Source organism: Hyperoodon ampullatus (genome assembly GCF_949752795.1).
Source record: "Hyperoodon ampullatus genome assembly, chromosome: 2".
Taxonomy (NCBI): domain Eukaryota; kingdom Metazoa; phylum Chordata; class Mammalia; order Artiodactyla; family Ziphiidae; genus Hyperoodon; species Hyperoodon ampullatus.
In genome coordinates this window covers 120,168,399-120,240,487 of record NC_136915.1, presented here as the reverse complement: position 1 = coordinate 120,240,487, position 72,089 = coordinate 120,168,399, and the positions used below count along the sequence as shown (strand labels likewise).

At 38.4% G+C, this 72,089-nt stretch overlaps 1 protein-coding gene across 1 annotated transcript; it reads right to left on the bottom strand.

Moving 5' to 3' along the window:
• Window positions 1–30,205: 30,205 nt before the first annotated feature.
• UHMK1 (U2AF homology motif kinase 1) lies at window positions 30,206–48,790 on the bottom strand (the record flags this gene model as incomplete). Its single annotated transcript, XM_079728147.1, has 8 exons — window positions 30,206–30,352; window positions 33,832–33,920; window positions 37,666–37,764; window positions 37,915–37,991; window positions 44,086–44,180; window positions 46,083–46,274; window positions 46,912–47,204; window positions 48,523–48,790. The coding sequence occupies 8 exons, from the start codon at window positions 48,788–48,790 to the stop codon at window positions 30,206–30,208; spliced, it is 1,260 nt and encodes a 419-aa protein (XP_079584273.1).
• Window positions 48,791–72,089: the final 23,299 nt, after the last annotated feature.

The window sequence follows — 72,089 nt, the reverse complement described above, 5'->3', positions numbered from 1 at the left end:
GCTGAGGCCCCTGATGGATATGCAGCAATGATAAGAAGAGAGTGCTTTACCACAAGCTGGGAGCCATCTCTGATTCAAAGTGCTGAGTGAACACTTAGTCCCCACCCCTGCTGCTCCATGTGGAAAGAGCACCTTTAGAGTCTCACTCTTGCCATCACTCCATGTGCTTATCTATTCATTGCCAGAGGACCACGAGGGAACCGACAGGTAAATTTGGGCATAGGAACTGGGCTTTCATAACCCATCTTTTCCTTGGTTCTGCAGAAAGCATAGGTTTTCTGCAAATGTCAGCCTTTTGGTAAGCTTAGTAGTAAATCCTCTGCACTCGCTGTCACTGGGTGTTAAGTCTAATTCTATGGTGCAGTATTAGGAAGCCTATTGTAGTCATGCACCTGAACTGCGTTCTCCAGCTGTGCTATCAGTAAACAGTAGTCATTTGAGCTCCAATTGCCTGACTTCTTTATCTCAATAAATTCAGGACCTGGTTCAGAGAAGAGGGGTATCATTTTTTTTTAATTATTTTATTTTATTTTTTTTGGCTATGTTGGGTCTTCATTGCTGTGCACAGGCTTTCTCTAGTTGTGGCGAGTGGGGGCTACTCTTTGTTGCGGTGCTCGGGCTTCTCATTGCGATGGCTTCTCTTGTTGCAGAGCACGGGCTCTAGGCATGCAGGCCCCAACAGTTGTGGCGTGCAGGCTCAGTAGTTGTGGCTCACGGGCTCTAGAGCACAGGCTCGGTAGTTGTACAGCACAGGCTTAGTTGCTCCGTGGCATGCAGGATCCTCCCAGACCAGGGGTGGAACCCATGTCCCCTGCATTGGCATGCAGACTCCTAACCACTGCACCACCAGGGAAGCCCGGTATCATTTTTTTTTAACTCTCTCTTTCCCTGAAAGAAATAATGTAGTGTTCCTATTAAAACACATGTCCTTTTAGATGCAAGACAAATAAAACTCAGTTACTGCTCTTAAAGTTCTCAAATGCAATGGGGAGAAACAGAAAAGTTATTTAGCGTGAAGAAATTCTAACAGAGGTGGAGCACAAGATTCACTGGAGCACCAAGGAAAGAGTAGTTGAGTCAATCCACAGACCATAGCTTTACAAAGATGGTGGTGGTGCACAGGCTGATTCTTAAAGGATGAGTAGTTGTTTGCCAAGCACTGATGCACAGAAATGGACAAAGTACTCTGAGCAGATTTTGGAACACTGGGTCCAAAGTCCAATACAGAGTTGGGGAGGAGAAGACAGGGTATATGTTGAAGAGTTTGGTAAACATTGGAAGCAACTGGAGTGCTTGTTAAAAACACAAATGGGGACTTCCCCAGTGGCACAGTGGTTGAGAGTCCGCCTGCCGATGCAGGGGACGCGGGTTCATGCCCCGGTCCGGAAGGATCCCACATGCCACGGAGCGGCTGGGCCTGTGAGCCATGGCTGCTGGGCCTGCGCGTCCGGAGCCTGTGCTCCGCAACGGGAGAGGCCACAACAGTGAGAGGACCGCGTACTGCAAAAAAAAAAAAAAAAAAACCCACAAATGACCAGGTTATACCACAAATTTACTGATCCAGAGGGAGGAGTAACCTGGGAATCTGTATTTTTAACCAGCACCCCAGGTAATTTTTTGATCAGAAAAGTTTGGGAAACACTAACTAAACTTGGGGAGCCATTGAAGAGCTTCAAGAAATGGAGGAATCTAATAAGAACAGAATTTTTAGCTGTTGATAGAGTGGAGCTTGAAGGCAGGGAGCTCACTATAATAGTTTGAGGCTCTGGTGGTCCCAAATGTGCAGTTGACAATGGGCATAAAGGTCAAGGACTAAATTTAAAAGATATTTAAGGTGTAGGATGGGCAGGACTTAACTGACTGCATACTGACAATGATGGAGAAACTGGGTGGCTCCTGTTTCCGACATAGGTCACTGGGTGGATAGGCTATAAGCAGGAAAGAGAATACAGTCAAGGTAGGTTTTGAGGTATCTCCTTAGCTAATGAGCAACTGTCCCTTCTGTAAGCACTGCCCCCTCTCCAAAGGAAGAGTCCACAATAGTCTTTGCACAGTGTAGACTGGTCGTATCTTATTGATCTAGTATGGACACTTAAAAACACTATGCCAATTAGATACTCTTTTCTGGTAATTTGTGGTTGGACCTATGGAAAGCCAGAGTTTTTAAACTGTGGCGGGAATTTTAATTGCTTGTGCTGTGGGCAGCCGTATCCAGAGAGAAGACAGCAATAGTAATAGTAGTAGTAGCAGGAAGAAGAGGAAGAGGAGAGGCACTACTAAAGCAGACATACCACAAAATTAGCAGAGACTAAGAAAATAACCAGGAAGAATACCGGCAGCTTCCCATTTTTGGTTCCTACCTCTGTGTAAGACCTGGCTGTATTGCTACTCTTGTATTTCATAAACTCAAATGTGTCCTTATGATACATTCTTTTGTTTTTTGGTCTATTCAATTCAGCTCTCTTTTATGTGCCATACAGGGATAAAGACTGCATACTGGATTTTGGACATATCAAAATTTGAAGTATCCACAGGACATCCAAGTGAAAACATCTAGTAGGATGTTTGATATATTAGTCTGGTGTGCAAAAAAGCGGTGGAATGGCTGGGATGAAATACATATTTGCCTGTGTTTGGCATATAGGTTGAGGTTGAGTGAGAATGGCTATGGTCACTTAGATCATGGGAAAGGAGATAAATATATGCTCTCTAGACACTAAAATGATTCTGGAGGAAAGTTAAAGGCTTGTTATTTCTGAGGGAGTAGAAAAGATCCTTTGGTTGTTGTGGTTAAAAACAGGATCTTCCCTAATTCTTAGAATTATTAAGTATGATTAAGGTCTAAAAACATAATTAATCTAATAATACTGTAAGTGATGAGTAATGGCAGACATTATTAGAAAGAAACCTCTACATGCAAATTTGACATAGTAGTATTTACTCCAGTTGAGCAAGAATGTTCATGCAGTGCCTTCCATTTCCTTTCAGGAAAACCCAACGACTAGTGGACAACTTTGATGACCCTAACACCCACTTCACAGAATGCAGAAATTCAGGATGCAACACAACTGATTTGCTAAAGAGATTGAGAAGGATTTCTTAGTTTAGTTACAAATGAGGACCAGAATGCCTCGTGGAGTCAAAACTTTACCATACCTACTAAATTAGCAGTGGCCCTGGGATGTGGTCTGGGATGATTTCCAAACAAGTGTTAAGCATTATTTGTCATGGGACTTTGGGCAATAAAATGTTTAACTTTTTTATTAAAGGTCACTAAGACGTTTGTCAGTTATGATGGTTCCTTGGATCTTACTTGTTCCTTCTTTTTCCTTTTAAAGTCACACATTCCATTAAAATATTGTTTTAAAGTTTAGGCCTTGAAGCATATGCCATTCTTCTGTCCCAAATCCATATTTAGTGACATAGAAAAAAGACAGGAAGGAAACATTTTAATTCTTCCAAATTTTCTTTGACCATGGAATTTGTCATTAGAAACAGAATTTTTTAAAAAATCTACTGTTGTCCATATATTGTTAGCAATTAACACATATTAAGTTTAAAAGGCATGGTTTTGGGACTTCCCTGGAGGTCCAGTGTTAAGACTCCCCCTTTCAATACAGGGGGTGAGGGTTTGATCCCTGGTTAGGGAGCTAATATCCCACATGCCTTGAGGCCAAAAAAAAAAAAAATGTAAAAAAAACAGAAGCAATACTGTAACAAATTCAATAAAGACTTTAAAAAAATGGTCCACATTAAAAAAAACAAAAATAAATTAAAATAAAAGGCATAGTCCTGAAGATAGTTAATTTTTTGTATGATATTTACTATTTTGTCAGGCATATTCAGGTACTTAGTAATTATAGCTCTGCTTTCCCCTGCAATCATAATTGAGAAATCCAAAGGATAAAATATACAGTTCAGGCAATATTGTTTCCCCTAAAAAATTTTTTATTTTTAAGTTTATTTTTATTTTTTGGCTGTGCCACGTAGCTTGTGGGATCTTAGTTCTCCGACCAGGGATTTAACCCAGGCCCTGGCAGTGAAAGCGCAGAGTCCTAACCACTGGACCACCAGGGAATTCCTGGAAAACACATTTTAAATGAAGTGTTAGCATTTATTAAATTACAAGAAAAGGGACAGATTTAAATATACAATCTAAGCTACTTTTTCCCAAACTGAGTTCTGCAGAACACTAACATCCCACAAATTCCCAATAGGTATTTTAAATACAAAAGAGTATTGATTGGGTCCTGGGGAGGAGGAAAAACATGTTATAAAAGACATTGAAACAATTGAGACAAACTGAATATGGACTGTATATTGAATATTTCTGTATCAATGCTAAATTCCAAGGGTGTGATAAAGGTTTCATGGTTATAGAGGACAATGTTTTTATTTATTTATTTATCTATTTTGGCCGCACCATGTGGCATGTGGGATCTTAGTTCCCCGACCAAGGATTGAACCCACGTCCCCTGCATTGGAAGTGTGGAGTCTTAACCACTGGACCGCCAGGGAAGTCCCCAGTGTTTATTCTTAGGAGAGTCATGCTGAAGTACTTAGGGGTCAAGTGTCATGATATCTTCAACTTTCAAATAGTTCAGAAAAAGAGAAATTACCATTCACTTATGTATATAAAGGGGGAAGAGCAAGAGATAAAACAAATGTGGCAAATTCCTAGAGGGGGCTGGATCAAGATGGCAGAATAAAAGGATATGGAGTTCACCTCCTCCCACAAACACATCAAAAATACACGTGGAACAATGCTCACAGAATACTTGCTGAACGCTGGCAGATCTCGTAAAACAAATTGCAAGAAAGATCACCAAGTAACTGGGTAGGATGAAAGAAAAAAAAAAGGAATCGGGACCGGAGGAGGAAACTGTGAAAGAGGAAATGTTCCCTCACCCTGAGAAGCCCCTTCACCAGTGGGGAGGTCAGCCAGGACAGAAAGGAAGCTTCAGAGGCTCAAAGGAGAGTATAGCAGCCAGCTTGCAGCAGGCAGAACAGAGAGAGACCAGCAGAGAGGGTCTGTGCCACCCCCCTACACTCCCAAGACGTGTCCGCTGGTGCACATGGGGGCTGGATGCTGAAACTCTGGCTTCAGCAGGCAGACCCAGGGAGAGGGCTGGGGTAGGCTGCATGGAGACAGTCTGAAGGAGCTGGAGTGTGGTCTGGGCCACACCCAGGGTGTGTGCAAGAAGGAGCCCGGGTCTGCCACTGAAGCCCCATTGTTAACTTGCGTGCTCAAAGGGAGGGGCTGGGCCCACCATAGCAGCCTCATTCTCGGCCTGCTCACAGCTGGTGCAGTTCCACCTCTAAGAGTTCTGGGACCATGCAAGCACTGGCGGCTGCCCCCATGCAGAAGCGGAGCTGAAATCTTAGCCCTGTCTCAGCGGCTGTGCAATCCATAGATTTATGTGCTGGCAGTGGTTTTGTAAACTCAGTGCCCGCGGGACATCCAAGTGGATTACTGGTGCTCCTGCAGCTGCACGGGTCTAGCAATGGTGGCTGTGAGCTCTGTGGGTGCGCACATGCAGAAGCAGGGCTGGGGTCTGGGCAGACTCAGTAGCTCCCACTGCGGGTCCAGATGCATTACTGCAGTGGTCCCTGTGCCTGACCTCAGCAGTTCTGTGCCAACAGATCTGCATTTGTGGCTTTGTGTACAGTGCCTGAGGGAAAACTGGTCCAATTAGCTGAATTCCCACAGTTGAGGCAGGGCTGATGGCAGTGCCAAAAACAATGTACTTTGTGAGCCCACACAACAGGTGACAGGTGACACTACAGAGCACACTTCCCAGTGGACAACTCCTGTGAAGGAATACTCAGTGGCTCCTCTCCCAGCAGGAACACTCCAGCCCCACCTACCTCACACCGCAGCTCAGAAACAGATGTCGGGGAGTCTACTCCAACAACAGGAGAGCAGACCTGTCTCCACAGGGCTGTGACAACCACAGAGCAAAGAGGAGGCTCCACTCAACATCCAGTTCAGGCTCTGGTCATCACAACAACAATCACATCCCCTAACAAGGGGATAATGGCCAGCACACACTGAGGAAAAATGAGGCAGGCATCCATACTAAAAACAGCCCTTGCACCAAAAATATTAGACTCATGGAGGCTACACAGGTACACTCCTATATAAAAACAGCCCTTCAAGACCACAGTAGATAAGAGTTTCTCCTAAACTCATAGAGTCAGAGAAATATAAGTAAAATGAAGAAGTAGAGGAACCACTCCGAGTTAAATGGTCAAGAGAACTCCCCTGAAAAAAACAATGAAACAGACCTCTTCAGTCTGGTCGACACCAAGTTCAAAAAAGAGATAATTAAAATACTGAAGGAATTAAGAAAGGCTATTGAGGACTTCCCTGGTGGCTCAGTGGTTAAGAATCCACCTGCCAATGCAGGGGACATGGGTTCGAGCCCTGGCCCAGGAAGATCCCACGTGCTGTGGGGCACATAAGCCCATGCGCCACAACTACTGAGCCTGCGTTCTAGATCCCGCAAGCCACAACAACTGAGTCTGCGTGCCACAACTACTGAAGCCCATGCACCTAGAGCCCATGCTCTGCAACGAGAGAAGCCACTGCAATGAGAAGCCCGCATACTGCAAAGAAGAGTAGCCCCCACTCACTGCAACTAGAGAAAGCCTGCACACAGCAATGAAGTCCCAAGGCAGCCAAAAATATAATTAATTAATTATTTTAAAAAAGAAAGGCTATTCATAGAAATACAGATTACTGTAAAAAGGAACTAGAAACTATAAAGAGGAGCCAAGAAAAATTAGAAAACTCTTTTGCCAAGATGAAAGCTGAGCTAAAGGCAATGAATAGCAGAATGAATAATGCAGAAAAATGAATACGTGATCTGATATATAGAATAATGTAAATCACCCAACAAAACAGCAGACAGAAAGCCAAACGAAAAAAAAAAAAACAAATAAAAGCAGCATAAGAGACCTATGGGATAATATAAATTATGCCCATCTGTGCATAATAGGAGTTCCAGAAGGCAAAGAAAGAGATAATGGGACTGAAAATGTATTCGAAGAAATTATGGCTGAAAACTTCCCAAACCTAAAGAAGGAAACAGATATCCAGGGACAGGAAGCACAGAGGATACCAAACAAGATGAACCCAAACAGACCTACACCAAGACATTATAATTAAAATGGCAAAACTTAAAGGCAGGATTCAAAAGTCAGCAAGAGAAAAACAAAGAGTTAATTACAAGGGACCCCCTGCCATAAGGCTATCAGCTGATTGCTCTACAGAAACGTTGCAGGCCAGAAGGGAGTGGCAAGATATATTCAAAGTCCTGGAAGGGAAAAACCTGCAACCTAGGATCCTCTATCCAGCAAGATTATCATTTAGAATAGGAGAGAGGAAGAATTTCCCAGACAAGCAAAAACTGAAAGAATACAGCAATACTAAACCTATCCTAAAAGAAATATTAAAAGGTCTTTTTGAAATAGAAAAGAAGCAAGAATCTATAAGAAAAAGAAAATGACAACTATAAAGTAAATCACTTAAGTCTGTACACAGATTATAAAAAAAAATTTTTTTTTCAAATTTTTGTGAAAGTGATGAAAACTACAATGAACAGCAAAAGGATAATCATGAAGATGTAAAGGAGAGCATCAAAATCATAAAATGGCAGGGAGGAGAGTAAGAAAATGTAGATTTTCTTTTCTTTTTTTAGAATGTGTTTGAGCCTATATGACTACCAGTCTAAAGCAAGTAGATATAGTAATGGGTTAACATACTTAAAAAACAGGGTAACCAGGAATCAAAAATATACAATAGATTCACAAAAACCAAAAAGCAAAGAACACAAGCGTAATACAAAAGAAAACTATCAAACCACAAAAGGAAAAACAAAAAGAAAAAGGAACAAAGAAGAAATACAAAATCAACTGGAAAACAAGGTATAAAATGGCAATAAATACATATCTATCAATAATTACCTTAAATGTCAATGAACTAAATGCTCCAATCAAAACACATAGAGTTGGGCTTCCCTGGTGGCGCAGTGGTTGAGAGTCCGCCTGCCAATGCAGGGGACACGGGTTCGTGCCCCAGTCTGGGAAGATCCCACATGCCGCAGAGCGGCTAGGTTCTTGAGCCATGGCCACTGAGCCTGCGCGTCTGGAGCCTGTGCTTCGCAACGGGAGAGGCCATAACAGTGAGAGGCCCACGTACCGAAAAAAAAAAAAAAAAAAACCACATAGAGTGGTACATTGGATAAAAAAACAAGAGCCTACAACATGCGGCCTACAAGAGACCCACTTTAGGGCAAAAAACACACATAGATTAAAAGTAAGAGGATGGAAAAAGATATTTCACTCAAATGGAAATAACAAAGTGAGGGTAGCAATATTCATATCAGACAAAATAGACTTTAAAGCAAAGGCCATAAAGAAAGATAAAGAAGGACACTATATAATGATAAAAGGATCAATACAAGAGGATATTACACTCATTAACATATATGCACCCAATATAGCAGCACCAAAATACATAAAGCAAATACTAGCAGACATAAAGGGAAAAACTGATGGGAATATAATAATAGAAGGAGAATTTAACACCCCACTCACATCATGGACAGATCTTCCAAACAGAAAATAAGGCAACAGAGATCCTAAATCATACAATAGAACACTTAGGCTTAATTGATATTTTCAGGACATTACATCCAAAAAACAAAAAAAACCCAATACACATTCTTTCCAAGTGCACATGGAACATTCTCTAGGATTGATCACATACTAGGACACAAAACAAGCCTCAACAAATTTAAGAGAATAGAAATTATTTCAAGCATCTTTTCTGACCACAACAGCATGAAATTAGAAATCAACCACAGAAAGAGAAACGAGAAAAAAACAATTATATGAAGACTAAACAACATGCTACTAAAAAACCAATGGTTCAACAATGAAATCAAAGAGGAAATTTAAAAATATCTTGAGACAAATGGCAATGAAAATACAACCACACAAAATCTATGAGATGTAGCAAAAGCAGTCCTAAGAGGGAAGATCATAGCAATACAGGCCTTCCTCAAAAAACATGAAAAATCTCAAATAAACAACCTAACCTACCATCTAAAAGAATTAGAAAAACAAGAACAAACAAAACCTAAAGTCAGCAGAAGGAAGGAAATAAACATCAGAGGGAATTAAATATTGATAAAGTAGAGATTAAAAAACAAACAACAACCAAAAAAAAACCCAAGAGCTGGTTTTGTGAAAAGGTAAACAAAATCGACAAACCTCTGGCCAGGTTTATCAAGAAGAAGAGAGTGGACTCAAATAAACGAATAAGAAATGAAAGAGGAGAAATAACAACCAACACCGCAGAAATACAAAAAATCATAAGAGAATACTATGAACAGTTATATGCCAACAAATTGGACGACCTAGAAGAAATGGACAAGTTTCTAGAAATACACAGCCCACCAAAAGCGAATCAAGAAGAAATAGATAATTTGAACAGACATATCAATAGAGGTGAAATAGAATCTGTAATAATAATAATAAAAAACACTCCCTGCAAACAAAAATCGAGGTCCAGATGGATTCACTGGGGAATTCTACCAAAAATACAAAGAAGAAATACAAAAATATACTGATCCTTCTCAAACTCTTCCAAAAAATTGAAGAGGAAGAAACACTCCCGAAGTCATTCTATGAAGCCACCATCATCCAGGTATCAAAATCAGACAAAGACACTACCAAAAAAGAAAAGTACAGGCCAATATTTTTTTTTTTTTTTCTTTTGCGGTACGCGGGCCTCTCACTGCCGTGGCCTCTCCTGCTGCGGAGCACAGGCTCCGGACGCGCAGGCTCCGGACGCGCAGGCCCAGTGGCCATGGCTCACGGGCCCAGCCACTCCACGGCACATGGGATCCTCCCGGACCGGGGCACGAACCCGCGTCCCCTGCATCTGCAGGCGGACTCCCAACCACCGCGCCACCAGGGAAGCCCCAGGCCAATATTTTTGATGAATATAGACTGAAAAATCCTCAACACAAAATTAGCAAACTGAATCCAACAACATATAAAAAAGATCATACACCACGATCAAGCTGGCTTCATCCCAGGGTCACAAGTATGGTTCAACATACGCAAATCAATCAATGTGATACACCACATCAACAAAAGAAAAGACACACCACATGATCATCACAATAGATGCAGAAAGGCATTTGATAAAAATTCAACATCCATTCATAATAAAAACTCTTACCAAAGTGGGTATAGAGGGAACGTACCTCAACATAATAAAAGCTATTTATGACAAACCCACTGTCAACATAATACTAAAAGGTGAAAAGTTGAAAGCCTTCCCACTAAAATCTGGAACAAAACAAGGATGCCCACTCTCTATTTAACACAGTATTGGTCCTAGCCACAGCAATCAGACAAGAAAAAGAAAAGGTATCCAAATTGGAAGAGAAGAGGTAAAACTGTCATTATATGCAGGTGACATGATACTATATAGAGAAAACCCTGAAGACTGCACATAAAAACTACTTGAACTGATAAATATATTCAACAAGGTAGCAGGATACAAGATTAACATACAGAAATCTGTTGCATTTCTTTCTTTTTTTTTTTTAGTTTCTGCTTTATAACAAAGTGAATCAGTCATACATATACATCTGTTCCCACATCCCTTCCCTCATGCATCTCCCTCCCTCCCACCCTCCCCATCCCACCCCTCCAGGTGGTCACAAAGCACCGAGCTGATCTCCCTGTGCTCTGCGGCTGCTTCCCACTAGCTATCTACCTTACGTTTGGTAGTGTATATATGTCCATGCCTCTCTTTCGCTTTGTCACAGCTTACCCTTCCCCCTCCCCATATCCTCAAGTCCATTCTCAAGTAGGTCTGTGTCTTTATTCCCATTTTACCCCTAGGTTCTTCATGACATTTTTTTAAAAATTCCATATATATGTGTTAGCATACAGTATTTGTCTTTCTCTTTCTGACTTACTTCACTCTGTATGACAGACTCTAGGTCTATCCACCTCATTACAAATAGCTCAGTTTCGTTTCTTTTTATGGCTGAGTAATATTCCATTGTATATATGTGCCACATCTTCTTTATCCATTCATCCGATGATGGACACTTAGGTTGTTTCCATCTCCAGGCTATTGTGAATGAACATTTTGGTACATGTCTCTTTTTGAATTATGGTTTTCTCAGGGTATATGCCTAGTAGTGGGATTTCTGGGTCATATGGTAGTTCTATTTTTAGTTTTTTAAGGAACCTCCATACTGTTCTCCATAGTGGCTGTACCAATTCACATTCCCACCAGCAGTGCAAGAGTGTTCCCTTTTCTCCACACCCTCTCCAGCATTTATTGCTTCTAGATTTCTTGATGATGGCCATTCTGACTGGTGTGAGATGATATCTCATTGTAGTTTTGATTTGCATTTCTCTAATGATTAATGATGTTGAGCATTCTTTCATGTGTTTGTTGGCAGTCTGTATATCTTCTTTGGAGAAATGCCTATTTAAGTCTTCTGCCCATTTTTGGATTGGGTTGTTTGTTTTTTTGCTGTTGAGCTGCATGAGCTGTTTATAAATTTTGGAGATTAATCCTTTGTCAGTTGCTTCATTTGCAAATATTTTCTCCCATTCTGAGGGTTGTCTTTTGGTCTTGTTTATGGTTTCCTTTGCTGTGCAAAAGCTTTGAAGTTTCATTAGGTCCCATTTGTTTATCTTTGTTTTTATTTCCATTTCTCTAGGAGGTGGGTCCAAAAGGATCTTGCTGTGATTTATGTCATAGAGTGTTCTGCCTATGTTTTCCTCTAAGAGTTTGATAGTTTCTGGCCTTACATTTAGGTCTTTAATGTTGCATTTCTTTACAATAACAATATCAGAAAGAGAAAGTAAAAAAAAAAAAAATATATCCCTTTTAAAATTGCACCCAAAAAAATAGTTAGGAATAAACCTGACCAAGGAGGTGAAAGACCTATATGCTGAGAACTATAAAATATTAATATAGGAAATTGAAGATGATTCAAAGAAATGGAAAGATATCTCACTCTCTTGGATAGGAAGAATTAACATTGTTAAAATGGCCATACTACCCAAAGCAATCTACAGATTTAATGCGATCCCTATCAAATTAACCAGACATTTTCTGGTTAATTACCTAGAACAAATAATCTTAAATTTAGATGGAACCATAAAAGACCCAGAATTGCCAAAGCAGTCCTGAGGACAAAGAACAAAGCTGGAGGCATAACCCTCCCGGACTTCACACAATACCACAAAGCTACAGTAATCAAAACAGTGTGGTACTGGCATAAAAACAGACACATGGATCAATGGAACAGAACAGAGAGCCCATAAATAAACCCACACACCTACAGTCAATTAATCTTCAACAAAGGAGGCAAGAATATACAATGGAGAAAAGACAGTCTCTTTAGCAAGTGGTGTTGGGAAAGCTGAACAGCTGCATGTAAATCAATGAAGTTAGAACACACCCTCATACCATACACAAAATAAACTCAAAATGGCTTGACTTAAATATAAAACATGACACCACAAAACTCCTAGAAGTGGACATAGGCAAAACATTCTCTTACATAAATCACATCAATGATTTCTTAGGTCAGTCTCCCAAGGCAATAGAAATAAAAGCAAAAACAAACAAATGGGACCTAATCAATCTAATGAGCTTTTGCACAGCAAAGGAAACCATATGCAAAATGAAAAGACAACATACGGACTGGGAGAAGATATTTACAAACGCAACTGACAAGGGCTTAATTTCCAAAATATACAAACAGCTCATACAACTCAGTAACAAAAAAAAACCCAATCCAATCAAAAAATGGGCATAAGACCTAAACAGACATTTCTCCAAAGAAGACATACAGATAGCCAATAGGCACATGAAAAGATGTTCAACATCACTAATTACTAGAGAAATACAAATCAAAACTACAATGAGGTACCACCTCACACCAGTCAGAATGGTCATCATTAAAAAGTCTACAAATAGAAGACGGCGGTGTGGGAAGAAAAGAGTTAGCATCTCCCCACAACTAGGGCACCTGCCTGCCACTGGTGGGAGACTCTGACCCCCAAGGAGACGGGAGGAACTCCAGAGTGAACTGGTAGGATGTAGAAGGACCCAGGGGGGAGGAGAAGTGGAGGCCAGACAAGATAGCGCTCCTGAGGCCAGGGAGATCAAGAGAGGCAGGTGGGAGGGACTCTCTGGGAAGATCAGGAGAGGAGTGGAGGGCGATCACCTGGCCCACTCAGGCCGGGGAACTTGCTGAGCTCCCAAGATGGTTGCCCTGCCTCCAAAGCCCCATCCAGGCCACGTGGGTCTTGGGGGCATAGGAGGGAGGCCAGGGGAGATCAGGAGTGGTAGGCAGGAGGGGACACCCAGGAGAGCAGGAGAGGAGCAGAGGGTGACTTCCCTGCCCACTCAGGCCTGGGGAGCCTGCTGAGGTCCCAGGCTGATCCCTCGCCCTCCAAAGCCCCTCCAGGCTGCATGGGTCCTTGGGGACAGAGTAGGGAGGCGGGGGGTTACTGGATCAGGAGAGGCAGGCGGGAGGGGCCCTCAGGAAGGAGCAGAGATGAGCGGAGGGTGATTGCCCCACCCACTGGGGCCCAGTGAGCCTGCTGAGCTCCCAGGCGGATGCCCTTCCCTCCAAAGCCCCCTCTAGGCCATGTGGGTCCTTGGGGGCATAAGAGGGAGATCAGAAGAGGCAGACAGGAGGGGCCCTCCCAGACCCCAGACCAGAGAAGCAGGAGAGGAGGGCATTTGCCCCACCCACTTAAGCCCAGGAAGCCTGCTGGGCTCCCTGGTGAGGTACCCTGCTCTCTGAAACCAGGGGTGGGGGGCACGCCTGGGCCCATTATGTTCCTTGAGCCTAAGCCCCACCGCCCACAGCCCCCAGGGCCTTTTCCAGCCTGTGAGTCCTGACCATTGGCCCCACCCACCATCCAAACCTTGCCCTGGCTTAGGCCCCGCCCTCCACAGCCAAGGCCTCCCCCCCACCCTTTTTTTTTTCTCCTTTTCCCTCCTGCTCTTTTTTATTATTGTTACTGATGTACTTTCCAGTTGTTGATTCATCTATATTTTTACTTTTACATTCTAACATATCTGTTAGCTTCTTAGTCTAATTTTATTTTTTACTTTGTTATTGTTTTCTTTTTTTTCTTTTTTGCTGTCCCACGCGGCTTTCAGGATCTTGATTCACAAGCCTGGGGTCGGGCGGAAGCTCCTGCAATGGGAGTTCCAAGTCCGAACCACTGGACTAGCAGAGAACCTCAGACCCCAGGGAATATTCATCGGAGTGAGGTCTCACAGAGTTCTTCATCTCAGCACCAAAACCCAGCTCTATCCAACAGCCTACAAACTCCAGTGTTGGAAGCCTCAGGCCAAAACACCAGTAAAACAGGAACACAATCCCACTCATAAAAAGAAAAAAAATGAGATGGCAAAAAAATATGTCACAGATGAAGGAGCAAGGTAAAAATCTACAAGACCAAATAAATGAAGAGGAAATAGCAATCTACCAGAAAAAGAATTCAGACTAATGATAGTAAAGATGATCCAGAATATTGGAAATAGAATGGAAGCACGGATTGAGAAAATACAAGAAATGTTTAACAAAGATCTAGAAGAACTAAAGAACAAACAAACGTAGATGAACAACACAATAACTGAAATGAAAAATACACTAGAAGGAATCAATAACAGAATAACGGAGGCAGAAGAATGAATAAGTGAGCTGGAAGACAAAATGGTGGAAATAACTGCTGAGGAGCAGAATAAAGAAAAAAGAATGAAAAGAACTGAAGACAATCTCAGAGACTTCTGGGACAACACTAAATGCACCAACATTTGAATTATACGGATCCCAGAAGAAGAAGAGAAAAATAAAGGTTCTGAGAAAATATTTGAAGATATTATAGTGGAAAATTTCCCTAACATGGGAAAGGAAAGAGTCACCCAAGTCCAGGAAGCACAGAGAGTCCCATACAGGATAAACCCTAGGAAAAACACACCAAGACATGTATTAATCAAACTAACAGAAATTAAATTCAAAGAAAAACATATTAAAAGCAGCAAGGGAAAAACAAACAAAAAATATATATATAAAGGAATCCCCATAAGGTTATCAGCTGATTTTTCAGTGGAAGCTCTGCAGACCAGAAGGGAGTGGCAGGATATGCTTAAAGTGATGAAAGAGAAAAACCCACAACCAAGATTACTCTACCCAGCACGGATCTCATTCAGATTCAATGGAGAAGTCAAAAGCTTTTCAGACAAACAAAAGCTAAAAGAATTCAGCATTACCAAACCAGCTTTACAACAAATGCTAAATAAACTTCTCTAAGCAGGAAACACAAGAGAAGAAAAAGACCCACAAAAACAAACCCAAAACAATTAAGAAAATGGTAATAGGAATACACATATCGATAATAACCTTGAATGTAAATGGATTAAATGCCCCAACCAAAAGACAAAGACTGGCTGAATGGATACAAAAGCAAGACCCATGTATATGCTGTCTACAAGAGACCCACTTCAGACCTAGGGACACATACAGACTGAAAGTGAAGGGATGGAAAAAGATATTCCATGCAAATGGAAATCAAAAGAAAGCTGGAGTAGCAATACATATATTAGATAAAACAGACTTTAAAATAAAGAGATAAGGAGGGACACATTGATCAAAGGATCAATCCAAGAAGAAGATATAACAAGTATAAATATATATGCACCCAACATAGGAGCACCTCAATACATAAGACAAATGCTAACAACCATGAATGGAGAAATCGACAGTAACACAATAACAGTAGGGGACTTTAACACCCCATTCACACCAATGGACAGATCATCCAAACAGAAAATAAATAAGGAAACACAAGCTTTAAATGACACAATAGACCAGATAGATCTAACTGATATTTACAGAACTTTCCACCCAAAAGTGGCAGAATACACTTTCTTTTCAAGTGCACATGGAACATTCTCCAGGATAGATCACATCTTGGGTTACAAATCAAGCCTTGGAAAATTTAAGAAAACTGAAATCATATCAAACATCTTTTCTGACCACACACTATGAGATCAGAAATCAATTAATGGAAAAAAACTATAAAAAACACAAATACATGGATGCTAAACAGTGCACTACTAAATAACCAAGAGATCACTGAAGAAATCAAAGAATAAAGAAATACGTAGAAATAAATGACAACAAAAACAGGACGACCCAAAACCTATGGGACGCAGCAAAGGCAGTTCTAAGAGGGAAGTCTATAGCAATTCGATCTCACTTCAAGAAACAAGGAAAATCTCAAATAAACAATCTAACCCTACACTTAAAACAACTAAAGAAGAACAAAGAAAACCCAAAGTCAGTAGAAGGATATATCAGAGCAGAAATAAATGAAATAGAAATGAAGAAAACAACAGCAAAGATCAATAAAACTAAAAGCTGGTTCTTTGAGAAGATAAACAAAATTCATAAACCCTTAGCCAGACTAATCAAGAAAAAAAGGGAGAAGACTCAAATCAATATATTCAGAAATGAAAAAGGAGAAAACACAACTGACACTGCAGAAATACAAAGGATTATAAGAGACTACTACAAACAACTATAGGCCAATAAAATGGAAAACCACGAAGAAATGGACAAATTCTTGGAAAGGTACAATTTTCCAAGACTGAACCAGGAAGAATCAGAAAATATAAACAGACCTATCACAAGTAATGAAATTGAAGCCACAATTAAAAATCTTCCAACAAACAAAAGTGCAGGACCAGATGGCTTCACAGGCAAATTCTATCAAACATTTAGAGAAGAGTTAACACCGATCCTTCTCAAACTCTTCCAAAAACCTGCAGAGGGAGAAACACTCCCAATTTCATTCTACAAAGCCACCATCACCCTGATACCAAAACCAGAAACAGATATGACAAAACAGAAAATTATAGACCAATATCACTGGTGAACATAGATGCAAAAATCCTGAACAAAATACTAGCAAACAGAATCCAACAGCACATTAAACATATCGTACACCACGATCAAGTGGGATTTATCCCAGGGATGCAAGAATTCTTCAATACACGCAAATCAATCAATGTGATACACCACATTAACAAATTAAGTAATAAAAACCATATAATCATCTCAATAGATGCAGAAAAAGCTTTTGACAAAATTCAACACCCATTTATGATAAAAACTCTCCAGAAAATGGGCAGAGAGGGAACCTACCTCAACATAATAAAGGCCATATATGACGAACCCACAGCAAACATCAAACTCAATGGTGAAAAACTGAAAGCATTCCCACTAGGATCAGGAACAAGACAAGGATGTCCACTCTCGCCACTCTTATTCAACACAGTTTTGGAAGCCCTAGCCACGGCAATCAGAGAAGAAAAAGAAATAAAAGGAAAACAAATTGGAAAAGAAGAAGTAAAACTGTCACTATTTGCTGATGACATGATACTATACATAGAAAATCCTAAAGATGCCACTGGAAAACTACTACAACTAATCAATGAATTTGGTAAAGTTGCAGGATACAAAATTAATGCACAGAAATCTCTGGCATTCCTATACACCAACAACGAAAAATCAGAAAGAGAAATTAAGGAAACACTCCCATTTACCATTTCAACAAAAAGAATAAAATACCTAGGAATAAACCTGCCTAAGGAGGCAAAAGACTTGTACTCAGAAAACTATAAAACACTGATGAAAGAAATCAAAGATGACATAAACAGATGGAGAAATATACCATGTTCTTGGATTGGAAGAATCAATATTGTGAAAATGACTATACTGCCCAAAGCAATCTACAGATTCAATGCAATCCCTATCAAACTACCAATGGTATTCTTCACAGAATTAGAACAAAAAAATCTTACAATTCGTATGGAAACACAAAAGACCCCAAATAGCCAAAGCAATCTTGAGAAGGAAAAACAGAGTTGGAGGAATCAGGCTCCCCAACTTCAAACTATACCACAAAGCTACAGTAATCGAGACAGTATGGTACTGGCACAAAAACAGAAATATAAATCAATGGTACAGGATGGAATGCCCAGAGATAAACCCACGCACATATGGGCACCTAATTTACGACAAAGGAGGCAAGAACATACAATGGAGAAAAGACAGCCTCTTCAGTAAGTGGTGCTGGGAAAACTGGACAGCTACATGTAAAAGAATGAAATCAGAACACTCCCTAACACCATACACAAAAATAAACTCAAATGGATTAAAGACTTAAATGTAAGACCAGACACTATAAAACTTTTAGAGGAAAACATAGGAAAAACACTCTTTGACATAAACCACAGCAAGATCTTTTATGACCCACCTCCTAGAGTAATGGAAATAAAAAGAAAAATAAACAAATGGGACCTAATGAAACTTAAAAGCTTTTGCACAGCAAAGGAAACTATAAACAAGACGAAAAGACAACCCTCAGAATGAGAGAAAATATCTGCAAACGAAGCAACAGACAGGGTATAAATCTCCAAAATATACAAACAGCTCATGAAGCTCAATATCAGAAAAACAAACAATCCAGTTAAAAAGCAGGTGGAAGACCTAAATAGACATTTCACCACAGAAGACCTACAGATGGCCAACAGACACATGAAAAGATGCTCAACATCACTAATTATTAGAGAAATGCAAATCAAAACTACAATGAGGTATCACCTCACACAGGTCACAATGGCCATCATCAAAAAATCTACAAACAATAAATGCTGGAGAGGGTGTAGAGAGAAGGGGACCCTCTTGCACTGTTGGTGGGAATGTAAATTGATACGACTATGGAAAACAGTATGGAGGTTCCCTAAAAAACTAAAAATAGAACTACCATATGACCCAGCAATCCCACTACTGGGCATATATCCTGAGAAAAACATTATTCAAACACAATATTCATTGTAGCACTATTTACAATAGCCAGGACATGGAAGCAACCTAAATGTCCAATGACAGATGAATGGATAAAGAAGATGTGGCACATATATACAATGGAATATTACTCAGCCATAAAAGGAAACGAAATTGAGCTATTTGTAGTGAGGTGGATGGGCCCAGGGTCTGTCATACAGAGTGAAGTAAGTCAGAAGAGAAAAACAAATACCGTATGCTAACACATATATATGGAATCTAAAAAAACAAAAATGGTATTGATAAACCTAGTTGCAGGGCAGGGATAAAGAGGTAGACACAGAGAATGGACTTGATGACATGGGGTGGGAGGGTGAAGCTGGGGTGAACTGAGAGTAGCACCAACGTATATACACTACCAAATGTAAAATAGCTGGCTGGTGGGAAACAGCAGCACAGCACAGGGAGATCAGCTTGGTGCTTTGCAATGACCTAAAGGGGTGGGACAGGGAGGATGGGAGGGAGGCTCAAGAGGGAGGGGATATGGGGAAATGTGTATGTATACGGCTGATTCGCTTTGTTGTGCAACAGAAACTAACACAGTATTGTGAAGCAATTATACTCCAATAAAGATTATTAAGAAAATAAAAGTCTACAAATAATAAATACTGGAGAGGGTGTGGAGAATAGGGAACTCTCCTACAGCTGGTGGGATTGTAAATTGGTGCAGCCACTGTGGAAAACAGTATGTAGCTTCCTTAAAAACTAAAAATAGAGTTGCCATATGATCCAGCAATCCCACTCCTGGACATATATCCAGACAAAACTATAATTCAGAAAGATACATGGTCTCCAATGTTCACAGCAGCACTATTCACAACAGCCAACACATGGAAGCTACTTAAATGTCCATCGACAGATGAATGGATAAAGAAGATGTGGTATGTATACACAATGGAATATTACTCATCCATAAGAAGAATGAAATAATGCCATTTGCAGCAACATGGATGGACCTAGAGATTATCACACTAAGTGAAGTCAGTCAAAGAAAGACAAATATCTATCATATGATATCACTTATATGTGGAATCTAAAATATGGCACAAATGAACTTATTTATGAAACAGAAACAGACTCACAGATATAGATAACAAACTTACGGTTACCAAAGGGTAAAAGGGGTGGGGGAGGGATAAATTAGGAGACTGGGATTAGCAGATACAAACTACTATATATAAAATAGGTAAACAACAAGGTCCTACTGTATAGCACAGGGAACTATATTCAATATCCTGTAATAAACCACAATAGAATATGGAAAAGAATATATATATATATAACTGAATCACTTTGCTGTACACCAGAAACCAATACATTGTAAATCAACTATACTTCACAAAGAAATGTCTTAATGTGGCAAAATGTTAACAATAGGTGAATTTAGGTGAAAAGTATATTGGCATCTACTTATACTATCGTTCTCTTTGTTTAAACAGGCTTCTGTTCAAGACTTCTCTAATAAAATTGGGAAAATGTATGCAGCATATCCAACTTATTTAACCACGGAATATTTTCATCCTACCCTGCTCTCCAAAGCTTCTCTTAATATCATACAGCATGTTAGTGTTCCAAGGATATAGTCTGGGAAATACTGAGCTAAACACTAATAGACTCTTCTCTAAGTTCAACTGTTCAGTTCCTGATTAACTAAACTTTGGCTTTCATTCTTAAAGATGAGCCTTTATATGCTTGATCCTTTCTCTCATCACAGTTTGTCTAAACATGCTCTAAAATGCAGGTTTGCCTTTTTAAACAAACAAAAAATATGGCACGGAAAATGGGTTTTTGGAAATGGTTTAGTAATTACGTGTTGCAAACTCTCTTGTGTTCTATCCTGTTTTATAAGTCAAGGATTCTTATTAAAAATTGCAGAATGGTGGAGAGAAGTACAAATTACAATGAAACACCTCATGTTTTAAAACTGGAAATTTGCTTTGCTTTTTAATATAATCATGCTAAGACTCAAGGATTTGGGTTTTTCAGACATACAGTTTTATGCAGTAGAAGGAAATGAAAAACCCAAATTCCTTAATTGTAAGACCACATACACTCTTTCACAAAAATAATTTGCCATATCTTTAAGAAGTCCAAAGAAAGTCTACCCTTCCAAATTCAATAACGTGATTCATTGCCAATGTTATTATTCACGTGTCAATAGGTTAACATTTTATAACTGTTCCCTTTTGCTTTGTAATTGAAGTAGAAACTACCGAATTGTCATTCTTTGAAATATTGAAGTCATCCATAACCACTGGTTGCCAGATTCTACAAACTCATTTTCAAATCAACAAACATTTATTGGGCAATTACTGTAGTCCAGCATGGTGCTAGGTGCTAGGGATACAGATCAGAATATGGTGACCCAATGTCCTCAAGGAGTGCACTTTGGGCAAAACAAAATGGTAAGTCTAACCACATTGGAAATACATGTATACAAGTATGAAGTTGGCACAGAAGAATTAATGACATTTTTGGGGAGGTGGGAAGTTGGGGGTGTAGCTTAGGGAAGATAACTTGAGAAAGTGACAACTGAGCTGTTTTAAAAGATGAGCAGGATTTCATCACACAGGTAAGGTGGGGGGACAGAGAACTGAATGACATTTTGATAAGAAGCTCAGATACAAGAAAAAGCATGAAATTTGTAGAAAGATAGATAGTTAAGTACAAACGAAGCATAAAGTATAAACAGAGAGGAAATGCAGCAAGATTTGTAGGAGGGGCCAGATTGTGAAAATCTTATATGCTAATCTGAGGGAATTAGATATTATTTTGAAGGCAAATGGGCAGGAAAAGAAATAGGAAATAATGTGAAGAATTTTTGAAGCGGGGAGTAGCATGATCAGGTTTATTTTTAAGAATGAAAACTGTCAGCATTGCGAAGCAGAGGCTGGAGGGCATGAGACTAAAGATGAGTATCTTGTGAGAAGCTAGAGTAAGGAGGAGAGACCAAGGACTACACTAAGTAGTATCAGAGGAAATGGAAAAGGGAAGATGGATCAGAGAGGAATTACTGGGTTGACTAGAAGGCAATCCAGCATAGTGGTGTTAAGAACGTAATTTTAGAGCCAGACATCCATTTACCCACTATGTAACCATAGGAAGTAAGATCATCTAAATGTTCATTTTCCCAACCATAAAATGAAGTGAATACCAGTACCTTCCTCACAGGCTTGTGATTAAGGATTTAGTGTGGGGGAAAAAATGATAATGCACAAAAATCATTTAGCACAGTCCCTGGCATAAAATAAGTGCTCAATTAGTTACTATTTTTACTGCAACCATCAGGGAGAAGGAGGGATTGAGAATGACTCCCAAGTAGCTCAAATCTGGTCTAGCTTTTCAATCCTACAGCCCAAGTCCTTTGTTTAGACCAGTGCTCCTCAAAGTACGGTCTCCAGACCAGCAGCAGCAGCATAATCTGAGAACTTGGTAGAACTGCAAATTCTCAGACCCAGCAGGAACTACAGTTATAAACTTTAGAGGTGGGGGTCCTGCAATCTGTATTTTAACAAGCCCTCCCAGGTGATACTGTTATATGGTGACTGTGAGAACTACTGATTTAAACGTTCATTTTCTCAACTCTGAGCTCTTATCTTAAAACAGTCTCTTAGGGTATCCCTCTCAGCAGTCTCTTTCCCTTGAATTCATCATACAGAACAGCCATAGGCTTCCTAAAAAACATGCCACTCCTAGAGAGACCAGTATATGATTACCACCTCTAAGTCACAGGAAGTGTTGGGCAAGTTTATTTAACCTATTTGGGCCTCAGTTTTCATATTTAAAAGGGAACATTAAACATGACATAAACTATCTAAAACAGTACCATCATCTAGGAGATGCTCCACAACTGATGGTTGAACCTACTATCTCACAGTGTTGTCAGAAATTAAGTCACTTGGTTAAAGTCATCCAACTTGATAAAAGAACCAAGATTAGAACACAAGTCTCCCAACTATGAATTCTGGTTCTTTTCCGGAGACAAGGCCGTTTCTACATTATCAAGAACATTTATTCCAAAAAAAAAAAATTATGTTTCAGTATTGTCAGTTTGATGTACTATTTTCAAAGATGAAAAATCACATTCTTTAGAAATGAATGAATGAAGCTACATGGAAATTTTTCAATGGTAGCTCGCAGTAAAAATGAAATCGTAAAATAAGTATACTTACCTGTTATCTAAACTTGAATATTTATACTAAATACAGACATATTTGAAATAAAAAAGCAATTCCTTTATTTTTAAGCTTTATTTTATCACCCTTATCAAACAAACACACATCAGAAAGCATATCAACAGTGCATCTTATGGTAAGTCAGTTTACAACAAAACTGAACAAGGCAATTGTGTTTACAGATAAAGTTTTCAGCAAAAAACTATATGCAGTACAATTAATTGAAACGCAGTGTCCATACTTTTTAGGTATATAGGAAAGTGGAAAATAAAAGTTCTTTGCTACTCAGCAAGAAAAAAACAGGTTTAAAAGACTTGAAATCAGAAATATAAGGATTTGAGAAAAGAACTTCTTGGTACTGATACACATCTACATTTATAGTCCCACTTAGTTATTAAAAAAAAAAAAAATCACAAAATAGTAAGACATCACCAAGAACAGAGAACCATAGTGCCAAGAAATGCCAAGACCAATACGCTATTGAAACAACTGTTAGAAATGTTACAGACAATTCACTATGTACTGTAATATTCTTGTAGTTCTGAGGTGAAGGTAAACCAACAGGAGAGAATACTCCTTATAACTGGCTTTGGTTTAAGTGATCGTTCACATTTTTTCTAACCATACCTTCTAATCAAAAACATAGCAATTACATGTTATTGAGGGAAAATAGTAGTAGGTTTTAATATTCACAACCAGCCACTCCAGTGCTGATATGGGAAGCCATAAACTGTTAAAAATCTATTAATGATAACTGGATTTCAAAGAGTGACCAAAAGATAACAAAGATGGAGCCCTTTGGGGGAAAAAAAAATCCCTTCTACCCCAGATTTGCCACTGTTAAGAGGATATAAAGGAATGCTAAATTACTGAAGATTTTTTTTTCAATAAAATTAAGAATGAAGGAGTTAAATCCTACTGGAAAAAGATATGACAGCTTTACACTCTGCAAAGTAATATTCTACAGAGATGCAGCTTAACTTTTTTTTTATTATAATAAACACTACTTACTTCATAAGGTGCTATAACATTGCAGCTAGTGCATACTAATGCCACCCACTGTACCCACTGTGCAAAGGGAAATAAAGAGATGGCTAATCCCGTTTCTTTCTGATCCTTGATTTGCATAAGTGTTGATGTATACCAAATACACAAAAGATGGAGTTTAACTTAAATATTTATTTTAAAAAATTAGACCAAACTGAATATGGATATTTAGTCTGATCCCATACACTCTTAAAACAATTTTCTGGGGAAACAATGATGAGGAATGTGTAGAAATGGCAACATTTCTATGTTACAGGTACCAAACCTGGATTTTTAAAAATAAATATCATTTTTAGTTCATAAGCTATATGAACAATTAATAACACCAATAAGGAAGCTATTTTCTTCCCCTCATCTCTCTATTTTTATTACTTATCTTTCTCTTCTTTACTCTTAAATTTGGTAGACTTCTGACAACTCATGCTAATAAAATAATACAGCTATAGATAATTCAAATAACTGAAAAGAGTTTTGAGTCCACAAATGCATGATTTTGGATGTGTGATTTAGAACACCTCACTACATTTGCTTTTACACACTCACTGTCCTGACATCATGAATACTATTAAGGAGAGAGCTTAGAAGGGGAAGGCAATTCCACCCTGGGATAGAAGTGACTGTGAACAATTCTCTTGCTGACAATCAAGAGTTTATGATAACAAATAGCTCTGATGTTTACAAAAGGGTTTCCCAAAAAGGAACAAAAATTTTGACAATTCCAGTTTTGGGGTTTTTTTCTTCAGAATGTGACTTATTTTCATTATACAAAGTAGTATAACAAAAGAAGCTCTTTTCTGCACAACACAACAAGGATCAACGGTCATATAAGGCAAAATAAGACACGAGGCTTCTCTTTGCTTTTAAATTAAAATACCCAAAGCTAGGTCATAAAACATACATGACTTTCAAAAACAAAAATCAGTTTTCTTTAGGATATTGTGACAGCTACTCTATGTAATGGGAAGTAACACTCAGGCAATCATTTGATAAATTTCCCATGAATTCCAGCATTTATGGTGTCACAAACATAACTGCCATGATTATGACAACTCTCTGAAAAGCACAAATAAAGCAAATAAAACATTAATCCTTCTAAACAGTATAAGGGACAACAAAAGTGCTGAGTTGTAGGAAAATGAATAAAAACTTCATATCAGGAGAACAAAGATTGTGTAAACTATACATCTGATATCCTGAAGATCACCTTCATGACCACCTATAAAATAAACAATTTCCTAAATGCTCTCTGGTTTATAGATATTTCTTTTACAGCCCATTTCTCCTATAAAATTGCAGCAAAAAGTTAAAACTGTTTACCTTCTTAAATATCCATAAGTACTTGTCAATTGCATGTCACTGTGTAAATCTATTGGTCATTCACTGTGTGAATTTAAAAAGCAGTGAAAGACACTGGAGAAGGGGAGGTGGCTAAGATAACAAACATGATACACCCTGTGGTGTCAGGTAGAGAAGCAGCTAACCTAACACAAAACAAAATCTTTAAAATTTGGGGTACTTCAAAAACTAAAATATCCATGGTTCCTCTATAACTAGGAAAATATAACTTACCCAAATATACCATAAGAGGCTCAGATGAATTCCATATCATAGAGATTCAACAGTCCTATATTCATTGAGAAAGCTAGAAAGTAATACTAACTTGAAAAGGCTAACATCTCAAAGTAAAGGTGATTTATTGAGCACCTTAAGAAGAAATGGAAATTCTTTTGAGCTAATTGTGACCAAAGGCTGGTCTGTATTGTGACCACACTTGACAAGAAATAAATTTTATCAGAGCTAGAGTAATAAGATTTGAAGAAGGAACCTAATATTAAAAATGGAACTAGATCCAAGGAAGAATTTGATTCTGCCAGATAACTCTGGCTTTCCGTTATATGTAATATTGGGGGAAAAAAACAAATACGAATAGTTTTACACATAAAAAAGGCAAACCCAGGCAATTTTGGAGTTTTATATTACGTGACTCAATCCAAAAGTTATTCCAAGGAAAAGGCAAAGGAGCAATAATTATCATTTGGGAAGCTTTCACCCAAATGAGTTTTAATATTTTCCAGGAAACACAAGGCACTTGCTTAAATCTTTGACTGTCTACACATCCACCAGACTAAAAGTCATGATGCAATTCCATCTGTACACTTATCTGAATAAAGCCACCTAGCACGTACCTTTGCATAAAAGTCCAGGTAAAACACGTGGTTACTGAGTGTCTCCCCCACTCCCTCACCCAGTAACTATGTTATTATACTTATCATCAGTTACTAGGGTGCTGATTTTCATTAAACTATAAAAAATAAAATGTCATGCTGCCAAGTATAATAGTAGAAATTATGTAAGATAGGCCTAATTTTATAAGGTCAGAATATAAGCCTAAAAAAGATAATGATGCCAAAATGCCAGTTACCTGCATTTGAGGAATAGCTCAAGTGAGCCATAAAACAGCATCTGAGTATTGTAACTCTGACTATAATTTATTCCATAAAGGTAACTGATTCCCTTACCAGGGTGAAAGCCCAGTGTACTAAGACAGAAACAAACCTTATGCTCATAGTTTCTTCAACTTCCTTTACATGGCAGCACTCTTTCTGGCAGCATTCCTTATAATAAATTTGCTCAAAGGTTAAAATATAAGTACAAGCAATATGAATCTAGAAGGCAAGTTAAATAAGAATTGAGAGATTTTTTAAAAAAGGTTAATTTAACATAGCTCAGCCCTCTTTATTTAGCAGCTGGAATACCAAAAGGAAGGCAACACTTGTCTCAATGAAAACAGGGAGAAGGATGAGTAAAACTATATTTATGGTTTTGTTCTAAAAGAAGCCTAGTATTGGCTCAAGGCATAGCAGAGAGGGAATTTTTCTCTAAAGATTTTCTATACTGATGGCCACAAAACAAGGAAGACATTCACTAATAATAAATGCAATCTCTTATTGCAAGAGGCTCATTTTGTTACTCCTTTAAAATGCAGCAAATAGTTTCTTTTAGCAGTGCTATCTTTCACTGAGGTGTCCAACTCTACTTATTCTTCTCTAAATACAGCATTAAAGTTTTGAAAGTAGCCAACTAGTGACCTCCTCCAAATATGTTTCCAAAGAACCAAAGATTTCCTATAGAATTATCAATTTACATGCCTTTTCTGGGACAAAAATGTACCATGAAAATACCATGGAATAATAAAGAAGAAACTGGAAGGCAAGAGAGAAGGAAGCACAGATATTAATTTAGGGAAAGAAAAACTACCTGAGATAAAATTTTCCCAAAATGGTAGAGGTTAAGTGACATGAACCCTCACATGTTTACCCTGCCTCTCAAAAAGAAAATTTCTGTCTTTAAAACTTCAAGGAATCAAAATCTCTGTGTATGTATTTCATCCTAAAGGATCATGAAAATTGCATCATTCAATATTTGGTTCAGGTTTAAAAAAGATAACAAGATTAAACTTCTTATAATATCAGAAGAGGGAGGGAGAATCTGCAAATGTCATCTTTGGTAGTAATGGGCTAAGAGCTATAAAATAACAATTTAAATCAAAGGAGGCACCTCCATTCAATTTTGTGGCTTAAATATAAAATATTTAATTCAATGCATGGTTACTTAGGCTCATCAATTATTCCCTCAGCTCCCTTAAAATCTAGTTAGCATCTTCTGTAATAAAATTCTACAGTGTTAAACACTACATATACGCATGAATACATCAGCAATAAGAAGACGATCAAAGAATGCTGTGAAATTCAGCATCAAGATGTTAGCAGCATACTGCAACATTAAGCTTAGAAGCCTACCTGCAGTTTATTTGTAAGGACTTTTCTTTTTGGTGGTAGTGGGGGGAGGGAGAATGAGAAAGGTATATGTGCTAACCTAGAATACTTGCCCTTAAAAAGAATTCATTTCCATTCTGTGTTCATCAGTATGTATGGAAAGACCTGGTGTTTTTAATCACCATGGAAGCTGCTACCATACAAACATTTATGTTTTAGGAGAGCTTTGGTCTCCACAATACTCTCTTGAATTTTTATTTGAAACCAAACCGGCTAATCAACCTCTGAAAAGGCCAAAATGAAAAATAATACCTCTTCCTTCTAAGGGCACATATTAGAAGCTTACTCTACAGTTCTCCCTTGGGCGCCATGCCACAGATCTTTTGGCAATTCATTATACCAAATTTGGCTTCATAACAAATATTAAGGAGAGTCCTGAATAATTAGGTAACTGTGAATAACTAAAATATCAAATGGTAATTGTCTGAATAGGGTAAAATAATTCATCCTCTAAGACATAAATTCTTAATTGGGCTCTCAATAACCTGCATGGCACACACAAGGAAAGACGATATGAGGAGGCTTCCAGCAGGGAAAGATATAAAAGCTTTTTCCTTAGGAAAATAAATAAATAAATAAATTTTTCATTTAGTTAAGAAAGCAAAAAATTCATAACCTGTATACTTTTCTTTTTTTGTATAATCAGTGCTTTATAAAGGTTTCCTAAGATTTAAACCTTTGAAGACAATCTACTGTAAAGTGGGAGAAATCCATAATTATAATTCCTAAAACCATGCAGTCAACCTGTGCCCATGAACTCACGAATACTAGTTTCCTCTATTGGGGGACACATTAGATTGCTATGAATCTTTTTAAGAATTCTTCATAAGTTTTTCTTCTTTTATATTTCCACCTTATTAGAGCTACACCTTCCTTAACTTCCTTGTAATTAGAAGTCAGATCACCTGACCACCTAGGATGCTTTCCTCTAACTTCTCTTCAGCTAAGGATAGAGGTAAAGAATGGGGGAAGAGGAAAAAAAGGAGTGGGAGGGAGATGAGAGAGAGAAAGAAAGAAACAAATAATCCTTGACTATGCACCCTTTGCCTATTTTTTTTTCCTTTTCCCTTCACTGAACAACTAATTCTTTCTTTCTGACCCACGTCAATTTTTCATCATAGTAGACAGAACTCTATCTTGAGAAATTTTACAGTGATCCTAGAAGATTCAGTACAAAACAGATGAGCTAATGCAGGGTCTAAAGCAGACTGAAAGAAGGGGCAATTTATGTGTACCAAAACTTTTACAAGAGTTTTCTCACTTTAAGAGAGTTTCAATGTAACCCAGTTTAGACTTGTGTGTTCTGGGCCTCTCAGGAATGAACTATTTTCTCATTTCATTCTATCAGACAGACCGACTCCCAAAAAACTTGTATCCTAAATCTTACAGATATTAAACAGGTAGGGAGGAGATGGGCATAGACTGTATTAACTCACAAGATTCACACTATAAAGAAAGCTACTCAAATTTTCTCTAATCTTTCACACCTGCACACTCACTCGAGCATACATACTGGACATAAAAATTGTGCAAGATCAAGCATTAGCTTTCTATTTTAAAAGCCTTAATTAAAAAAAAAAATGTAGATAGGCTCACTGCAGTTTCTTTAAAGGAATATTCAGTACTACAGTACTCCTTTAAAAAAATTCGTAACTCAGTGTTAAGAACACAGTAGGGAATTGCTGCTTAACAATTACTTAACATTACTGAGAGCATCCAGTGCCAACTACAGATATCAATAAGGAAGACCCCTCTGACAACATAAAGGAATAATCTGTAAGTGATGTCACCAACTCTAACAAATTTGTTAATAATATTCACTACAACATGATATTATTCATCCTTGCTTCATGATCACATGAAAGAGTTAATATCTTTTTAGGTTACATACTGAAGAGCAGTACTTGCCCTACTGCACAAAAAAAGGTTGCCCACATGGATGCTCTAAAACCCCTCAATGTATAGCTGAGAGGTCTTGTCCTACTCAGTGCCAAATGTTTGCAATGCAGTCACTGCTTGAGCAATGGCTGCACATTGGTAGGATTGAATAAATATACAAAGTATTCCCTTAAAATGATAAGGGGGTACTTCTGCATTCAGATGTAGAATACAATAACCCAGGAAATAGAAGAGGAGAAACAGGAAATAGTCCTTAGGTTACTGATTAAAGCAAAGTTTGATACAGATATCCCCGCTTGTAGGCACTCAGTGGGTAAAATGTAGCCACAACAAACTTCCCATCAAACATCCTTCCAGTCAGTAATTTCTGAGCAGCTTTGGAATCACCAGCATTTGCATACTCAACAAAGACCTGTAAAAGGACAGAGAAAACAAAGTAACTTCATTTTTATCAAAATTGTTTTAGAACAGTGCTTCTCCAACTTTAATGTGTGTTGTGTGTATATATATGTGTGTGTGTGTGTATATATATGTGTGTGTGTGTATATATACACACACGCACACACATATATATACATACATATGTATGTATGTATATATATATATATATATATGAATCACTTGGGGACCTTGTTACAATGCAGATTCTACTTCAGTAGATCTAAGGTGGGGCCTGAGTCTCTGCATTTCTAAACAGACTTCCAGGTGATGCCAATGCTGCTGGTCCAGGGACCACATTTTTGAACAGCAAAGTTTAGAATACTTCCTTAGAACTCATTTCAATTCTGAAAAATTCCATCAAAACATACATCCTTTTGTCAGGTTCATAAAGGAGTGCTGAACAGTGCTAGACACTTGCTGAAGACAGGGCTGAACAGCCCAGAGAACAATGACATTTCGACAGTGTCTCAAAGAAGATTTGCAGAAGCCACAACTATAGTAAGGAAGAGGTTTAAAACTAGGTAATTTCCTTTCCCATAGGTAAATGAAATAGCATAATAATTTATTAGTTCTTTTTGATGATCTAAAGCAAAAGTTACAGGGAGGTGACATGACTTGAAATGACTTGTCCCCAGTTACCCGTAAATATGTGAGCCAGGAAAAGAACTGCCTTCCCTCCTCAGTTGTATGCCTCATTTGTTACATCAATATTCTTCAAACTGAGGTGCGAGCATCCTAGGACACTCAGAAACTTTCAAAGTGGAAGCAAGAATAGACAGTTTTAAGGACATCAATTTCCAAATTCTTAACTTTCATTTGTACCTTTTCCTAAAACTGGATCTACCTAGAAGTTCAGGCAGGTTATCCCTTTTCATTTCCCCTTTCATAGGAGCCCTTTTCCCAGCTGACGAAGCGAAGTTATTATCAAAGGGCATAAAAACCTTCAGGGCATAAAAAGAAGCAATTTCAAATACAGTACTTTTTTTAATGGACTGTTTCTTCATTGATAAACAAAGCTCCATGCCCTGTCTATGACTGGTCACTCCCTGTCTCATGCAAATATTTCTGTTAAGGATGATGTGTGACATTAGACCTAGGATATTTTGGCCTGTGATGGGATTTTCTGAATTCATATTTACTGTAAAAGGGACAGGTAGAACTGATTTCGTCTCTTCCATTCTATGACATTTTAAGCTATGCATTACTCTTGAACACAAAGTAGAGACCATACAGCGCTAAAAATTGATGTTCATTTTTTCACCTTAGATATACTTAATATTTTATATCTCCTTTTCTTACCCAAAAAAATGAGCTTAGCTGTAGTTTCTAGCAATATATACTTTTTCACTAAATACAAAAGGAAGATTAGATGATGTTCAGTGAGAAAAATGAAGCTCTTTCTGATTTTTTAAAATTGCTTCATAATTACTCCAAAATCCATACACCAAAGTTCAATAAATGAGTAGACATGCAATTATAGAAGGAATACCAAGCTTTCTATCAGATTCCTTGCTTCATAGATAACCTATAATTTTACACATTACATCATTCTGAACTAAATAAAGAGGAAACATATTTTATAACTTACTATGTAATTAAATAATTATATTAGAGCTCTATCATTTTAATCTTGACTACTTTTTATAATTGTAAGATGCATCCCATAGTCTACTTTCCAGTGTTTTTTAAATATTCCTTAAAAAAAATAACATGTTAATTTGAACTGAAATAGTCAAATTGGCTTTACCAACTAGGCAACATGTTCAATAACCCAAGGAAGTTAAATCTGTGATTCTAAGAGTTTATCAAAAGTTGCTTTCACTCTCCAGTGAATGTCAGTAGAAGCTTCTTATTTCTTTTGGTGATAAAGCAAATGTCTTCTTGCTCATAAAGACTTATTTTTTTCATATCATCTTAAAGATGGATACTTCCCCCCTGAAAATACTCCCCCTGTTTCTCTATGCTGTGTTTCCCATTCTATTTTGACCACTCAGATTAATATCAAGTCAGATCACATTAGTCCTCAATTCAAAATCTTCCAATACCTTCCCTTCTCATTCAGAGTAAAAGCCAATGTCATCTCAAAGGCCCACAAGGCTCACTCTACTTGATCTGTCCCTTACACTCCCATACTTCCTTGATCTAATCTCCTACTACTCCCCATTTTTCTCACTCTGCATAGCCACACTGACCTCCTCAAACCTACCAGGCATACTCAGGGCCTTGGAACTTGCTGTTCTCTTTGCTGGAATTCTCTTCCTTACCTCCTTCAAATTTTGACTCAAGTGTAATCCACTAGTGCTTCCTCACCTGCCTATTTAAAACTGCAATCCACCCCTCCACAGCACTCTTTAGATCTCTTCTCCAATCTCTTTTTCCCCATAGCACTTTTCACTATATATTCTTTTATGTTTTGATCACTGTTGTATCCCAGTGCCTAGAAAATAACAGATGCTCAACATATACTGGTTGAATAAATAAGCAGCAATGATGTATTCAGTATGTTCCTGACACTGAATGAGGTAAGCGCCGTTATTACTAGACTGGCAATAATAACTTTTCACTAAGACTAGAGTGAGATTTCTTTTGTTTTTTTTTTCAGTTGCCAAGAATTTTCATAATATTGAACCATGAAAAACAAAATCTACAACCAGAAGTGATTTCACCCACCAGGGGACATTTGGCACTGTCTAGAGACATTTTTGGTGTCACAACTGAGGAGGAGGATGGAGGGAGGGCATCTAGTGAGTAGAGGCCAGGGATGCTGCTAAACATCCTATAATGTACATGACAGCTCCCCTAACAAAGAATTATCCAGCTCAATGTTAGTGGTGTTGAGGTTGAGAAACACTTAGAGTAAAACAATATTCTGTTTTCTGAAAAATAAAAAAAAAACTACAGATAAAAGAAAGATTTAACTTAGGATACAGAGTTTTCTTTAGAAACTGTGATCATAGTTTTAGCCTATACATTTTATAGACGGAAAAACTACAGTTCATCACAAAGCTAGTCAAGTTGAAACTGGAACTCAGCTTTCAGGATTCTCAGTCCAGTGTATTTTCCTTGTTTAAATTATCACCGATAATTCTATTACAATTAGAATCTAACCTAAATGGTTTCCTAACTATACTTAATTAGAACAAAATTAGGCCAAATATTTCTGTAGCTGACCCTGACCTAAATTAGCATATGATTCAGCTGGCCTGTATATAATGGCTTAAAAGTAGGTTAATATTTTTTAAAAAAACAAATTTTAACAGATAAAAAAGTATATGCATATTATAGAACTTTTGGAAAAAGTGAAAAGTACAAGAAAATAAAAACAGCCATAATGCAAAATTCATAATCCCTAGCAACATTCTGTGTACATCTTTCTACAAAATTAAAACATTTTGTACAGGATTTTAATAACCTCTGAATCATTCTGGAATTATGAAAATATTCACTTACTTGTCCTCTGCCAGGATTTTCTTTTGGAACAAGCAGAGATACCACTGGTCCATATTTTTGACACTCCTCTTTTACATCTTCTACAACATCTGGTTATTAATAAACACAACAGTAATCAGATGTAATTAATGAGCATTCATTATTTTCATATTTTAAATTAAAGAATTCAGGAATCCATATCTAAGTAATGAGGTCATTTTCTATAACTTCTAAAATTAAGCTTAAGTTAAGAATATAAATTCAATGCATTTAATAATTCTTTTTATATTTTACTTTGTTTTGAATAGTTAATACATTCAAGTGACTCGAAATCCAAAAAAATAGTCTCCTTCCCACTTTCCCAAATGTCATTCTGTTCCTCTCCCTGAAGACAATAAACATTATCAGTTTCTTCTGTATCCTTCCATAAATCTTATAAGCTTATACAAGCAAACATGATCATATATGCTTTAAGTAAAAAGTTCTAATCTTGCTTTTTTCAAATTAACATTACATTTTTAGATCTTTCAATATCATGACATGAAATTTTCTCATTTGTTTTTATGGCTGTGTAGTATTTCACTCTATACATGGTTGATAAATTCTCTAATGTGTCCTACTGCTGAATAATTAAACTATTCCCAAGCTTTTTGCCATTATAAACAATATTGTGATAGATAAACTTGTACATATCTCATTTCACTTGTGTATTTCTAAATTAACTTTCTAGAAATGGAATTGCTAGGTCAAAATGGATATCAATTTGTAATTGTTAGAGTTACCAATTTGTTTTTCATAAAGGTTCACCAACTTAAACTTTCTCCAGTGATGTATGAGGATATGTTTTCCTATACCTCACTCACAGGAGGGTTTTCATATATTTTCTTCACTGTCAATGTAATAGGTAACAAAGATATCATAGTATGGTATTAACATTTCAATAAATGAGAATGAAATATGTGTGTGAGATACATTGTACATCCTTTCATATAAATTGTCTATTTGTATCCTCTACCCATTATCTACTGGCTTGATTTATAGGGGTTCTTTCTGTGATAAGAGCTGTAAATATTTTGTCTTTGGTGGTTTATGCAAGGTAAAATTTGTTAAATTAAAATTTTACCTCTTTGGAGTTTTGTGTCAGACTAGTAAAAGGCCTTCCCCACTCCAAGAATATATATATTTTTAATCTCCCATGATTTTTTAGTTAAATTTTTTTTCCTTTATTCTCTCCTTCCTGCCTGCCCTTCTTCCATCCTTCCTTCCTTCCCTCCTTTCTTTTTCTTTTTTCCCTGTTTTACTCCCTCCCTTACTTCTTTGTTTTGCTTTAAACTCTAACCTGTACATGATTTGCAATTTATTTTGGTCTAAAGTGGAAGGTTTGAATCTAACTTCTTCCCCACCACCATCAAGATTACAAGACAGCTGTCCTAACACTTATGATTTCTAGCAAGGCAAACTTACCTAAAACTAGTGTTATTTGAAGATGACCTTGCTAATTAGAACTAACAAGGCATTTAATGGTACTACATAGTCTGTTGCACTTTAGTTCACACAAGACTCTTAAACAGTAAGATTTAATAGCAACATTTAAACATTTCAATGCTCAATGTATTTAGAAGTAGAAAAAAGGTGTTACATAGCAATATACCCAGAAAAGAGTAGGTATAGTCTACCCTAACGTTTATTCAATGAAGTCCAAGCTTGAGTTTTACAGCAATAAAAATTATTAGGAGGAGACAGAATTTAGTACAGTAGGTAGACAGACTTGAAGGACTTAAGTAGTGGGGCTTCCCTGGTGGCGCAGTGGTAGAGAGTCTGCCTGCCGATGCAGGGGACACGGGTTCGTGCCCTGGTCTGGGAGGATCCCACATGCCGCGGAGCGGCTGGGCCCGTGAGCCATGGCCACTGAGCCTGCGCGTCTGGAGCCTGTGCTCCGCAACGGGAGAGGCCACAACAGTGAGAGGCCCGCGTAGCACAAAAAAAAAAAAAAAAAAAAAGGAAAAAGGACTTAAGTAGTAATTTGAATTAGATGTAGAGATTATTTAGAACTACTGTACCATAAGGACCTGATTAAAACAATGCTGAGGGCAAGACTATTCTTTCAGATAAAAAGGCATCCTAAAAAGTAGAGACTGGAGATTCCTACAACTGTCACAGATTCAAAGAAATTATGTTTGTTTCATTTGTCAGATAACTATATAAAGCTGATTTACCCTTACAAGAGACAGTATGGTAAAATTAACTTCATCTGTAATGGTTTAATTTTCCACAAAGAAAATGTTTAATACTAAGCAATTAATATTTTTATGTTTGGTCCTGCTTTTTTTTTTTTTTTTTTTTTTGCGGTAGTCAGGCCTCTCCCGTTGCGGAGCACAGGCTCTAGACGCGCAGGCTCAGTGGCCATGGCTCATGGGCCCAGCCGCTCTGCGGCATGTGGGATCTTCCCGGACCGGGGCACGAACCCGTGTCCCCTGCATCGGCAGGCGGACTCTCAACCACTGCACCACCAGGGAAGCTCCTGGTCCTGCTTTTTAGTCCATTCACCACTCTGCTTCCAGAATGCTCTTATTAAACACAAGTTTGACTATATCACTCTCCTAGTTTAAATTTTAATAGCTCTTTATTGCATTTAACAAAGAACAAATATTTATTGAGTACTTATCAGAAGCCAGGGACTATTCTACCCCTGATGCAAAGTTCTCTTGTGTAGTTTATATTCCAATATTACTATCTCTGGGATTAAAGTCAAAATTCTTAAACACAGCAAACAAGTCTATTAGATATCTGTATTCTGGCTACCTCTTTAACTTTAACTGACTGTTCCCCAATAAATATCCTAAGATACAGACATACCAAACAATTCGCTGTTCTCTGAACATGCCACACTTTCTCTCATCTCTATGTCTTTCAGCTACTTTTAGCTCAACCCCTCAACTTTTAGCCAAGCAATTCTATTTACTAACAGAGCTCAGATGTTACCTCTGTAGAGATGCCCATTCATGCATCACTCAGATTGAGTTAAATACCCCTCCTCTCTGCCTCAGTACATTACCCTACCTTCAGATTTATCAAAACTATAATTGTTTATATAACTGTCTCCCCGATCACACTGAAGTCATGAAATAATTCCAGAGTGGCAAGTATATACTCAGTAAATATGTCTTGAGTGAATGAATTATTAAAAGCAAAACAAGAGAGCTAAAAGGAGAAGTGAAAGATTAGGGCAGGACTAGAATAGACAGGGAGAAAGAAGTTGCTGGGAAAGATAGCCTTCTTTATTAATTTTGTAAAGGCCTATGAGATGTAAAAGAGTTGAAAGGACCTTAGGAATTGTTTTAGTGTACTCGAACTGCTATAACAAAATGCCACAAACTGAGTGGCTTAAACAACAGACATTTATTTCTCATAGTTCTGAGGCCTGGAATTCCAACATCAAGGTGCAGGCAGATTTGTTGCCTGGTGTAGACAGCTGCCTTCTTGCTGTATACTCACATGGCAGAGAAAGAGAAAAAGAGAGGGAGGAGAGAGAGACACCTCTCCTGTCTCTTCTTTTTTAAAGGGCATTAATTCCATCATGAGGGCCCCACCTTTAAGACCTAATCTAACCCTATTACCTCCTGAAGTCTCCAAGTCTAAATACTATCACATTGGGGATTAGGGCTTTGTCATATGAATTTGGTGGGGGACACATTCAATCTATAGCAGGAATCAAAAGTGAGAGTATTTTAGAGATCATATAGTTCAATATGGCTCACTATATAAATTAGTAAAATATGAGAATCTTATTAATTGGTATGATTATTCCACACAGTTAGGAAAGACACATTAAAATATAATTTAGGAAACACTGACCTTCATATTCTTCTTCATTCTCAAGATAATCATCATCCAGCACATTCAGCAGTCTTAGCACTGGAGTAGGAAGCATCACCAAATCTTCAATATGAGGGGCTGTTAAATTCATTACAACATGGTTAAATGTAAACTCTCCCAAATAAATTGATGACTACCAGGCAAAGAAGCTTGGGAATATAAATTAGCTCTAATGTTTTATTTGATTGTAAAATAACCAAGAAAAAAATAAAGACGTATACAACTTACCAAAAGGAATGCTAAAGAAGGGGCTGCACAATGCCATTTCAGCAGGAATTCTTCTGCTTGGATCATCATGAAGCATGCTAAAACACAAAAATAGGTATCTTTACAATTTTTGTCAAATCTTCTGAAAATGCAACCATTAAAGAAAATAAGAACGTCTAAATGTACACCACAGCATTAATCATAATAGCATGACTTACTGAATCATTCATCTACAAAAAAATAAATGCTATTTATGAGTAAATAGTTCAATAATTATATATACTTAAGACATAATATTATATTTTAATTTAAAATCTTTCTGATTAATAAATACAACATGGGAAAGTGATCCACACTCTGTAACACTAAGTGAAAAACAGCTAGACGTAGATTTAGGGTAATCCAATTAAAAAAAAAAACAAAAAGAGGTGAGATGACTTTTGAGCCTTGTCAAATCCCCCTAATAATAAAGCAACTTGATAGCAAAATCAAAAATCTATGGACAACATCTCTAACAAAAGTAGGTAACCCCACTAGACTCCAAAATAAAAGAGGCTAGGGAGAAACCATCAATAGCAGTAGGACTTGCACCACATTGGCATGTATGCAGAAGGAAGCAGACAAAAATAACAGTTAATCTGATGAACCAGAGAAAAAAATAATCCCAAAGAACCAAAAGGTATTCACTGGAAAGCACAGTTAGCCAATTTGAGAAAAGCAGCTGAAACTACCAGGGGTTATACATTCTAATTCCAAGTGAATGCAAGGGGTCCTCTGTAAGACCTGAGGGGGCTGAAGTAATCTGGACACTAGAACCTCTCAAAACCAACCAGCTGAAGCTCCCTTCCAGGGCAGAGTCCTGCAAAGAAAAGAAATCTTGGGAAGAGAATCCACATTGATGGGGTAAATAAATTGAGAGAGAAAGAGACAAAGACACCAGGAAAAAAGCAGGGAAGAGCCAAGAGATCTCAGGAAGAGAAAAAAAACACTTTTTCAAAAAAAAATTACACAAAACAACAGAAGGAGCCCTGTGTAGTTAGAAAAGCTACACCTTCTTCTGTAAGTTTAGGAAAATGAATTGCATATAAAAATGAACCACATAAAAAGTATTATAACTAAGTTACTATACAAGAAAAGAGAATTGCAAAATAACTGCCCTCAGACAATGAATGCATGCAAGAAAGACATGACCACAACACAGATGAACACTATAACCTATCATTTCAAATGAGCTAAAGGCATTTTTTACAAAGATACAAGATATGAAAGAGTAACATAAATCAAATTAGAAAATTTCAAAAATCAGATAACAGAACTCAGGAGAAACAAAAGGAAAAAATAATTTCATAAAATAAGCTTAAGCTAGAAGAGACATAAAGATGAATAAACACAAGAGATAATGTCTTAAAGACAAACAAGGCAGAAAAGAGAAAAAAAATTTTTTTTTTTTTTTTTTTTTTGGCGGTACGCGTGCCTCTCACTGCTGTGGCCTCTCCCATTGCGGAGCACAGGCTCCGGATGCGCAGGCTCAGCGGCCATGGCTCACAGGCCCAGCCGCTCCACAGCATGTGGGATCCTCCCAGACCAGGGCACGAACCCGTGTCCCCCGCATCGGCAGGTGAACTTTCAACCACTGTGCCACAGGGAAGCCCCAAGTGACTTTTAATACAGAGTGTCATCAACACGCTGTTTTCAACAGCAACACTATATGCTAGAAGAAAACAGAGTACAGTTGACCACTGAACAACTCCAGGGTTAGGGGCACACCCCCTCCCCACAGTGTAAAATCCATATAATTTATAGCTGGCCCTCCATATTCACAGTTCCTCTGTATCCACGGTACTGCAGCCGCAGATTCAACCAACTGCAGATCATGTAGTAACATACTATTTACTACTGAAAAAAATCCATGTATAAATGGACTCTTGCAGTTCAAACCCATGTTGTTCAAGGGTCAACTGTAATTTAAGACACTCAAGAAAAGTGTCTGCTAAGGATTTTTATACCCAGGTAAACAGACTTTCAATTATAATAAGCACAGTTTAACTATTATTAATATGCAAGGGACTTCCCTGGTGGCACAGGGGTTAAGAATCTGCCTGCCAATGCAGGAGACACGTGTTTGATCCCTGGTCCGGGAAGATCCCACATGTCACGGAGCAACTAAGCCCATGCGCCACAACTATGGAAGCCCACACACCTAGAGTCTGTGCTCCGCAACAAGAGAAGCCACCGCAATGAGTAGTCCCCGCTCTCCGCAACTAGAGAAAGACCACGTGCAGCAACGAAGACCCAACGCAGCCAAAAATAAATAAATAAAACAAATAAATTAAAAAATAAATAAAACAGTATTTTTTAAAAATGTTAAAAGAAAAAACATGAAGAACTCAGAGAATATTAATCCTATGATCAAGAGAACAAGCTTTAGTAAACTAAAATGACTAGAGAGACGTCAACACAAGGATCAGTGATGAACATTAAATATCTAGTTACACATAGAACTGAGATTAAATGAGAGTGTTTGAAAACAGAGTGCATAGCACGTAATGGCTATATAATTTGACAATGCAGATATAACTATTTTTCAAAAGAGGGAAGAATGGGAAAAGCATATGCAAAAACAACTGTTTTCAGTACTCTTACTATACCACTATTATTGAGACTGTTTTAGTGTAATGTGGAATGAAGCAAATGAGTAATTATGAAATATTCTAATCTGGCATTCTCTTTGTCCTTAAGAACCAGAATTCCTGACATAAAAGATAAGAGAAAGAGATGTAAAACAGAAGAAGTAAAAACACTGTGGTTCTGAATTTAAACTGGAAACATCAGTATGAACTCTGTCCACTTAATAGGCCTTGAAACAATGACCGCCCCAGTAGCAGTGAGTATTCCTAATACCCAGATGGTGGTTTTTAAAATACCATTTCCTACTAAAAGAAACCAGGCTTCTTGGAGAAATGCTACTTCCAGGTCTGGGGCAGGAAATGTATACTTTGAACTAGGAACATCTTACCACACCAGCTAAAAATGAAACTATTACAGATAATAAGGTCTGCCAAAACCAACTTGCAGAGGCTCACATTCCTCAAAGATGGGGTAATTTCAGCTTCAATTAGGATAAGAACTGCAATGGATTGAAATATACCAAATATATTTAAATTCACTAATTAATAATGATACTTTGACCTTTCAAAAAGGGGATGGTCTGCTTTGGAAGATGACAGGGAATCAATTCATTATGAAAACAAGTCAAGAGAATCAAGCATTTATTTCGTCTTAACTAAATGAAGAGAAAATGACATAATAAGAACATCACCATTCTACAACCCCTAACAAAGTCATGGATCTAGGCACTAAGTATTAACAGTTCTTAACACACAAAATGGAGATGGCCACATTATGTGCTGACATAAAAAAACAGAATACCATCTATAGTCTGGAAAAAAAAAAACTCTCTAGATACAAATATACAACTACGAATTTACAGAAAATAGGGAAATATGTTAGACTATACTATACTACAATAACACAATCTGTAAAATTCAGACTGTGGACAACTATACTGAGTCAACAACTCAGGCTATTCAACAAATAAACAAAGGAACAGGGAGAGTAGGAGATGGAAAGAGACCTTTTAGAGTAAATGAAACTTAAAAGGGATTTGTTTTTTTTTAATAGGAGGGCAACACTAATCCATAGTGTTTAGGGATGCACACTTAGGTAATAAAACTATAATGAAAACAAGGAAGTAATAACCATGAAAGTCAGGGTAGCGGTTACTTTTAGGGAGGAAGAAGGGGCTTGAGATTGGGATAGGGTACGTAGAGGACTTCAGGAGTAGCTGGTAAAGTTCTAATTCTCAACCTGAATATAGTGGATACAAGAGTATTCCTAAGCATTCACTAAGCTACACATTTGTTTTCAGTATCTATGTTTTAGTCTACAATAAAAAAAAAAAAAAGGTTCGAATAATTTGCATGCATATACAACAAAATATGAAGAAAAATACTGAAAAGAAATACACCAAAGTGCTAACAGTAGAAAATGAGTTTATAATTTTTATTTTTCTTGTCACAATTTTCTATAGCTTCCAAATCTAGTATTACTTGTAGAAAAAAGGGGAAAAAAAGTATTATTAAAAACAAAATAAAACCAAACCCTTCAAGCTTAAATAACAAGGTCAATTAGACTTTTAAGTCTATCCCAGAATCCATTACATAATTTGACTTCTATCCTAGAATCCGTTATATAATTTTACACTGCCTCTTTTCAATATAAAATGCAACATTTAATATCTAGTATCAGTCAGATACTGACAGCTATTTAAAACTACTGTAATTTGTAAGACACACACACAAATAAGTGCAAGTAAAACTGGTGAAGCTGACAATGGCACTACGCATCTTTGGGACTGGAGAACTGGCTACAATTTCCACAGAGTTCATGCAGCAGTGCAGCCTGGGTCTTTGGACAGTGAGTCAGGAATATTTGCTTGTGCTTTTGATCAGTCTGAAAGTCAGTTATTAACAGCTGAAGCTGATAAAACCATTAAAGTGTACAGAGAGGATGATACAGCGACAGAAGAAACTCATCCAGTCAGCTGGAAGCCAGAAATTATCAAGAGAAAGAGAGTTTAATGTGGCGTTGTCTTCATGGTGGTTCCAGTTTTGTTTTTTGTTTCTTTTTTAGCTTGGTATTGATGAGAATATCCAGTCATTTGTGCTCTGGCTAGGAATATAAAGCAAAAACTCACATGCTTGAATCATTGCTTTTTCATATTTTACAATGAACTGTCCTCTCCCCATGTTTTTATTTCTAAAATAAAGTTTGAGATTCTAGGAGGTAAGATGCAGATATCAAGCATATGTGGGTTTGTTGAACATAACTATCCTAAAGACAGAATGATTTATCAGTTTTATTAAAACACACTTTTTTTTTTTTTTTAACTTACAGAACTGCTTACTGTAGTAGGACATGTTTTGAGGGGAGCAGTCTTTCTTTTTAATCCTTTAAAAACTGCTATCTGTGACTAATAATTTGGGATTAAAGGATTTGAAGCGTTAAAAAGAAAAACAAAAAAAAAAATCTGGTGAGATCTGAGTTCCATGGACTGTAATGTCAATTTCCTGATTTCGATATTGTACTAGTTTCATAAGATGTTACCGCTAGGGGAAACTGGGTGAAATCAAAACACTACATCTGTATACTTGAAGCAAAAAGCTCCATAACCGCCTGACTCATTTCATTATATACCCATGTGTAATATCAATTATCTCTGATCAAAAACCGCAGTGTCAAAAAAAAAACAAAACCGCAGTGTCATTTCCTTAGACACCAAGATTTATAAAACAATCAATCATGCCAGATAAAAACAGACACCTTCACTTACAATAACTGACACTAATCAGAACACCCTCTGGAGCAACACCTGGCCCAGGAGTCACATGGACCAGCTTTCTCAAATAAGTTTGACAACGACTATCATAAGGGCATGACTAACTTGCCACCGAATCTGAATGGCCGTAGGTTTACTCTGAGAAACAAACATTCCTGGGTAGGAGTGGACTAATGAGCAGTTTTAATGAAGCTTTAAAAGCCAGTTTGGAGAAAATTTAAGAATAGGGTACACATCCTTTTAATTAAACCATTTGTCAGAAATCATGTTTTGTCAATTCAAAGAAAGTCTATTTTATGTCACTACATTTTTAAAGACAGGTATTATTTTCATATTAAAAAACAATTTAAAAATTAAAAAAACCCCACTGTATCTGTCCCCAGAGTTTTCAATGGTAATTATTTAAAGTATAATATATAATTACTTTACTTGAAACTTTTAGTTGGTAGTCCAAAGTAAACTTAGTCTTTAGTTAATAAACACCTATTCTCTATCATATATAGAACTGCCAGAGCTACGAAAGGCCCAAGGTACAGTGATCCATTATCTATCTTCCACTGAATAACTGCTAGGAAGAGCCTAATACCTGGTACTCACTAGGAAAAAAGAACACTCCTTTGAAAATAAATTTAGTAAAACAACTTGATTGCTTTCTTATTAGAAGCTAGCCTATATAGAATATCTAAAGATTTTTGATTCTAAGGAAGGAAAAGCTCTACATGATTAAGCAAACCAGAAATAATAATATAAATCCATTCAGAAAAAAAAGCCAGTTTAAAGTACATGTAACATACCTTTTGATAAGGTCTCTTAGGTGATAGGCTGGAATTGCGGCATTCACCACTGCTTTACTGGCAAATATGTGATCAATAATAGCAGAACTGTTTGCCTAAAAAGACGGAAAAGGTCTTCCTTTGGTTATTCAATTCAGTCTGTATTTACTGAGTACTGGACACATAGCACTGAACGGTTTGGTAAATTAAATGCAACAGAAAACACTCTCTTCTGAGAGCTTACAATCTTAATGAAGGAGATTGGTACATTATTATAAAACTTCTAGAGAAGAGGAACATTTTTTCTCCATTCTCAGTACCTGACACTCTATGAACACTTACCAGATGAATGAATAAAGAAACAAATACCAAAGCAACCACACAGAAATGTAGTTTAATGCAAAATGAGAAAGTAAATGTGTGCTAGGTGAGTCAGTGTCTTCATGATGAGTCTTCAATTGGTTTTCAGACAGAAATAAAATAAACTATCAAAGAGAAACCAGGACAGTATTTAAAAATTGCATCTGTCACATTATTCATACCTTAAATCCTTGTGGAACATAACATTTTCTCCCTGAGTACTGTGGAAGTAGGTACATGAGTAAAAAGACCCGATATCATCATCATCACCTAATACCACAGGCCACACGCTATGCTAGGAACTAGGTATCATCTCTTTTTTAACCTCAACACTGTCATCCTCATGTTACAGAAAGTAAACCATAGCTTGGTAAACCTAAATAAATAACGTAGAGGTAGGGGAAGATATAAACCCTAGAGATTTAACTTCAGAGCCTATGCTCATACTCGGCAATTTTGCCTCTATAGAAAGTGATAAAATACAGAATAATGATGTTTATATCTAGGAGACAAATAATGGGGATTGCTTTAGTACACATCATGCCTCTAAATTTCACCAAAAAAATGCCCAAATGTGATCTAGTTCTGATTGGCTCTGGCTCAAGAAGAAATAGTCCAAAGAGCTCAAAGTTAGTCAAAGCTAAATGTAGAAAATTGATCTGTTTATCTATATTAGCACTAGAGAAAGAACAACGGACTGTTTGGGGTACTAATGATAAAGAGTGATACTGGTTTTACTCACATGGCAGTACTTTTTTTGCCAAAAGTAAGCATTAGGTACACCCAGTAGGCTATTAAAGTATTTATTCCAAGAACTGCTTCACCAGGTATAGATGACTAGGGGTTTAAAAGAAATAAAACTCTGTATGGTATAATGGCCACACACTATGCATTAGATGCTCAAAAAAATACTTGTTTAATATCAAAACCAATAATAATTCCTAAACATTGTACTGTTTATCAAACCTCTAACCTGAAGGATATGATATCATCACAACATTAAAGCCCCAATATGTTGGAAAACATAATGTAGTTAATTCCTAACTCATGAATATGTGAAAGGTTAATTCCTATGTCAGAGGTTTGGAACTTAGAACCCATGTCCCCAAAGAAACAATGTTATTAGCAGCACTTTCTCAGGATAGTTCACATATAGAATACAAATAAACACGAAGCAGAGTGGAACTGTGGACAGAACACTGAACTTTTGAGTAGGAGGGACAGAACTGGGGGCCCAGGTCTAGAACATCCAGTTGTACTATCTGGAGCTAGTGGTTTTACATATCTGTACCTCCAAGTTTTCATTTGTAAAAGAATAACCAATATCCATTCTAACAGTCCTCATAGAATAGTATTGTATTAGTAATATTTTAGAATATAATACTACATTACTAAACAAATCACTGTTGCTTCTTTGGGGAAATGCATTCATTCAATCACTTACGACACGCCAGGCCTCAGCTAAAAACAGTGAGAATGCAATGCTCACTAGCACATCTGTAGCTACGGGAGTGAGGAATGGCATTGAAGGTAACATGAATGCAGTAGGAGGAATATGGAGGAGATGAAGCAATCAGTGTCCTCAAAGAGAATCACTATAAATGAGTACACTTACATTGGGATTAAAGGCCCCAAAGCAAAACAGTGGTAGAGTTTACCTTCCATTCCTGAGATCTGACTGTATGTTTCAGTTTCATTCCTGAGAACATTTCCAGTAAAATGATTCCTAGGCTCCAAAGATCAACAGCTGAGGTACATTCTGTATCACTCTGCAGGCCAGCCTGGGCCAAGCAATTCTGCAGTTCTGCTTCCGGAGCCCGATACCCGTCTGTCTGAATGTACTTTACATCCTAAAGAAGATGAGTAAATATTGTAACCAATCAAAAACTGCCCACTTCCCATCCAACCAGTGTATTTACCTCTCTGAAAGTGCAATGAGCCACTGCCAAACTGAATGTCAAAATTTTGAGTCCTTGGCTACTACAATACTTCGGTTCATTAACTGGGTAGTTCTCAAAGGCAAGCTGTACACTTTCCATACAACTGCTCATTTCTTTAGATATTCTCTTGCCTGTCAGACACTGCTGATAAATAAGGACACTCTGCAAAGAGCTGATAAACCATGGAGAATGGAGTATTTGCCAGAACTGTCACATGAGTTCTGCCATTAGACAGAGTCCCAACATTGAAGACACCAGTAACAGTAATTCAGCAATTAACCAAATGCTCAAAGAAAAAAAGGCCTTCTATGTAGGTAAAGCACTTTTAATAATTCCACAGCCCTCTTGTACTAGCAACCCCTACCTGACCCAAACATATATCCCTTTTTAATGATTATGGCAATGAAATTCTTTTTATTTGCTCCATCCCCAGGCACTTCAGTATTTTACATATAAATATCTCTTAAGTCTCTACTAAATCACCTCTGTTATTTAAAAATATTTTGTTTAGACCACTGAGGGGGTGGGGAGAGAAAGTATGTCTTACCTGATTGCCTTCTTTGAAGCTAAGTCCAAAGTCAATGAGTTTAAAACATTCATTCTCGGCACTCCACAATATATTACGTGGTTTGAGGTCTGCATGGACATAACCCTCATGATGAAGAAAAGCAAGGGCCTCTAGAACATCTCTGGCACAATGCTGTATCATCCACATGGAACAACCCTGGTGACTGGAATATAAAAGCAATTCCGAAACACTGACATCCAGGAGTTCAAGCAACAGACAGCGTGATGGCACATTTGGAGAGAAGTGGATTGTAAAGACTCCATATAAAGTCACTAGAAAAAGAAACAAATTATAATACTTTAAAAACCAGACTCCGAGTAAGTGACCATTAAAGTAGATACAAATTTGGGGTAGTCTAGATAAGGATAACTTTGATGAGCAAGCAAGCCCACTGTAATTTATTTTTCCCATGAGTAAGATTTTTGGGCAACTGGGTTACTTTATTTTAATAAAATGAGGCGACCTTCAACAGCGGATTACTATTCAAAGATATTAAACATGGCACAATAATTCAAATTGTGTTTCCCAAGCACTCAGGGATGGGTGAATAGGCACTTAGGGTGCCAAGCAAAAATGATCAAAAGAAAAATCCAAATACTAAGTACTCTTACGGCAAATGTCACAACATGCAAAATCAAAATTGAAGATTGTTTCTTGATCCAAAATAGCACTCTATAATCTAAATATTAAAAGGAGAGATTGAGACTTTCAAGATGACATTTTAACCTAATCTTGTAAAGATTCAACAACTCCTTAGGTCTGCAAAAAATTTCCGTCTTAAATACCCGGGTTATATACACCATTTAGCAACCCTTAAAAAATAAAAATAAAAAAGCAACACTAGTGTTAAGAAATTCTTCTCCAAATGGTAATATTAAAAAGGTCACCTTCAAATTAAATATGGATCATGCTTGCCAGGAAATAAGACATTTCTTTATTAACAAAAGCCGTTACTAATTATAAGCTCTCGGTTGGTATAGTAACAATGAAAGCTGTTTTCATACATCAGTCATCAGTAACTATTACATATCTTACATTCCGAATATCTGAATCATGAAATATGGTCTTACCTGGGTAAAAGTATGAAGTGCTTATGTATAATTTTCACACTTCCATAGGACTACTATGTAAAATTTGGGAGTCATTTCTCCCAAATCCATACTAAATATGTATCAAGTAACACCTATACGGGTTATTAGCATTGACGTCACAAGTACTAGAAATATTTCCCATTTTTCACTGGTGTGCAAAGATTAAAACATTTCCGTATAAGACATGACAATCTAGTAAAGATATGCCTCCTTTCACTAGAGAAGATAATTCTCTGTGCTAATAGGTGCGGCATTCTCCAACGAGAACTGAATCAAAACAGAATTTATTGAGCATCTACTACGGGCAAAGCAGACCACCAACTCCACCGTACTACAGAGTGAAAGGGGGACGGAAAAGGGCCCTGGACCGGGTGATAAGGACAGGGCCAGACCCACTTGTCCAGCCTGAAAGACGGAAGACGGAACGCCAGGCTGCAAGAGGGAGTGCATGCCTGGACTGGGACTTGGCCAAGACGAGAAGGGAGACAGCGGCTATTACCGATGTTCCTGTGACCCTGCAACTGCTCCAGCGCCGCCCTCTCTTTGCGGAAACCGTACTCGGCGGCCGAGGCCGCAGCCCCGGTGGTGCCCGGCGGTAAGAACTGCTTCAGAGCGCCGGGGGGCGAGCCGGGTGTGCCGCAGCAGCGCACACGATACACCGAGGCCGAGGAGCCGCTACCCAGGCGGCTCTGTACCTGCCACAGCCGCCCGAAGGCTTCCAGAAACCGCGGCGGCTCCGCGCCCCACGCGCAGCCGGATCCCGCCATCGGTGCGGAATGAGGACGCTGACACGGAGCTGACGCGACGCCCAGGGCAGGCCGGCAGGGCCCGCGGTCACATCCCCGCCCGCCGGACCAGCGGCTCCGCAGGGAGGGGCCTGCAGCCGCCTCACCGACTGCCGGGACCTCGGGCCGCCATGACACCGGAAACCGTAGGCCCTGTGGGGGGCGGGGTGGTCCCAGAAGCCGGAAATGGAGGAAGAGCCAATCCTGCAGGCTGAAGGAGGCGGGCCCAGAAGGGGCGGGGTCTAGAGTTGATTAGAGGAATTCAGGTTTGGAGGAAGGGACTGAGGTTGAGAGATGTGAAACTTTCTTGAGTTCTCACTGTTCCAGGTCCAACGTAAACCGCTTTCACACACATCACCTGAAATTAAAACTGATCCTTTTTCTTGTTAAGGCACCTCACCTCAGCACTGGGAACCTAGGAAAATAAAACCCCGCCTACATTTCTTATAGCCAGGATCCCAGAGGAAATACCCCAGTTACTAAAGGAAAGGGTTTAACACCACTTCCACACCTATGGTCACTAGTGGCTATAATTCTGGACGCCCAGGCCTCTGTGCTCCTCTTAGTCTTCTTTGCCTGTGGCTGCCTCAACAGAAAGCATCCAGTCCCAGGCAAGTCTTCACATGACTGTAGCTCTGGCTGAAATCCTGACTGCAAACTCTTGAGAGACCTCTAAGCTAGAACCACCTAACTAAGCCACTTCTGAATTCAATCCTGCAGAAATTATGACAAGAAATGTTTATTATTGTTTTAAGTGCTAAGTTGTGGAGTAATTTATAATGTAGCAGTGAAAAAACTAAACTAGAAAGGAATAAATTAATGTCTGCAAAATTTAATTGTTGAAAAATTGCTTTGTAGACTAGTTGTATACATTTATGCTCTAATTAGCAGTCAGAGTGTGTGACTTACCATACCCATATCATTATAAAGTATTATGATTAAAATTTTTTCTTTTTAATTTTATAAGTAATAAATGATATTTTGATATAGTTTTTATTTTTTGTTATTATTAGTAGTGTACACATTCTTCATACTTTTATTAGATATTTTAATTTTCTCTTCTGTAAATTTTCTTGCAAGATCACCTTGTAGATTTCCTTTTTCCCTTTACTTTTCTTACTCCTATTGTCTTTCTGATTAGATCCTTTTCTTTCCACGTGGCTGGTACACGCCAGGAAATACCAGAGGCTCACTTGGAATTGCAGGCTCTAACTGTAAGGAATCTACTGTCCCTCTCTAACCTGTTCTTTCTTCTCTCCTGAACAATATCTCTTTGCAGTGTGCTATAGATTGAATGTCTGTGTGCCCCCAAATTCATATATTGAAACCCCAATCATCAGTGTGATAGTATTTGGAGATAAGGACTTTGAGAGGTAATTAGGTCATGAGGGTGGAACCCTCATGATAGGATTAGTGCCCTCATAAGAAGAGATACAAGAGAGCTTGCTTTTTCTTTCTGCTCTCCATTGTGTGAGGGTACAACAAGAATTTGGCAGTTTATAAACCATGAAGAGGGCCTTCACTAAGAACCTGACTATGCTGGCACCCTGATCTCACACTTCCAGCCCCCAGAATCATAAGAAATAAATTGTTGTTTAAGCCACCCAGTCTGTGGTTATTTGTTATAGCAGCTTGAACTGACTAAGGCACAATGATTATCATAAACTTTGGCCACTTGAGAATTCGTACAATAGAACCCATTTCTTCCTGGTATTTCAAGAGACTGTTCTCATTTCCTTGTTCTACACCCTGAAGTAAGTGGACCAATTGGTGGTCTGTCGTGACATTTCCCACCTTTTCAATTCCCACATCCTCGTCAATGTCACAAGCAGCTTTAGAAGGAGGCTGAGCCAGGCCCTCTGACTGGTCCTTTTTTTATAGGTCTAGAGACCAAGCCCTGGCTTCAGAGTCAGACCTGATCTCAATCTACCACTTACTGTCTATGTGTCCCTGAGTAAACTAGCCAAACTCTCTTAGACCTTGTTTCCTTGGCTAATTTTAAAATGGGACGAAATATCTGCTTTGTTATAATTAAATAAAACAACAAATGTAGATTATCTTATGAAGTACCTGACACACAGTGGGCTCTCAGTAAGGTTTGCTCTTTTCACTTACCTATGCTTAGACTTAGAGTGCCCACTAGAACAAAATAGAACCTTCTCATCATCTCATCATGACTCCTCCTCAGTGGACTGCAAAGATGTTACAGTTAACTAACTGTGTTTCTTGACACTACTAAATATCTCCTCCAGGTATTCTGTCCCCTTGTGGTATCTGAGGGACCTGAATCACACTTCTTTTCCTGTTCAAGTTTACTGCCCTTCAGATGGAGGAGGATAATGTGGTACAGGATGCCTCTTGCAGGCACTTTCGGGAAAGTCAGTGTGAGCCAGATATGACAGGGAATTCCATCACCTCCAAGTATTTGAATTTGAAATCTTAATGGACTAGAGGCTACTGGTGACTCAAGAGATCTGGGAGGAACTTAAATTTAGAGGGTGCATTGGTTCCCTCTGTTACAATGGAGAAATTACAGCCTCTGAGGCCCTAGAGCCATGTCACAAAGCACTGCAGAAATAGTCTCCCAAACTCAGAGGAAAACAGAGATAGGGAGGCTTTTTTTCTCCAGGTTGTAAAACAGGTAGCTGAGAGGGACAACTGATTCACCCACCAGGTCTAATCCCAGGATCACTAGGATCACTGTCCTTGGCCAAATGGCACAAGAGAGCTAGGCAGGTCCATTGACCCTGGAGCTGCAGCAGCAGAGCCCAAGGAGAGGTAGAGTGACTTGGGGAGAAAAAGACTAACCTGTGATCAAAAGGGAGAGATTGTTTTGAGAAAATATGGAAACTAAACTTTATAGAGCACTTACTGTGAGCTGTTACATCATGAGGGATCTTTGATAAACAATAGCTCTTTATAGAAACTGTACAAAATTATTGTTTCCTATCTAGAACTCTATATTACCCTTTGAAGTTATCTTCTCAAAGGAAGCATGTCAAAACATGACAGGGATGGCTTTTTCTTCAAACTACTTTGGGATCAAAAGTCCAAAAGAATAAATTGAAGGGATATAAAAGGAGAGAAATCAACTCAGATATGCCTGTGGTGAGGTATGCCTTTTTCAACTCTCATTCCTGTCAGGATAGAACAAGGTACTATGCTTGAAAAGAGTTTGAAAGCTATAAAACATGGTATTATTATTATTTTCCTATAGAGATGAAGGCAGCAGAAGTGAAGAAGTCACAAACAGAAGATCATGTAAGTCTCCGACCAACTGTTGTATGAAAAATGGGTGATTAATAATATAGGTGGGTCTAAATAGTAGAAACACTTATTACTCAAGCATTAATGAAAATCAGTCTAGTCTTGGCCTTTACATCAAGAGAGATAGAATATTCTAGAGAGAGGACCGTGGGGCCCAAATCCAGAAAGGTAGAAAAGCCTGATAGCTTGAAACCATTTATTCATTTATTCCTGACTTCAATAAAAATTTATAAAGAACTATTATAATTCCCTGGACAAAGAACTCAGAGTCTGGCGAGGGAGACAGACAAGTTTAATGAGGAAAAAAAAGAGCACAAGTGAAGAACTATGCTTAGAGCTTAAGGAAAAGTTCATTATTTGAGATTGGAGAAAGTTAAGATAATGATTGTGGGAAAGTGATCTGATGCTGATGACCCCAAGCTTTACCATTAAGGTGGTATGGTATCATCATCCCAAGAGGGAAGGGAAAAGAAGTCAAAGCTGGAAGAGAAAATAACTTCAATGAGAAGTGTATTGAAAAGGAGGGTCGATTTAAATGGAGTGGTATATAGATGTCCCTCGGTATCCACTGGGGGTGGAGGAGTTGGTTCTAAGACCCTGGCTGATACCAAATTCATGGATGCTCAAGTCCCTTATATAAAATCCTGTAGCCCAGAGGACCTCCTGTATCCATGGGTTCCACATCCGCAGATTCTACCAACCCCAGAGAAGACTGAAAATCGTGAATGTGAAACCGTGAATATGGAGGGCAGAGTGTTTATCTATCTTCAAGATAGATCTTGATTTCTTGATACACTATCTCTTGATTTGAAACTGGCTTTTAGATAATATTTAGCAGGCAGTTCTGCACTGTATACACTATTGAGGAAAAGGCTAGGTAAGGGGAAGGGGTATGCCTCAATGTCACTCTTGGCAACTGGCCCCAGCAACTATTTGTCCTGAAAATTTCGACTGGGTTATGCCAAGTCAACACTTTATTAATATCTCAAGCTTAATATATTTAAAACTATACTCCTGATCTTTCTCCCCAGTCAGCCCCCAAACCCTGGCCTCATTCTTTGACTCTTATCTTTCTACCATCTTCAAAATATACTTAACCACTTTTTTTTTTTTAACCATCTCCCAGCTACCAGCCTGGTCTAAGCCTCCATCACCTCTTGCCTAGATTATTGAAATAACCTCCTAACTGGTCTTTCTGCTCCCACTCTTGTCCTCCTACAGTCTCTTCTCAACACTCTCAGGCCATTCATTTCACTCTCTTCCTTTCCTTTCTCTCCCAGGTCCAGCTCTTACAAAAGCCACTTTTGCAGACAGTGGCGTTCAGGTGATGTGGACTTCTCAGCCTCTCTGCTCTGTTCTCCACCTTCTGGTGGGAGTGTTAATAAACAGTGAAAAGATAGTCAGCCGAACCAAGGAAAATCAAAGGCCTTGATAATCCAGAAATTGCATAAACATTTATATAAAATTAAGAATTGTCTCTAGATTCAAAAGTGTTGTGTTTTTATTCCTGATCCTGAAATAATGAAAATCACAAAAGAGAGATATAAATCATCACTTGTCACTATTTTACTTAATATAACAAACTTCCTTAATTACTAATTTGCACTGAGCTGCATTATTATTGCTTCAAGTACTAACAGTTTTCCTCTGAAATTTTAAGACACTGCTTATGAATTATTATTCTGGTTCTTACAGCCTGAGCAAATTTCATTAAACTCTTTTTGTTTCATGGGTTCATGTGTGATATTAAGCTACTGATCCTTGCTATGCTCATATATGGGTACTATATATTTTAATGTTGTATCTTTTAATACATTTTTATATCATATTTATTCTTTTGGAGAGAAATGGATGCAGAGTGGGAGTTAACAGTTTGAAGTTTTGGGTTTGTTGTTGTTGTTGTTGTTGTTTTGGTTACGCTGGATCTGTATTTTTTTTTTTTTTTTTTTTTGCGGTACCCGGGCCTCTCACTGTTGTGGCCTCTCCCGTTGCAGAGCACAGGCTCCGGACGCGCAGGCTCAGCGGCCATGGCTCACGGGCCCAGCCGCTCCGTGGCATGTGGGATCCTCCCGGACCGGGGCACGAACCTGTGTCCCCTGCATCGGCAGGCGGACTCTCAAACACTGCGCCACCGGGGAAGCCCTGTATTTTTTTTTAATACAATGCATTTTCTTTCTTTTTTTTTCTTCTCCTTTATTTATTTACTTGTTTTATTTTATTTATTTTTGGCTGTGTTGTGTCCCCGCTGCCACGCGCGGGCCCCCTTCTCACTGTGGTGGCCTCTCTTGTTGCAGAGCATGGGCTCCAGGTGCGTGGGCCTCAGCAGTTGTGGCATGCAGGCTCAGCAGTTGTGGCTCACAGACTCCAGAGCGCAGGCTCAGCAGCCGCGGTGCATGGGCTCAGCTGCTCCATGGCATGTGGGATCTTCCCGGACCAGGGCTCGAACCCGTGTCACCTGCACCGACAGGTGGACCCTCAACCACTGCGCCACCAGGGAAGCCCTGGATCTGTATTACAATATAGAACAAATTGATGAGATTTTGACAAAGAACCTATTTGGTGTCCAGTGGAAAAAGATAAGTTTGTATTCTACCTACACCCATCCCAAGCCTAATGAGGAACAGCAACAATCCTTAATTGTGATAAGGATGAGTGAAGGATGAGGAGAATGTTTTCCTTTTCCCTAAAGCAGATCTTGCTCCTCTCTTACTAAAGCGTTCAACCTCTCTCCACATGGTAGCAGGGCAATTCCAAGCTCTGACCCTCAGCCCATTACATAGGGCGTTAACAGAGCCTACCTTAAAAACTCAGAAAGGTAAAGGCACTAAACTTTTCTAGTTGGAGGATGTGGGTTTGGGGGAAGTGTGGGGTTAGCAAATTCTTAAAGAGAAAAGTCCATAAATTAGCAAATGAAATTTCTCAAGAAGGAAGTGTCTCTAATATATTCAGTAATCATCATCTAAAATCTCTGCCCTGCAAGCATTTAGCAGGCCTCAGCAGAACTGATAGGTAATACCATTTCTTTGTAGATGACATATTAAGATATCCAGGGTGATTGTTGAAAGCCTAGGCTCTGGAGTTGTACTGTCTGGCTTCTAACCCTGGATCCACCACTTTGCCATCATGTGTGTGATCTTGGTCAAGTGACTTCTCCTAACTAAACTTCCAGTTCTTCAACATTAAAACGTCATTGGGTTACTATGGCGACTAAAAGAAATACTGTGTTTAAAGAGCTTAGCATAGTGGTTGCCACAGAATAAGCACGCAATAGTTGTTAGTTATACTTCTCTGGATTTCGAATTATTTACCACGTTGACCCCTAAAATGCCTGGGTGAATCAGATTGAAGCATTCTAAAACTGTCTTCCTTGTTGGGACCTACAGATGGTGCTATGATCTCATCTGTTCTATTTTCTAGAATGGTGGTAAGCACTTACTAGGACCCCCTCAGCAGACCCAGTGAATAAGGATGAGAGTCAGAGACGTAGATGGTGTAGTAGGCAGGAAATTAAACTGGTTCAGTGGGAAAACTTCTTCTTTTTTATCTTTGAGCCCCATCTTGAGCTGTTTTCTTTGAAATTTAGCCAGTGTGTTTTATTGAATGGGTATACTTGATCCCTCCAATCCTCTCCCCTCCCCAAGTGATCATGAACCTAAGATATTACCCTTAAAACTATCCTGTTTTTAATGCCACTAGTATGATTTTAACCTGCCATGTTGGCCCTGTCAGAAAACTACATTCTCCAAAAATTTTCTCCCAAGACATAAAATCTTCATTAGTTGCTACTTGGTGGCAATAGCCACTTTCCACACCTTTACCAAAAACAAGGATTTTTTGTAGTCTTCTGATTGTTGTTACTACCAAGGCTCTAGACAAAAGTCAATGACAAATGATTTTAGTGAATTTAAAAAATCAGAAAAACTGCTGATTCTGAAACAGACACTATTAAAGCAGGCAACTTTCTATAAATTCTTACTTTTATATCAAAACAACTTAAATTTTTAGACATACGATTTTTACATGTAAATTTTACTCTTTTTTTAATAGACCATAAAGATTTTCTGTATTAGTCTTCTGTATAAAGAATTTTGCAAGCCTAAGGGAAGATACTTTCTGTGTGTGTGTTTATTTTACACATGTGGTATCAGAAACTAATGGTATAACACACCTACACATAAATTAGGCAAAAGATAATGGATATCAAAAAGGGCATGAGAGAAATATTCTACTAAATCAGATATGAAAAGCAAATATAATATAAAATTGGGAGAGCCATGTGAGTTACAAATTAGTAAGTTCAGGTAGGGCTTCACGAGAAACCCCTTGGTGAAACTATTGAACAGTGGCACATTGTAGAGCACTAATGTTCAGTGTAGACTAGGCACAATTCTTTTGGAAGTCAGTGCTCCCTAGCTCTTTTATTTCACACACAAAAAAATCTCAAGTCATCAGGTATTAAAAGTATTATCTTATTACTTGAGAGTAAAGATGAAAGTGAAAATTTTAAGCTGTTGTAGCTGTATCATTTGCAAAATCATATGGCTTTAAAAGCTTGAAAATAACACTTCCATAAAGCCTTCAACTTAAGCTATCTGTGAAAAGAAAAAACTACTTAATATCTGATGGTTTTCACTGATCAGAATAGAAATATATTAGGAGGATGGGAAATGTATTCGGTTAAGGAATAACTACATTCAATTTATTCAGCTAGAAAGTTTATGAAGATATAATTATGTGATGATATATGCTTGGAAATATTCTCCATGTTCTGTTAACAGAAATAGAACATACTAAGTAGTACACTTGGGAGACAATGTCTTGTTTAGCAAGATATGTGAAGATACAGTGAGATGTGCCAGTTATCAATTTCTTGCCTCTGATTCAAATCCATCCTTCTTTGACCTGCTTTGGGACACTGGAGCAGGACCCTGTGAACATTTCTCCATTGCCAGCTGTCTCTGTTAATAACAGAGGGCACTTGGAGGGACCCTGCCAGAGAATGGGGCTTCTCTCCCTGCTTCTGGGGCGCTTTGTTTTCCTCCTCCAGTGTGGCTGCAAGTGACATGAGAGAGGCCGGACAGAATGCACCCTCCAGTGAGTTTGCCCAGCGAATTTCTCTGTTGCCCTACAGGTAAGCTGTGGCCTTGCTCTCTCCAACAGGATCTGAACCTCAACCTTGTATGGTGGGTACCCTCTTCCAAAGTCTTTGTTTCCTCTTTGGGCATTCCTTCCCTTAACCCTGGAGGTGGTAGCTGCTTCCTGTATTTTCTATTCTTGTGTTCTTTAGTGTCCTCTTTTCCCCCTTTTAGTTAACTGCCTTTTACTACTTAATAATTCTTTATGTTAAATTTTCTCTGCTCAAATTACTAGTGTGGTGTCTGACCCCTAACTAGATCCTGACTAATACATGAGATGAGGGGGAGGAGGCCAACTGACTGTTGAGACCAGCCTTTCTCAGTCTTCTTACCCTGGAGAAATCCCGGAAATAATTTTCAAGTCTCAAGGAAGCCCTACTGAGAAATTATTAAATCTCTGGCTTACGCCATCAGGAAGGTGTAGATAATAATGGTCAATGCTCTGTTTAGAAGAGAATGATGTTTTCCTTCAGACCTACTTATTTTGGTCCAATTACTACTGTATTTTTTGTGTGGTTCTCCCTCCCCACAAAGGATCACAACTCTACTGAAAGTCATTAGTGTAGATAGAGAAAACTTCCCTAAATTTCCAAAGTTTTTCCTTTGTTTAAATGCCTTTGACTTTTTTTTTACCTAACCCAACTTGGCCTAAAAGTCTTATAATAAATTCCTACTGTGTGAGATGCTAATGAGGTGTACTCTGTGGAATATTTCCTGGGGAAGAGTAGTTTCCCACCTATTTAAAACTAAAAATTACTTTTTAGCCAAACTTCCTTGAAAAAAATAGGGAGTTAAGCTTAGCTTATCTTTTTTGAAATCAATCTTTCTTTTCTTTTCATAATTTTAAAAAATTCATAAGCAGGCAATGAATTTTTGTTGAATAACTGACTTAAGCCAAAATGAGACAATTTTTCTAAAGGTAGGCTTGGTTGATTTAGTTTAAATAAAAGCTATATACTTATTTTAATTAACATCATCTACAACATGACATTTTATTAACACTTATTGAATAGTTAAGCTATTAAAATCATAAGCCAAACAATCTGAATAAAAATCTAGTTTAAGATACAAATTTACACAAGAATTTAAAAATATTTTCTTACCGAGTGCCATGATCTGGCTCAAACACAAATGTAGCTGTAACAAAATTATTATATACATGATTGGCTTTTTTTATATGAAAGTTTTATTTTTGAAACCACAAATGCAGAAAAAATTTTCCTTTTTTTAAAAAAATTTTTAAATTGTAGTTGATTTACAACATTGTACTTTGTGTTAGTTTCAAAATTTTATTTCTTTAATGTCTAATCTGTGCTAGATTTTTTTTTGCTAAACAAATATTTAATTCTCAGTTGAACTTGAGATAAGCATGAATGGATTTCATTTTTTAATGAAATGAGATCATTTTTTGATTTGCAGTGACCTAAATGAGAAGGAAATCTAAAAAAGAGTGGATATATGTATAACTGATTCACTTTGCTGTACAGCAGAAACTAACACAACATTGTAAAGCAACTATACTCCAATAAAAATTAATAAAAAATAAATAAAATAAAATAAGATCATTTTTGTCCCTCCTCTTGATGCTTGGCATACCAGAAAAAAACATTCTTACCCATGTAAGTAGTTGAATACTGCAGCAAAATGTTTATTGTTTTTCTATGAATGGCAAGATACCCTTATTTTGCCAAAATCCAAAACTTGTCTAGGGGTCAGACAGTACATCTCATCTTTTGTGTGTGATCAGATTGTGGATCACAAAGTACTTTCTCTTCTCTCAAAGCCAAGCACAGAAGATTCAGGGGGGGAAAAATGGTTCCTCACCCAGTCATCCATTTGGATTGGAAAAAAGTAAAAAAACTGTTCAGTTTTTTCTCTAGTACTTCCAGGTCATTTTTAGTAAGACTTGAAACTCGCTGGTTTCTTCTAATCCCAAGCAGCAGTGAAAACAGTGTGAAATTTCCTTTTACAATGTGATTTTTCCAAAGACTCAGTTTCCTTTTAAATATAAGAATCTTGTCACCTAAGTCCATACATTTTCTTCGGGGCCTTACAGAGACCTAATTCACCTTGCTCATGGGATCAAAAATGTCTGCTAAGAAAGCTAGTTTCTGTAGCCATTCTTCATCTTCAAAGCACCCAGCAAAATCTGGCCTCCTATTTTCTTGAAAGGGGTCCTGCAATTCACCTTTCAGCTCAAGCCCCCTGTTGAGAAGTCTTCTTTTGCCAGCTACCAGATATCTGTGTGTAGCAGGAGACATGTTCTTTGTCTGGGTGTTTACTCAGGCTTTTAAACATTTTTGAGTGAACATTTTGAGTGAGCATTTTGAGTGATAAAGTTAAGCATTTTTGTAACAACATCATCATAAGTTTTTGTATCATCTCCAAGAGTTTTTCAATAGCACCTCTCTTTGAAGAAGGCAGTCTGCTGTGATAACATCAGCATTTTTTTTTAAACAACAAAGAATGAAACTTCATATGGAACCAGCCATCGATGGGACACCACTAGTTATACTTGCCAATAGAGTGCCTCCAAGATAACTATCTTTTCTAGACACAAAGACACAATATTTCCTGGCCTTTTCTTGTTTTGTTCTACCCTTTGCAGCAGAAAATGTTTTCTTAAATATATCATTAAAAAATCTTACAAGTGCCACAGCGTATTTATTTCTGAAACCTGTTAACTCATCAACCTGGATAAAGAAATTCTCATTCTTCAGTTTTTTACACAAAACCTCTTCAGTATCATGTGACTTGTCATTACTATGTTGATTCATTGTACTGTTTGAGAGTGGAACCTTCTCAGTTTCTCATACTACATGCAGTAGACCGAATAATAGCCCCCAAAGATATCCCTGGAAACTGTGTATGTTAACTCTGCTCGGCCTTCTTATCACCTTCTTCTCTGTATCAACTCTCCTTCTTGTCTCCCTCTTACAAGAACATGTGATTGCATTTAGGGACCACCATATAATACGAGATAATCTCCTCATCTTAAAATCATCAGTTATGTTTGCAAAGACCCTTTTTCCAAAGTGACATTCACAAGTTCTGGGGAATAGAAGTGGACCTATTTTTAAGAGTTATTATGAGCCTACCAAAATGGTCTAGGACAACTTGGATTACCAGCCTATGTAAAACCCACTGATAATCAGCCTTTACTGTAAAAATGGACTTCTTTTATGTCCTTTATTGCACCAGTGCAGTGAAATTATTCAAATGACTGTAATTTTTGTCACTGACCTCAGCAAAACTTTCTACAGGCCTAGGTCTAAACTCTTGCCCTTTTATCTTATGACTCATCTTCAAAAATTGTCATGTGATCATTGGTCATGTTGGTAAAACATAACTGTTAATATAATATAAAATGGAAGGGTATAAAAATATAATTAAATGAGAAAATTACAAGAAATATGAAAACTTTACAATACAATTTACTTCCAACAGATAATCCATATTTTGCAATGTTTACAACAATAGCAAAGCTGCAGGGAACAGCTGAGTTGTGGCACACCAAAATTCCTGCTTTAGAATGAAAATTTCCCTGTGATTCTCTATTATGCTAGTAGAGTTTGCTCAACACTTTTAAGGCAGTTGGTGGCTTGGTGGCTTATAAGAGGAGGTTGGGGGGAGGCAATTTGGAAAAGAGAGGCTGACATCGTCAAGCCTACAGTCCTCCCTTCCATGTGGTCAGCACTCACCAATTACCATATTGAAAACCGAGAATAAGTCAATTTAATGAACATGGTCCTACTGTGCGCCAACCAGTGGGACCAAAAGACCTCTTAATGAAATTGCTAGTAGGGCTGTTGTGTCACCATCCCTCACTGTAAGCACTAGTACTGAGCAGCACCCGACATACAAAAATGATGTTTTCAATCACAATTTCTTGCTGAAGCCACATGTGAAGTTTCCATGGAACCTAGTTGTAAACTCTGATTTAGATTTTTGTGACTACAAGAGTGAAATAAGCCAAGAACACCTGCTTTTTATTTTTCTTTCTTTAAAATACTTATATGTGCTATGCATTGCTCTACACATTTTATATATTGATACATTAACTAATTTAATCTTCAGACCACCCCTTAAAGTGGATACACTATTACTGTCTTCATTTTACAGATGAGGAAACTGAGGCATTAAGAAGCTAAGTAACTTGCCCTAAGTTACACAGCTAGCTTACACTGGGCTCCAGTAACACTAATGATAAACCTATTTATTCCAATTTGTGAACGACCAACCCCCTTAAGTCTTCTAGAGATGTAAAGATGATTTTCCAATATGTAAATTAAATGAAGAAGTATTTTGAAGCAAAATTATAGATTAAAATATAACATATATAGAAATATGTCCAAGTTGTGGGTATATAGATGAATGAATTTTCACAAAGTGAAAACACCCAGGTAAGTGACACCCAGATCAAGAAGATATTTTCACACTCAGTTCATTTGGCAGTCCACTTATCTTCTTCTGTTCCTAGTGTTAGGTCATTCCATTTTTTCAGTCCATGAGTTAGGTAGCCAAGATAGAAGCCACTGGTCTTCACAGTAATGAAACCTACCTCACAGGTCTGTGTATGAAAGCACTTTGTAATCTGTGTGTTCTTTGGAATCTTCTGTGTACCACAAAAGCTTAAACACTTTCTAAAGGCTCAGCTCCAAGTTCTCCTCCACCGTGAAATTTTCTGTCTTTGATGATGCCATCCTGTCAGGGTCTCCCCTCTTTAATCTTTTGCAGGGCTCTTGCTGATATTATTCCACTGATATTCATTCTATGTAGCTTTTTATATCTATGCTCACATGAATTGCCAGGGAAGGAAATGTTTCTTATAGCTGATAATAATAGACACTCAAGAAATATCTGTGGACTTGCCCGTCATATATTCACCACCCACTTTGCTTTGGGTATACAGGGAGGGAATGAGTGCTGTTATGGACTGAATGCTTGTGTCTCCCCAAAATTCATACGTTGAAACCCTAACCCCCAGTGTGTTGTATTAGGAGACAGGACCTTTAGGAAATAATTAGGATTAGATGATGTCATAAGGATAGAGCCCTCATGCGTGAGATTAGTGCCTTTATAAGAGTCACAAAAGCTTGCTTCCTGTGCTCTGCTCTCCACCATGTGAGGATACACCAAGAACCTGGCAGTCTACAGCCCAGAAGAGGGCTCTCACCAAAACCTGACCATGCTGGCACACTGATCTCAGACATGCAGCCTCCAGAACTGGAAGAAATAAATTCCTGGTGTTTATAAGCCATCCAGTTTATGGTATTTCATTACAGAAGCGTGACTTGCCTAAGACAGATGTCAGGAAGGACTGGGACACCAAACAGATGTTTGCATGAGGTTTATAGAACAAGATTATTGACTGGACTAAAATTTCAGGACCCCCTGGTGACTTCTGCCTGACATTTTCCATGTGCGATGAGTTACAGTCTCAGAAGTTACCAAGCAGTGATGGCCTGTATGGGAGCTTTTCTTTCTTTCTTTTTTTTTTTTTTTTTTTTTTTTTTTTTTTTTTTGTGGTATGCGGGCCTCTCACTGTTGTGGCCTCTCCCGTTGCGGAGCACAGGCTCCGGATGCGCAGGCTCAGCAGCCATGGCTCACGGGCCCAGCCGCTCCGCGGCATATGGGACCCTCCCAGACCGGGACACGAACCCGTATCCCCTGCATCGGCAGGCGGACTCCCAACCACTGCGCCACCAGGGAGGCCCTCTTTCTTTCTTTTTTAAAAATTATAATTGACATATAACATTATATTAGTTTCAGATGTACAGTGCAATGATTCAACATTTGTATATATTGAGAAATGATCACCACAATGTCTAGTTAACATTTGTCAACACACAGAGTTACAAAAAAAATTTTTCTCTTCCTTGTGAGGGAGATATTTTTAATCTGAATAAATATCTGTTTTGTCCTGGTTAAAATGTTAAAATGCACTTCAGAGTGGCCACTGCCTTAAAGGTGTTACCAATGGATGAATATTGTGTGGCAACTAGTAGTGTAAGCTGCAATATATAGTAAAAATGTTTTGTTTATTATTATTAAAATTATAATTTGATTGTTATTAACAAGTTTGTCATTGGGATCTGGTCAAGACTAACTTTCCAGTGTTCAATTTAATGGTATTGCCATTCTTAACTGAACAGCCTTAGAATTTTTTTTTAATTGGGGTATAGTTGTTTTACAATGTTGTGTTAGTTTCTACTGTACAGCGAAGTGGAGTTCCCTGTGCTATATAGCAGGTTCTTATTAGTTATCTATTTTATACATATTAGTGTATATATGTCAATCCCAATCTCCCAAGTCAGCCCACCCCCTTTTCCCCCCTCCTTGGTGTCCATATGTTTTTTCTCTACATCTGTGTCTCTATTTCTGCCTTGCAAACTGGTTCATCTGTACCATTTTCTAGATTCCACATACATGCGTTAATATGCAATATTTGTTTTTCTCTTTCTGACTTACTTCAATCTGTATAACAGTCTCTAGGTCCATCCACATCTCTACAAATGAGCCAATTTTGTTCCTTTTTATGAACAGCCTTAGAGTTTGACACGGACTATGAGTTTGCTAGAGGAGAACAACTATGAAATTATTATAGCTCCATTTATTTATCTATTTTTTCATTCACTATGTATAAATCATTGTATTAGCTGTTGGGCAAAAGGGAAAAACCAACATGGGGAGAGAAGAAATAATCTTTATACTAAAACCAGAAGAAGGACAGTTCAAGAAAGGAAATTTATGTCTCACTCATGAACATAATTGCAGATATCCTAAACAAGATATTGGGAAAATTATACTGAATGAAAAAGCCTTATAAAAATGCATACTTACCTTATGATTCCATTTATAGAAAATTGTTGAGCAGTCAAAACTAATCTATAGTTAAAAAAATAAAGATCAGAATAGTGATTGTCTCTGGTGGGCATGGGGGCAGGAATTAACTGAGATGGGACACAAGTAAACTCTTAGGGATGATGGTTAAGTTCTATATATTTTTTAAAAAATATTTATTTCTTTCTTTGGCTGCACCAGGTCTTAGTTGTGGCACGCAGGATCTTTAGTTGCGGCATGCATGCAAGATCTAGCTCCCTGACCAGGGATTGAACCCAGGCCCCCTGCATTGGGAGCATGGAGTCTTAGCCACTGGACCACCAGGGAAGTCCAGTAAAGTTCTATATTTTGATAGGAGTTTGGGTTTCAGAGGCATATGTATTTAGAGTTGAGGTCATTCAAGAATGCTGAAGCCATGCACATCAAATATGTTGTAAAATCATTCATGTGGTATAATGCAGAAAATGTACTGAAAGAGGGTGAGACTCCACTCATGCATTCAGTGAACTTTTATTGAATACCTGCTCTGTGCAATATCCTGTATTAGGTGTTAGGGATTTTAAAAAAAAGTAGTACAATAGAGTTCTTACTTTTGAGAAGTAGTTCTTAAACTGGAGGTTCTCAGCCGATGCCTTGCGGAGCTAAAAAAAATCATAGAATCAGACTGAGTATAAGCACAGCATAAATACAGTTATTAAAGAAACAGAAGCTGGATTGTAAAGTGTTAAAGAGAGAGGAAGAAATGGATACAGTGGGTGTAGAATATATGCGAATGGTTTGGCTGAACATTCTCAATTCAAGGAGTTTCACAGTAGCACTGCTCAAATGATACATTTTGCAAGTTTCTAGTGAGTTTGGGTAATAAGATATGAGTGGTTTGTGTTCTGAGCTTTTTCTGTGAACATAACTCCTTTTAGTGAGTATCAAAAATGTATTCTAGGGGCTTCCCTGGTGGCGCAGTGGTTGAGAGTCCGCCTGCCGATGCAGGGGACATGGGTTCGTGCCCCGGTCCAGGAAGATCCCACATGTCCCGAAGCGGCTGGGCCCGTGAGCCATGGCCACTGAGCCTGCGCGTCCGGAGCCTGTGCTCCACAACGGGAGAGGCCACAGCAGTGAGAGGCCAGCGTACCGCAAAAAAAAAACTGTATTCTACCACTGCATTCTGCAAATCCATGTCCCCTTTGTTCTCAGGAGGACCACTGTGAAAAAGGTGTCAAAAAAAAAAGGTGTCTGGATAATCCACTCATTCATTCTTTCATTCATTCATTCCACATACATGTATGATACACCCATAGAACAGACACTATTCTAGGACTTGGGATATATCAGTGAACAAAATAAAGATTCCTGACTTTTTGTTCAGCTTACATTTTCCCCCACTCAGACAATAACAATGAACTTAATAAATAAATTAGTAAATTACATAGTACATGTGAAAGCTATAAGTGTAATGGTAAAAATGAAAAAGAAAAAGCAGAGTAAGGAGAACCAAGAGTTCACGGAGGTGGTATGCAGGAAGCTGCGGTTTTACAGAAAGCAGTAAGGGTTGGCCTCATTGAGAAGATGACATTTGAACAAAGACTTGGAGGAAGTGAGAGAATTATCCATGTGAATGAGGAAGGAGCAGTCCAGCAATGAGAAGAGCCAGTACAAAGGCTTTGGTTCAGAGGCATGCCTGGTGTGTTCAGGAGCGATTAGGAGGCCGGTGTGGCTGGAGCAGAGTGAGTATGAGGCAGAGTAGGAGATGAGGCCAGAGAGATGAGGTGTAGGGGAACAGGTCATGCAGACTCTGTAGCCCTGTAGGGTCCTTGGTGTTTACTGTGTGTGAAAGGAAAAACCATTTGCAAAAGTTTGAGCAACAGAAAGACATGAATCTGACTAGACTTTTAAAAGATCACTTTGATGAGTGTATTGAGAATAGGCTGAAAAGGGGCAAAACAAGAAGCAGGAAGATAGTAGGAGGCTATCGCAGTCGTCCAGTGATGGGTCCAAATTTATCCTCCAGCCTGGTACCAATGCCCATTAGAGACACTCAAAGGGCAGGCAGAGAGGCAGAGACATTATCACTGAAGGACATGGTGAAAGAAATAAGCACAAATCTGGGAGGGGGCCTTTACCACTAGCACTTGTAAGTGGATTAGTTTACCTGGAGACTTACCCAACTAGAGAAATAACTGCTCCTGGGAGCGATACCCAGTACAGGTCTTATACCGAACTGTGATAACACAAGATCTAAGGACCAGCAAGGCAGCCCTGGATAGCCTGGCCAGGGCTAGGAAAACTAGGCAAGGGGAGCCTACAAAGTGAGGGGAAACAGTGATGTTGAGGGCAAGCTTCATTCATTCAAGAGATATTTATGAGTATATAGTATGTTCTAAGAATTCTGCTAGGCAGTAGAGAGAGAAACAGGGAAGACATAGACCCTGCCTTCTAGGAGTTCACAATCTTGTTTAGGAGATCTCATTGAGGAGAAAAAGAAAACAAATAATTGAAAAAAAAGGTGAGCAATATTTGAAGTGTGAACTAGGTACAGTTATAGCCACAGAGGAGTCATTGGTCAAACTTGTCCAAGAGATCAAGGAAGGTTTCATATGGGAGAAGATATTTAAGTTTGATCTTGAAGGTATGTTTGTCAGTTAATCAAAGGAGACTGGTATTCCAGGAAGTGGAAAATATATGGCATAAATATAGACATAGATGTAAATGTAAATATAAATATATAAAAATGGCGTCATTTGAAAGACCATGTTCTCTTTGGGGAAGTGCGGGTAGTTCCATATGGCTGGATCTTATGTATGCAAAGAAAAGCAGAAGGGAAATAGTCCTGAGAGACATGCAAAACTCAAAAGCCCTTGTCAGATGGGCTAAGGAATTTGCATCCTACCTATGTTAATGATCTCATGATTTTCTACTCAATATCAACTTTGCACCACCTCCATCGTGTGCCATCCAAATGGCATGAAGATTGACTCCTGTCTCTGGGAGCAGGTCATGAATACTCTAAGCTATTTTAATAATTCCATACACCTAGCCAGTGGTTGGTTCAGGATCTCTAAACCAATCCGTGGATGCATTCCCTTAACCAGAGAGACAGGTTCAGGAGTTGTACACATGATGAAATATGATCTAATGAAATTTGAATTTGCTGGAAGCGTCTGGGTAAAGTTTTCTCCCTCCTAAGAAAGGAAGGAAGAGGCAGTTTTTTTCTCTCTCCATGAACATCATATTGTAATTGTGAGTACCAAAACTGCTGCAGTCACCTTGCAACCAGCCTGAAGAACAAAATTCACAGTGGGAAAAGCAGACATAAGAGAACTGCAGGGAAACAGTACTGGAACCACCAGAGAAGTCAACACTGAAGTCTGCCTTCCCTCTGAAGTTCATGTTACATGAGCCAAGATTCCCTATTGAATTTCCTTATTGAATCAATTTGAGATAAGTTTTCTGTTATATGCAATGTAAACCATCCTAACTCACACATTCCAGTAGGAAAATAAATATCTTTTTTTTTTTTTTATTTCAGAAAGATCATGCTGGTGATTTGGAAGGGGTAAAACTAGAGGTATGGCTTAGCAGAGAGATAATTGAACCACTCAGAAAAGATGATGAGAGTGTAAATTTAAGTTATGTCATGCATATGGATGGGAAGGAATGGATACAAGACTATTTAGGTGGAAAGAACATGATTCATCATTGGATGTAAGGATACATGAGAAGGAATTTTGAATAATCTCCAGCTTTGGGGAGACTAGCTCGATAGTAGTAACATTTAGAGAGAGAATAAAACTAAGGAAATATAATATTAATGGAATTCCTTCTTAATCTGAATAATGGGGGTAACCATGCCCATTTCCTACTATTGTTGGGGACATTTATTGAGTTAGCACACAAAGCACCTGGAATATAGGAGATGCTCAATAAATAAAAATAATGTTATCCATTACCTGTATTCCTCCTCCTATTAAAAAAAGTCTTTCCATCTTTCAAGATCAATATCTCAAATGCCACTCCTTTGTGAAATATTTTCTGCTCTTACAAATTAGATGCAGTATTTTGTATCATGCCACCCTTCCTGATCCCATCCCTGCCCCCATCCTATTCATAAGACAGCTCCATCAACTGTGCTATTTTATCTTGACACCTACTGCAGCTTTACACATATGATATACACATGCCAGCTTCTCAGGATGCTGCTAACTCCTTCTGCTCTCCAGGAGAAAGTTAGTTCTTGGGGATTTGTAGAAATCTTGGGGATGCTTCTCCAGCTCATTAAATTAAAGGATCGAGGAAATTCTATCTAAATTTCAAGTGCTAGAGAGAGCTTCAGTACAACCTGGAGTTACCCCGGGTTAGTCAATGAGGCAACTGAACTGTCTCTGAGGGCCCAGGAAAAAAAAAAGTTTTTATACTGGGGAGATGCTATATTTTACTTGGGAGAAAATCTCCTATTCCCCTTCTGTTAATGTACATTCCAGTATCTCAATTCATCAGGGGAGCTATGGGACAATTCAGAAGACAGACTGGTGAAGGAGATGAGTAGTACAACAGTGAGATATGTGTGTCAAGGAAATGCCTGAGACAGGCCCAGCCAGGGGATCCAGGACAGGAGAAGAGAAAGAAGGATTGCTGACGGCAAACTTCACTAAGCACCTACTGTGTATATGGAACTATGCTAGCTGGGCACCAGGGGATGTAAAGATAAATTTGGTCTTGAGGCATTCAAAACTTAGGAAGGGAGAAAGACAAAAAGGAGATTAATTTGAAAACAGTAAGAAAAGTACCACAAAAGTAATTGTGGTATGAAATAGGAGTGACATGAAATAGAGGGGAACGCATTTTTTTTTGAGTGTAGAACTGAAGTGAGTTTTTTATTTGTTTCAATCAAGCATATGATAGAGTGATTAACCATTCTATCAAGCATATGATAGAATGAATGCAAAGTAATGTGCTCAGATACACCTTAAAATGTGAAAGAAACCCAACCCAACTCGTCCACTGATGGATGAGTGAAAAAACAAAATGTGATATATATGATACACACACACACACACACACACACACACACACAAAATAGAACATTATTCAGCCTTAAAAAGAAGGAAATTCACCAACTTGGATGAACCTTGAGGACTCTATGCTAAATGAAATAAGCCAGTCACAAAAGAACAAATAGTATATAATTTCACTTATCTGAAGTACCTAGAGTAGTCAAATTTATAGAGACAGAAAGTAGAATGGTGGTGGCCAGGGACTCAGGTGGGAGAGGGAATGGAGAGTTATTGTTTAAGGGGCACAGTTTCTGTTTTGCAAAATAAAGAGTTCTGTGAATGTATGATGATCATGGAACACAACACCATGAATGTACTTATTGCCACTGAACTATATACTTAAAAATTGTTAAGATGGTAAATTTTAAGCATTATACCACAATAAAAAATTATTAAGGACATTTTTTAAAAGTGTTCTCTGAAAGACCTTCCCTAATCCCCTGCAGTAGATTAGGTCCCTCATTGTACAATCTGGTTCTGCACCACAGTTCCTCCAACATATTACTTATCACACCCCATTGGAATTTCTGTTGAATTGGCCACCATCCAATGCTAAAGTTTAGTTTTTTAAGAGAAACATTATTTTAGTATGTTTTAGCCACCAAAATCAACTTCCTCTTTGGGCATACAGTTAGATGACTTACCAAGCTCTCTTTCACTTAGGTATGGCTATATAATTATGTTGTCTTTAATGAAATTTGGTCCAAAATAATGATTGCCACTTCCAGGCTTGGTCCTAGGAATCTCCCATGTGTGGTCTCAGTGCTCACTTTCCCCAGATTGCAGTATTGATGCCAAGGTTGCCATGGGGAACCGTGTGTTGAAGATGCAATGTCAGCAGGGGTCCCTGAAAGACCATGTGGAAACAAGTTGGTCTGCTGATGTGAACTTCCATCCAGGACTTTTATGTTAGCAAGACGTAAAATCTACTGTGCATGTTACTGAAACTTTAGGAGTCTATTTGCTGCTGCATCTTAGACTACCTTACTAATCCACTAAGTCACTCAGCCTATCTGACTTCCTCACTTATAGCTGTATGAGTTGGGCGAAGTTACTCAGTCCCTCTTAGGGTCATCTTCTTTTTTTTTTCTAATTGAAGTATAGTTGATTTACAATGTTGTATTAGTTTCTGGTGTACACCATAACATATTATAGCACTTACCTATAGTTGGAGCTTATTGATGATTATGATTTTACTCCAATGGGCTAGCATGGCCCTGACTACCCCCTCTTCTCTCATCTCTAACCATCAGCATTCTTTTTTTTTTTTTTTTTTTTTTTTTTTGTGGTACGCGGGCCTCTCACTGTTGTGGCCTCTCCCGTTGCGGAGCACAGGCTCCGGATGCGCAGGCTCAGCAGCCATGGCTCACGGGCCCAGCCGCTCCGCGGCATATGGGATCCTCCCAGACCGGGGCACGAACCCGTATCCCCTGCATCGGCAGGCGGACTCTCAACCACTGCGCCACCAGGGAGGCCCCCATCAGCATTCTTGAAAGTTCACTTAAAACACCCTATACTTTAGAAATTTCAGTCCTCAAATCTGTATGTGCCTCTATGGGAAACTCTGCCTTTGTATTACAGCTACAGTATTTTAAGAATTCTAAGACACCATTGATTTTTTTTTTTTTTTTTTTTTTTTTTTTTTTCCGGCACGCGGGCCTCTCACTGCTGTGGCCTCTCCCGTTGCGGAGCACAGGCTCCGGACGCACAAGCTCAGCGGCCATGGCTCACGGGCCCAGCCGCTCCGCGGCATGTGGGATCTTCCCGGACTGGGGCACGAACCCATGTCCCCTGCATCGGCAGGCGGACTCTCAACCACTGCGCCACCAGGGAAGCCCGACACCATTGATTTTTAAATGCAGGATCACTTTAATAAAAGACTTTCAAGAGAAAAGCACCCTATTTCTTTTAGTTATACACACTAATATTTTGGCTCACCTTGATTTCTGAAACCTTAAATTATTGGGGAAAATTCTTCTTAGAATAAATGACATAGGGTTTTTTATGAAGTTATTTTATCCTTTCTTGCTCAAACTTCCTCATTCTCATGCAATGTGCATGCACATGGGTTCACACATGACAAGATATGAATGGGATAAAAATCCCATTGATCTTTGACAATCTATAGTACCACACCATGAAAGGACTACACGTCAGTAAATGTGACTTAACTGAGCCATGGAGGAGTGATGGTCTCATCCAGGAAACAGCCTGGCTCTCCTTGGGGCACTAGCAGTTTTCATTGCCTTGAGGTGACATAAAAGGTTTTCTGAGCACCTGTGTCTGGATGTACCAAGTTCCTAGTACCCCCAGGAATATAAGGAGAAGAAGCCCCTTCCCTAGGAGAATCCATGTCACTGGGAAGAAAGTGCCTGCAACTGCCTCGGAACCTGAAAGAGAGAAAGTAGAGTGAGAGGGATCAGAGCATGTGTGTATAAGTGGAAGGGGTGTTGTTGGTAGGTGCTGAGAGCTGGCATCTACTCCCTCCAGCTCTTTCTAAAGATTCTCAAAGCATTTCCCACAAGCCCTAGAAAGGCTAGAAGGGACCAGTTACCTGCACAAAGCTGCCTAACAAGGTTGAGGCTAGAGATACTCTTGCTAACAGGATTCATAGCTGTGCAGGTATAGGTCCAATTCAGATCACAAGAGTTCTGGGAGTCACTGAGGACTGATCCTTCCTGGGGCAGAATGGTCCTTGGTCCCATTGGTGTCCACCCATATATGGTGTTCTCTCCTCCTTCCTCCACAGAACACCTCAAGGTGACATTACAGGTGCTGTGCTCACAGATGAAGGAATCCACTCAAACGTGAGGCCTTGGCAGTCACTCTGCTTGAAGTAATAGTTTTAAAAGATACAAATAGCAATAAGGGGCCTTACTAGGCCATCCCAGGAGGAGAGGACACAGGGAATACATGGGAGAGAACATAGCAAGGAATCCACAACCCTTTGGAGAAAAGATTTCTGACCCTTCCAATTCCAGCCCTTAA